General features: G+C 37.5%; 2 protein-coding genes across 2 annotated transcripts in view; both read left to right on the forward strand.

The window, feature by feature from the left end:
- Positions 1 to 16,996: 16,996 nt before the first annotated feature.
- On the forward strand, positions 16,997 to 50,047 carry LOC149138092 (disease resistance protein RUN1-like). Its single transcript, XM_089450244.1, has 5 exons — positions 16,997 to 17,112; positions 17,234 to 17,371; positions 48,753 to 48,926; positions 49,018 to 49,237; positions 49,328 to 50,047. Exons 1-5 carry the CDS (start codon positions 16,997 to 16,999, stop codon positions 50,045 to 50,047), a joined length of 1,368 nt encoding a protein of 455 aa, XP_089306370.1.
- Positions 50,048 to 71,778: 21,731 nt separating this feature from the next.
- The window catches only part of LOC149138093 (disease resistance protein RML1A-like), a 797-nt gene continuing 486 nt past the window's right edge, over positions 71,779 to 72,089 (forward strand). Inside the window, exons 1-2 of the mRNA XM_089450245.1 lie at positions 71,779 to 72,008; positions 72,050 to 72,089. The exon at positions 72,050 to 72,089 is cut by the window's right edge and continues 486 nt beyond it. Of these exons, the coding sequence (XP_089306371.1) occupies positions 71,779 to 72,008; positions 72,050 to 72,089 (270 nt within the window). The remainder of the gene's footprint in view (positions 72,009 to 72,049) is intronic.

Here is a 72,089-nt window from a genome sequence, read left to right on the forward strand (position 1 = left end):
TCTGAATCCACATATGACATTATAACCCTTTGAGAAATGGGTGATAGAATTTGTGGGACCCATTCAGCCCTAAGGGAAGAAGACAGGAGCGAGATACATTATCACCACGACAGAGTATTTAACTCGATGAGTGGAGGCACAACCTGTGAAGGATTGCATAGGTGCGATTGCTAAAAAGTTCCTCTTTGAGTATGTACTGATGCGATTCGGGTGTCCAAAGATTTTGATGAGTGATCACGGTACACACTTCCTAAAAGAGATGATCAACGTGCTGACAGAGGAATTTCAGGTATATCACTAGAAGAGCACGCCTTATCATCGAAAGGATAACGGGACGATGGAAGCATTCAATAAAGTGCTGGAGAACACATTGACCAAGGTTTTCAATGCTCATCGAAGTGATTGGGACCTGTGCATACTCACAGTACTATGGGCCTATCGGACGACATGCAATAAGTTGACTACACAAACACCCTTTAGGCTTGTATATGGTGTTGAAGCAGTGATGCCCATGGAATACATTGTGCCTAGTCTGCGCATAACGGCACTCATAGGTATGATAGATCAAGGAGCCCTGGAAGAGAGGCTCGCGCAGCTGGCTGAGCTTGAGGAACAAATATTTCTAGCTGGATTTCACCAATAGGTCCAAAAGCAGTGGGAAAAAGCATGGCATTATTGACACATTATGCTGCGCAACTTTAAGGTAAATGACTTGGTTTTGTTATATGACAGCAAGTTTGATAAATTTCCAGGGAATTTCAGAATGCATTGGTTAGGGCCATATGTTATTAAGGAGATTATCGATGGAGGAGCGGTGCAGCTGGTCAAATTGAATGGAGATCCCTTCCCAAGAAAGGTGAATGGAAGTCACTTGAAGCCATACACCGGTGGTCTACCCATGTGACTATATGAAGGTAGCATAGTCTTAATGCTCCAGGCAACTGAAAGGATGCACGGGACTATAAACTACACTTCCTAGGTTGGGGAGCTGTGCGATGGGAGGATTATGCGAAGCAAGGAAGTGTCACAGGGTTCGCAACAGCACAAAGGGAGCTGCGCTACCCAAGGAGAAATCACATAAGTCGGCCAGAAAGTGATAGTTAAAGTCACTATTCATGATTTGACGGTAGAAATGCGGCCAAATGGAGTAGGCGGCCATCATTTAAGATGGAATTTATGGATTAGATCCTTGAAAATTCGCTGCTAATCCGGCAATAATGAGCCGAATTTGGGGGAACAGTCGGATTTGAATTCAAAATGCCCTATAAATTACAGGTGGTTGTCTAGTGAAAAACACTTGGCATTTCAAGAATTGAGTTCTCAGGCACACATGAACTGCGAGCACTTCAAACTTCTGATAACCAGTTCAGTATTTGAGACATTGTCAAAGGAGACATAGGAGTTTTTGCAGAACATCATGTCAGTGGCCACAGAAGCTATAGATACCGAAGTAGAGGATTCAGTGCCGAAAATTGATATGGAGGCTGAAGAAGCTGCTCCTGAGGTGGCTGAAGTATTAGTGGAAGTCCCCAAATCACCAAGGACGCCGACACCAAAGCCCACCCCAACCAAGGAGAGAACAAAGGACAAGAAGGGCAAGCAGCCTGCAATACCAAAGCATGCATTGCCGAGAAGAAACCCACCAAAGCCTACTGCACAAGAGAAGGGCAAAGCCATCAATCTAGAGCCGGAAGAGGAAGAAATCAAAGACATCTCGATGGATGATGAGGATGCGAGAGTAGACGTGGAGGAAGTTGAAGCCCAGGGTGTTGACCCTATCACTCAGTTGCCTGAGTATGTTCCTCCATGCAAGGGCAAGGCCAAGGTACCAAAGGATAATGATGAGAGCAAGGTCCCCTTGTACACCCCTCTGCTGTCGGATGAAATTGTTTTTGAAGGACCACACTTAGCACGCGTTCCTCTGCTAAAACTTGGAGACCAGGGTTTGGTTGACCATGAGAAGTTCCCACACCTGGCGACCGAGTAGCTGATGCATCGCATTGTCGATACAACCACCGAAATGACTACATTGGAGCTACAGAAGTGGCTCAGAGGAGTAGACAAGGCAGGTTTTCTCAACCTGCTATGGGTGCTGCACTACAACCGCACCCCAATTACAGTATTGGTCATCAAGCAGTTGTTATGCTTGGTGCATGATGGGTGTCTGTGGCTAAAGGAGCCAATACCCGTCACTAAGAGGTTGATCCATAGGATCATGTGGTTGCCTTACATAGGAGAGAATCCAGCCATGATATTTGGCGGAAAAGGTGGTGAGAAGGCCCTCGCAGAGGCCATGAAAGAGAAGTTTAAGTTGGTAAAGAAGCCATGCAGATATGCCATATCCAGCGTCTGTTACCCTGTTGTAAAGGTGGCTATGTAGATCTTCACAAGGAAGGTTATGAGAAAGTGTCGCGCTGATGAGGTGCCAAAGCCTGTTGTCGAACTAGCAGCCCAGTGTGCCGAAGGAGTTCAGTTCAATTGGGCAGAATATCTTCGCAGTGAGTTCCTTGCGAACTGTTGCGAAGCACAGGAGCTCAGCAAGACATTCCACTACACATGGCTCTTGCTGTTGATTGTGTTGGTAACATGGGAGCTGCCAAAGGACAGCCAATTCCCTTCAGTCGCGCTAGACATACAAGAAGCAGCAAAGTACGCTTCATTGTGGACGACCAAGGATGCACAGCGAATCAAGGACAACAAGATCTTCTAGATCTTGATGGAGATGAACATCTGCATGGCCATCAATCACAAACCGCAGTTGTCGCCTACGGTGTTTGCCAACCTGCAGGGCTACGCAGAGTTCAAAGTAGATTTTCACCATGTGGCCATCAGGGCACGGAAGGACCTTGCACATAAATGGTATGACTTGCCTTACCTAGCAACAAATGATGCCATTGATGCAATACTTGATCAATGGCTGGCAAAGTGGCACATCACAACAGACTTGGCAGTGGGAGGGAGAAAGTCCGCTACACAGAGAAAGAAGGAGGAGGACAAGCTAAAGATGATGCAACTGGATGAAAAGAGAAAGAAATATGCTACTGATAAGGCCCAGGCAGAGCGCGATGCCGCTCAACAGGCATAAAAGCAAACAGGAGGAACAGAGAGGGGGCTCTGACAAAGGCGTGAGGTCACCTTCACCTGAGACAGAGGAGGAGGCAGACGAGCAGACAGAACAACACGACACAGACCCACAAGCTTGTCTGCCTACATCAAGCATCCAAGGGAGCAGGAGAAAGGAGGGTCCATGGAAAATTTTAGGGGCGAATGTTTGCCCTTAGGCGAAATTAAGGGGTTTTAAATTTTTAGTGGGCGAATATTTTGTATCATAGTACATTTTTAGAAATCGCCTCAAATAGCCCACCTTATTTTAAGGGAGAGGGTAAAAAAGTTAAATTTAGCCCTTGAAATTAGGAGTTGCAACCTTCCATTCACCCTAATTTTCAAGAATAGGTTTTATTTAAGTGAATCGTATGGGCCAAATACCATATTTATAAAAGAGGTATGGTAAATTAATAAAAATATAAATAAATGAGAGGTTTGGTAAATAAATAAAACATTTTTTATATTTACTCCATAAGTCACCTTATATACATGCAAGGGTGTAAACAAATAAAAATATAAATAAAGTGGAGGTATGGTAAATAAATAAAACCTTTTTTTATACTTACTCAAAATGTATGGTAAATAAATAAAAATATAAATAAACTAGACGTATGGTAAATGAATAAAACCTCTTTTTATATTTAGTCCATAACCCTCTTTCTATTTATGAAGGCTCAAAAAAGAGGTTTTATTTAAGTGAATCCTATGGGCCAAATACCATATTTGTAAAAGAGGTATGGTAAATTAATAAAAATATAAATAAACTAGAGGTATGGTAAACAAATAAAACATTTTTTTATATTTACTCCATAAGTCACCTTATATTTACGAACACTCAAAAAATGCTAGGGGAAACCTATGGGCAAAATACTATGGGCCAAATGCCATGGGCTAGATTATTATTAATACCATGCAAAAAACATTATTAACTCTAATATTAGTATTAATAAAAATAAAAATGGCACATGGTATTGACCCGTGGTATTCACATGGAATGTAGCCTATTTAAATGGGGGAATTAAACCAGCATAGATCCATCTTTACTCTGGATCTACTAAGCCCCGAGAGGGATCAAATATCGTGATATGCAAACTAGCATAGAGTGAAAAAATATTTGATCCCTCTCGGGGCTTGGTGGATCAAGAGTAAAAATGAATGTTGTAATTTAATGTATGTTAAACATTTTAACTTGGTTAAAATAAAAATCAATTATTAATTTTATTAATTTTTATAAATTACTAATAGTAATTTTTAAGCTCCAGGTTTATGATAACCCATGGTATTGACCCATGGTAATACCATGGTATTCATGTGAGCATAGACTATTTAAAGGGGAAATTCTATCATCTTAGATCCATCTTAATTCTGGGTCTACCAAGTGCTCAGAGGGATAAATAGATTTCATCCCCCTAAAAGTGGTAGATGTGGAGTTAAGATGGATATAGGTTGGTTTTTATGATAATGAAGATATTAAATAGAATTAGGAAATTATATTGTAAAGACATCTTAAGGTGAATGGTTAAAGCTACATTTAGTCACTTCACAAAATCTAGTAAAAAATACCAATATCTCCATTAATATTGGTTTTCAACTTTTTCTGATTTAACAAAAAAAATTCAAAACAATGAAACCTTATCACTCTTTCTGCATCACCCTCGCAAAAGATTTCTCACCATTTTTCAAACATTCTCAATATGATATCTTCATGAAAAAGTTTAGGTACTGATGTTGGATTATTTGTTTGAAAAATAAGATGGTTTGTACAACCTTTCATCTTCTATGCTATTCTTAGTTTGTCCTAATGATCTGTAGGGGTTAGAGCCACTGCACCATATTTTCGTAAAAGGTGGAGATTGTTCACCAGAAAGGAAATTAATCTACATATTACAATGCTGTTAAAAAATGTGAGACCTATGAGGGTAGTGAATTATGCTAATAAGCAATTTAGATTGGGAGAGAGCTAATTAAATTTTATTATTTAATTGAAGATTTCCAAATAAAATAATAATAAATCTACATTTATATACTCATATATTGATTGGAAGGATTCTCACAATGGGATACCTAATACTTTCTTATATAATATAGTTGGGGCTTGCTACTTGTTGGTGTGTTGGGGTAAACAAACTTGATGCGTTTTTTTTTTTTTTTTTATCTCGCAGTTGGAGTCTATGGAATAAGAAAGAAATTTGATAACTTGAAAAAAGTGGTAGCTTGACAAAAGTTGTAGAGAAAAGATTAATCTCTCCTACCTTGACAGAACTCGTTGTCAATATCAACACCTACAAGAACTTTGTTGTGGAATATTATCAAAACTAATAGAAGGATATGAAAGAGTGTATTGTAAGAACCTTGACAAACATGGCCACTAAAACTTGGAACATTGTTTGTAGGAAGAGAAAATTATGTTTCTTTTTTCCAAACATGTATGTTAGTATATTATAGTTTAATGAATATGTTTTCTTATTATCATATATGGTTTCATACTTTAACAAAACATTCGCCAAGACTTCACAATGTTTTATTATTCATTAAAAGATTTGTCAAGATCTTACAAGATTTTATAATTTAGTGAAAGATTCTCCATCACTGACAAGATAGTATAATCTGGTGAGAGATTTGCCAAAAAAATTATACATACATATTATATTATTGAAAAAATCGCCTCCCATTTTTCCTATGTATCATGGGGATTAGCCCATTTATTATACATATAAATTTAGGGTGGTTCTTAAAATTTTCCCTGGGAGGGTCCAGGAAGAAATAGAAGGCTACTAAAACATCGCTGGACCTAATCACCCTCACCGAGGGTGATTTGCATGACATCGGTGACACGGTGCGGGATGTCACCGTGGAGGCCCTACAACAGTTTGAGTAGTAGAAACAACTAGTATTGGGGGCTATCCAGGCACGTCTGCAGGAGCTACAGATTCATGCGTCACAAGTTGGCACAATGTCTACCAGCCTTGTTATCGGCACTTCAAAAGCTGCCGAGATGTTGCGCGTGAAGGCCTCCAGCGCGATAGTGCTACCTGATGGAGCACTAACCACGGAGAATGAAGTTGACAGGCCCACTGTCAGCACCCTAAAGGGAGTAGGGTTGAATCTGGCAGTGCTCCCTAGTGAAGTGCTCCACCTATTATAGGATGGGATGATTGTAGAATTGAGGGCCCGTGAGCACTGCACCCTACAGGTGATCAATGAGCAGATGGCACTACATCGAGACTCTACCATTGCCGCTGTGACCGAGGTGACCAACCAGAACAAGTGTATAATGCAGGTCGTTAAGGAGGCATGCCGAATGGTCCCTGAGATGGCCATTCCTGAGGAAGAACCAGTCAAGGTGCGTGTCGCAAGCTGGCCATGGGGGTGCGCGACACTCGTACAAAAATGGCAAGGGTTCAGTTGGAGTTGAACCTGCAGATCACAGAGTTACAGTTGAAGGCCCAACCTTCAACTCCACCAGAAGTAAAGGAACAGTGGGTGACCACTGTCACAGAAGTAGTAGCGGTGGTTAACAGTGTAGTAACAAACAACATGCAACTTTTTGAGTAGCCATTCAAGGCCCTAACAAGCTTGTAGGAGGACCCTATTGTACAACAGCTGGAGATAGAAGCGTGCGCGCTACAACAATGCTATGATGAGGTCAAAGGCACAGCGTGAACCATCGTGCTCACACAAAGATTGGCGAAGTTACAGGAGGCTAAGCAGCTGAAGGAACAAGTGGATGCAGCGCTCCACAAGGAAGAAGTGTTGAAGTCATGACTGAAGACCTAGTTAGATGAGGCTTACACGATGATAACCTCTATTGAAGGAAAGCTTGCGACTCTGCAAGAAACTCAACAAAAGATTCAAGTGACAGTTCAGGAGCACTGACCAAGAAAATGATTGAAGACGCGAAGGAGGCGGCCACATAGTGCACTGTCGAGGTTGCAGTCATAAGGGTCGAGCTAGGAGGTCTTCGCGCTAAGATTCCCGCACCTGCTGAGTGACTCGAGGGTGAGTCACGATGTTTGTTTTGGGGGCCTGTTGGGAACGGGATCCCCTAAGGACAGTTTTGGGGCTAAAAGCCCATGTTTTGGTTGAACCTTGTAATAAAGTTGTAAAGTCTTTGTATTTTGTGGCCGCGGAGCACGAAGGTGTCCTGAGTCATAAAGGGTTGTCCGCCTTTAATTTTGTAAAGTAAAGTCGGCTATAAATATCTACCCATGGTCCGTGGACCATGGGATTATATAAAAAGAGCTAAGTAAGTAAGCTCTAAGTAGTTGAGAAGAGTCATAGGTGGCAGAAGGAGTCTTGAGCGATAAGGAGAAAATTCTAAGTTTTAGGTCTTAGTGTAGGTATAGGCTCTGCAGCCGAGTGTGTAGAGGCCTAGGGTAGAAGTACGAAGCTGAGTGCGTGGACCCCTGCAGCTGTGTGCGTAGGGCAGATAATAAGATAAGTACGATGCTTAAGATAATTTGGGAATCTGCATGCTACGTTGCCCAAGCATCATGAAAGTACCTGAACCATAGGTTAGGGCTGTGCAAAGGCCAATCATACCCCTTCACGAAGGTACTGAAGGGCAGAATAAAGGGCTAGACTGACAAAGCCCTAGAACTTAATGACCTGTGCGAGAGTAGGAATAGAAGGAATAAACCGACATCACAACCATATCAAGGTGCAGAAACTTGGTTCCAACATCCCCCCATACTGCTTCGGGTGAGACTTTGGTCCACACTCTGCAGGTTGATGCCGAAAGGGCCAGTAGTGTAGGGATTTGTTTGGCTAACTAACGTTGAACCTGGGTTAGGCCCCACCAAGCCAACAGTGTCCGACCGAATCCATTTGTCATGGATTAGCCACATCATTTCGAGGCCTTCATCATAACTCTCCTTATACCTTTGGGATGATGTCTAGGGACACATCATCCTATTCTTCCATGCTGATAGTTCCTACACTTTCTTCTTTGATAACCGTTGGGGTCGTGTCACCGAGATTACGTGTGAGTGGGGTCGTATGGCGTTCTCTCCCATTAGTCCAACTTTCCACTCTTACTGCCACGAGATATTATGCCAAGTCATCCTACTTCCTTCATCCTGATGCCTCCTTTATTGTACATGTTTGTTTCTTTGGGGTCATAGCGACAGACTGACCTATCTAGTGGGACTCCCTTTCCACCAGTTGAGTACGTCCTCTACTAATGCGGTATGACTCACATCATCCCACAGCTCTCCTCCCGACACTTACAATTGACTCCTTACTTTAATATTCCGGGGTGAAACCTCCAGGCCTACATCGTCCAGTGGGTCTTACCTCCACGACTTACAATTTTTGAATTCGTTAAGTGGCTCCACTCCCTGCCAATGGAAACACTCATTCGCTTCCAAGTTATATGCCTAGATGGCTTGGTGCTTATTCAGCCCTATGGTTCTGTTATGCCACTACTTGCAGATGTTCCAGGGTTAACCCATTGGGCTGACTCGACATGTGGACCAACTCCCAAAAAATAGCACCACAACAATAGTGCAGGCCCTCCATGCACCCACCTTACGTCATCCTACAAGGCCTTTCCTGACGCATTAGATTCTTCCATTCCAACATTACTCTAGGATGAGACTTCTAGGGTGACGTCAAATGACATCATCCTGCCTTAGCGTTCCCGACGCTTCCTAATGCACCTCCCTTTCATCCTTCTAGGCTAAACTTATGGGCTTGTGTGGATAGTGTGTTGCCCTTCCAACCAATGGCATAACTTTCAGGCACACTTCCTCTTGCCGCCTCTTATTGACACCTTGACCTTCCACTACTTCACATGATTTTTCTGGGTGAACCCTCAGAGTTCCACCTCTGGCCATGTCGACATTTCTTTGTCTAATCACAATGGAGAGGAATTAGGCCACGCCAATGGGAAGCATCCACATCTAGGGTTCTTCCTAGCTAAGGGTATGGTTTCTTGGTTCTATCATATAAGTTCAGGGCTCGGTCCATCCTGTGCCACATAAAGCTTTCCTTTAATCTCTTTCATGGCCCAACTAGAGGAACCTTTCTAAGCCTTATGCGATGAGCTTGATTTGGATTTCGATAAGCTTGAGGAGAGCTTGTTCCATCTCCCCATCAAGCACCTTCCACTGGTTATTTCTACTATGACTCTACCAGATAGGCTCTATAAGTGTCACGATCAACACCAACATTCAAAACTAGAAGTGGCTACTTACTAAAGCACATGATGATGCTACCCCTCCTGATCTTGGGTGAAAGCCACTCCAATGAGTTATTGGCCAACTGACATTCCCTGCATCGAACTAGGGAATTTTCTTACGTGCCAGCATAGGTTCTCCTACAACCACACTCTACTATGAACTTGTAATGAAATCTTGAAGAGATTCACCTCTACTTCCACACACCAAGGGTTCCAGATCCCTCAACAAGTCTACAAGTAGCTCTATGGCACTATGCAGGGCCCTCCAGTGCTTGATCAACGACTTCGGGCTACTAGTGGAAGACATCCAAATGAATAATAATGGAAAGCTGACTCAACTTCCATGTAATGGTTTCTAGCTACCCTTATGCTTAAAAGAAAGAGAGACTCTTTCAGTATTGATGCAACACTGCTTGTATAGATTCATAGGCTTGAAACTGAGCATCTCAATAAGTGTATTAAGCATGTACAAACCCTCCTAAGCAAGCAGTCCCTTGGTAAACATTTCTGATTAATAAAATAGTTCTTTTATATCTAATGTTTCTAGGTCTTAATCCAGATCCTTACGGATCCTTCCATTGACTGTAACATTCCAGTATGTATTTGCATTATTTACTTATGTGTGGTTTCAACATAGTTAAGTGTATTATTCAACATACTAATTCTACCCAAGTTGCAATACATGTTCCTACATTTATATACGCTATTTCAAACCAGAAATGCAAGCTTGAGATTCATATGGTCATCATACCACATAAGGAGAAATGTTCGTACAAGATATTATTATAACATAATCAATCTTTCTACCCATTATTCCAACACATAACATCTATCAAGATTCTCAACCTAGACTTCCTTACTATTACAATGCCAAGAAGCCTATAGGAAAGATAACAATTATTGATGATAAATATGACCTCCTCATGCACATGATAGGGATGCTTTGTTAGATTAAATACATGTGTTATTACCCTATAAATCTTGGTGTCGATTTATGGGTGATTGAGTATCATTCTAGAGGTTTCAGTTTTTTCCATAGCGCTAGGGAGTTGCTTGTTGGTACCAGCCTTGTCAATGTCGAAGATGTGAATTTTGAGGTAAAAATATTTTTTACCAGATTTGGGAAATAAAAACTTTGGTTCTTATAAGTTTATTGTGTTTTCGGGATTACTAGAATACGTTCGCAGAGTTATACAAGAGTTTTTCAAGTATTTTTGGCAAAATTAATGGACATGGGTACAATTTCCAAATATTCATTTTATACCTTATCTCCAAGCAGCATTTTATTTCAAGTCTACAAGCCAACACATAGCCCAAATGTCGAGTCAAAGCCTAATGCCAACACAACAGTTTTCAACGCCAAGTGCCATGAAGGTTACAGATGTGGAGAAAAGGGTTATAAAAATCCACAAATCACAAGTTGTCAAAAGGCCCAAAATCACTAAAACCATGTGCCCAAATGCCCATTCAATGCTCAGATCACCAAGAAAAATGCTAACTCAGTGGGATCGAATGTTGATACAGAGGCCATGAATTCGTGGCCCAAATTCAAGATATCCATTTCCAAGATCCATTTTGTTCTTGCCATTGACGCCATGACTGCCCAGGAAATGCTAAACAAAATGGATCAAAACTGAAATGCACCAAATAGAATTGTTTAGTTGGACTTGGTGTCTCAGTTTTGTTTCCAGTAGTAATGGGGTCTCATTTCTAGAATTCTGGAAAGCTTTTCACTGCTGGTGTTGCATCGATTGTCTCTCCGATCTTGACTGGTGGTTATATTCATGGCATATTCAACAGATCATGGCCATGATCATAGTTATATGTCAAAGTAAAGGCACACACAGTAAAAAAAATTCACATTTGTTTAAGACACTATTGGTTATCAATGATCATAGACTGAAAGGATCGCCAAGGAAAGGGCCACGGGTTTACTATATCATCCAAGTGACAAAATTAGAGCATTTGATCACCATTTGGATAAAAATCCCTATTAATAGATGAGATTTCCACAGGTTTGGACAACGATCCAACGTACCAAATTGTTCGATGCCCAAATCGTAGTAGGATCCAATAAGGCAGCACCAAGTTCTTTCTGTGATTGAATGAGTTTATGTCACATACAGAAGGGAAACTATGGTCCAGAAGCAATTATGCCTATTCTTATCCTCCTACAACAAAGGACAAAACCGTGTATCCAAATTTCCACCAGCAAATGATAAAGACAGAGTGCATAATGATTATTTTCAGGGCATCATTTAAAGTTGTAGATCATTGTTTTGCTCACAGATTTCTATACGAAGATTTGAGTGCATAATCCATTCTAACGTTCCATTTGTAAATATTCAACCGTCATGCCATGAGCATGTTATCACTTAGGTTGTTCCCTGCCTCTAGGAGGGAATACGCCCGAGGTAACCACTAACCAGTCTTTTAGCTGCATGTTCTAGCCTACCTACAACCAGAGAGGGCTCTCTCTTTGTAATTTAGCTTTGTTTTGGAGTATTTTAGGCTAGTTATGATGCACAGAGTTTGGTTTTTAGTTTGTTGGATGGTGACCTCAAATAGAGCTGGGATGCAGGTCCAAAACAGTTTATACTATTGGGCAATGGAGTCAATGATGGGGTACTGTTGAAAGTGTTTCTTGGGTAAATGGTAATGCTACAGAGCAATATAGGCAGTTCTTAGAACAATTTTCAAATCTAGAAATTGGTGGAATGTAGGCCAGTGGATGAAGGGCAATCAAGAATCCTTGATCATGCTGGCAGAGGGAAGGTGCTTGAATATTATCTAGGAGCAATTAAGAATTCCTAAATAGTATTCAAAATGAAAGAATTAGTGTAAACATGAGCAGCTAAGAATTCATATTTATGACTAACTCTGAAGAAAACATAATTAATAGCAGAGATTGAACACAGGGTGCATTTAAACAAATCCTAGGTTATTCCTTTTCTCTGTTACTAAGACTATGAAACATATATGATATTTGCAAACACAGAAGACATAAACACAGGTTAGAGCAACTTATTGATCCATAGAAAGACACAGGAATTCTGTAGCAGTTCCCAGAACATTAAATCCACATTCAGACGGTGCAGCAACAGTGAACTTGAATGGCCATTTGTATTAGACAGTCTCGAAATTTACAGCGCAGTCCAGAGAGAAAATCACGAACCCCAAATACATATTATAGGGAGGTATTTATACAAACAGGGAGATACAAAATATCGTGAAGATAAGTTTTGAAGTCATAACTTCCTTTACCAACTTTTAAGAAGAAGTAAATGAGGGAAATAAATGCTGTAGTAAATGTGAATGTGCTGATAGTCCAATTTATCAGAGATATTTGACCTTTTGGACTGAGTGAGTCGGCTGGTTGCTGCGTATTTACTCCGCGTTTGCTGCCTTGATGTTGCTATGTTGTTGTGTCGTTGTCTTGGCCTTGTCATCAGTGCTTGATTTTTTACATTAACAAGCTGTAGTCACAATTTGACTTCTTATTTCTGCTGTTTTTACTTTTGGACAGGTGGCCCGTGCTTTAGAGTTTGCTGACCTGTAGCTGACCAGAAAGAAAAATAAAAACAAAATTACCTGAGTAATATTTCCAGCATTCCTTGCCACCAGTGCTCTGTATGCAACTGTTGTCTTTGTATTTTATTCAGTGTTTCATTAGCTTCAGTGTATCTATAAAAGTTGGGCTAGACTTCAAAAAGATGGTTTATCTCATGTTTAATGTAAAACAGATTTTCTAATTTGTCATACAGACTCTGTCCAGAGGGAGGCTCTGTTTCTTCTGAGGTGCTTGAGGATGCTGTAATTTGATTGGAGGCGTAATTATTTACCCTGTTGGCATACTGCTCATGTGATAGCAGTCTTCCAGTGCTGGTTAATAAACTAGGTAGCCCTTTGCTCTGTAATGTTGCAAACTTTATTTTGAAGTCATTTATTTCTGCCTGCATTTCTTGGCATTTTCTTTCCAGAGTCTGCACAAAATTCCTTAGGGTCAGCACCGTTCTCACTAGTAAGATGGTATCTGTCCTATTCCTGATACCTATTGCTACCAATTTCTCTTTGGTATGAGTGTTCGGGAATTGAATCATTCTATTGGCTTGCTCAGGCATATTTCCCAATGATGCTCTAGCCTTTTGAGTTTCAAATTGAGCTAAGCCTAACAATTCCATTTGCTCATGTATGGTTTCAATTGATTGCCATTGGTCAGTAATGGATTGGCCAATTTTGGCCCACAAAATTTTCTTGATTTCAGCTAGAGTTTTACCTAGAGTAAGCTCCTTTTCCAGCTCCTTTATTCTTTTCTCCAAGGTTTTTACTTCCCTTATCTTCTCAGCTACATCCATCTTTGATTTGTCATATCTTACCTCAATTTTGGCCAGCTTTTCTTTGGCCTCTTTTAATTTTGCCATCTATACTTCCAGAGCCTTTATTTCTTTCATCATCTCCTCCATACTCAAGCTGGCCTCTTGTTCTGGTGATGTTGTAGTTGTTGTTGTAACCATTGCTGAAGTTGAGGTTGGAGATGAGGTACCTGCTATCGATGTTGGATCAGTAGGAGGGACTGTTATGGTGACTGTAGGAGGAGCAGTCTCAAGAGTTAGAGTTGTTTGAGCTGGCTGAGAGGCCAACTCTCCCTGTCTTCCTTGTAGTGATGCGTCCAAGGCATTCTCTGTTTCTATCAGTCTTTTATGCATCCTCATAAGCAAACTAACTACATCCTCCTCTTCTTTTTGTTGTTCTACTTCTGTGGTTTGGGGATGAATTGTAGGTGGCAGCCTGAGTTGTTTTTTGAGGGCCGCTATGTCTTCTTCTTTCTTCTTAATCAAAGCCTGCATGCCCTTGGGATCGTTGGGATCATGTCCCAACTCCATAATGATCTCCTCCAAGGATTTGATTCTATTGTCCTTGGCCTATGATGAAGCTTTCTCCAATTCTAATTGGGCAGAAGTGTTGTGAAGTGAATTCTGCAGTATGTGGGCCAATATTGCCTTATCTGCCAGGGTGGAGTACACCATTTCTCCAGTTTGTTTGTGTAACTCAATCTGGTCCATTGGATGGATGTCTTTAGCAAGCACTTCCAGATTGGTCCTAATATAATCAGCAGCGGATTGGGGCTGCTGTACTGTAGGTCTGAAATGACTGAGGGTCATTTTCCCTTCTTGGATGTCATAGGCTGCCATTAGCCTCTGTTGATTAGTGGGAGCCATTCTTAGCAACTGGTTGTAGAGCTGGAATCTTACCGGCTCATTTCTGGCCTTGATTTCTGTGAATGCCTTCTTTATGTCAGAGCCTTGCTTGCTCTGCTACTTGGTGGAGGTTGAGGTAACCTCCACACCTTGTTGTCTCTCTTGCTCCTGCTGAAAGGAGCTAGCTGATGTTTCCATGCTTGGAGGAATCCGCTGTTCGGTTGTTTCCTCACCTCTTTGATTGCCTGTTGTCTCCTCTATAAATTCTTCCTTAGAATAGGGGTTTAGCCTTTGCCTTTTCTCTCCTTGCTGTTCTGTGGAGGCCCCTGTGGGCATCTCTTCCTGCCTATCCCTTTTCTTTGCTCTTTCATCATTAAGAGGAGTTTGTAAGACAGGGAATTCAGGTGCATTTGCTTGTGTTGAAGGAGCTTGCCCTTGACTTTCTTCTTCCGCTGTGTCTGGCCGGTCTGTCATTGTCTCCTGCTGCTCTGAATGCTGCACCTCTTTGCCTTTAGATTTCCATGCAGGTGGATCAATTTCTTGGGCAAGTTGCTGGGAAGTTGTGGCAGATGATGTGCCCGCTCCAAGGTGTCGAGGCAATGTGAAAAACACTTGTCCAGCAGAGTCAAGGTCAAGTGTCTTTTCAAACTCTTTCATTTATTTTTCTAATATTTCTTATTCATTAAGTTCCTCAACTAGTGTGCCTTCTATCCATTCCTGCTGATTAGCATATTGTTCAATTTGAGGGATACTATAGTGCACATATCCTGTAAGCTTGTGTTTGACTCTCCTAAAGCTTATGAAATGTTCAGGGTCATATGGCACCCAAAGAAAACTTTGTTTCAGCTTGAGTTTGTCTCTCAGAATAGTGTCAGCCTCTTTCCATGCTTCTTCCCTTTTATTAAAGATAAAAGGGCCCAATTGGTGCCTTATCTTGAGCTGTGCCTTTTTCCTGGCATTATAGAAATGGGTCAAATCTGAACTACTAAACTGCCGGTAGTACTCCAGGGCAAAGAGTCTCATAGGAACATATTTTGGTAGCTTGTAGGGAGCTAATTGACAACCATAGATCCTGATCACTGTATGGTTTTGGTAAAAATACCAATCACCAATGCTGTATTCCTTTGAGAGGTGTAAGATTTTCTGCATTTCAGCAGAGAGCCTGGCAGGAGGAGTTATTGACAATAAGCAGGTGGCTGGATATATGAAGAGGTCAATAAACTCACAATATGTATATGGGGAGCTACTAACATATGGAACACTAAGGACCAGAATATTACAGACCTTTGCTCCCCGGGAAACTATCTGGCTGATAGTACATCATCAAATGGTATATGTATGCAGTGTATTTGAACACTCTCTCCCTCTCTAAGTTCATGAACTGCTCATGAATCGTGTTGGCTATGAAGGTGGCATAGTCATACTTGATAGCAGGGGGCTGTCCTAGGGCAAATATGGACATCAAAGCAAATACAGTTTCATCCACAATCTCACTTGTTCTGAATCCCAGGATGTAGGAAATCATGTCTATGAGCATTTTTCCAGCCTCAGTAAACCAGGCATGGTGATAGGGAATTTTGTATCTGGAGTGACAATTTGGTGGCATAAACAGCTTGGAAATTCGGTCAACTTCTGCAGAGGACAACTTGGAGGCTTGGTCCAGCAAATTTTTCATAGTGAGAGGGACCAAAGGCTGAGCTGGCTGGAAGTGCAGCATCTCATTTATGGACTGAGGGGTAATATAAAAGAGGACATTTCCAGCAGGGTCCATCACTGCCCTTTGAGAAGGCTCATAATTAGCACAACATTGATGGATGAGGTCAGGAAAGACATTGACTGCAGGGAGGTAGTATATAGGCATATTAGACTCCCAGATTCCAAGTAGGTCAGTTTTGTTCCTGTGGCTATTCCTTATTTCACAGAAAGCTTGCAGGTGAGGCTTTTCACCCTCCATGTCATCAATCTGAAAATCCCTATCAGCTAGAGGTAACCACTCCAACTGCCTATGAGGTGCATTCAAGGGTGCAATGTTTAAGGCCACTGGAGCCTCCATGATTTACTGTGCTTATAATTGGATTTGAGTCTATGTCTCAACAAGAAGCAGAGTTATGACATAGTGCTTTTTAGCATGAATTTTGCAGTTTGAGTTCTGTACGAAGGTGGCCTTACTGAGTGGAAATCAAAGTTAATATAGAGTCTGTAGGATTTTTAACGAGAAAGCTTAAAAATAGTGGGAAGAGCGCAGCTTTTACAGGTGCTTTTGGTGGTTTTGCAAGCAAATAGGAGCTCGATTTCAAGCTTTAATGGACAATTTATCAGAGGGCCACAGAATTAGTAGGTTTTGCTTGAAAATATGGTTACATAGTGAGGCAGAGTGCAGGAGCTTGCGGGCGATAGTGTTTTTGAGTTGAATTTAGCTGTCTTGGTAATCTTTTACAGAGAAATCATGAAAAAACAGGGTTTATTGGTGATTCACGGGTAAATACCTATTTATACGAGACTTTGCTGTGGAATGCAGTTGCAGAGTGAGCTGGGGGAGTCAGTTTTGCAATATGAATGCGCCTGGGTGGCAGACTGGGACGTTAATGGTGAATTCGACGTATTTCTCATGCACGTTCTCCGCTATTGGTCGCATAAAAATAAACCAAAAAACATCACTTTCGTGAGTTTTAACGAAAATTTGGGTTTTTTTCAGACTTTTTGGCGCTTTTTGTGCTGACGTCAGCATGACGTAGATTTTGTCATGTAGCGGGTACATATGGCAGCTGATGTGGATGGGTGACGGGGCGGACACGGCGGACTGTACAGTAGCACGGGTGCTGACATGGTGTATGACGTGCACGGCGGGGAGAACAGGCGGTAAATGGTTTGCATCGGACCGCTTTTGGTACAGGGGCGGTTTCTGTCAGAGCGGGCCCAATGCAATAGAAATAGGCCATGCGTCCCCATGTACGACGGAAAAACCGCTTTCCATTGGGAGCTAACTCTCGTACAGTGGGGCGGCTCCGATATCAGCGTGGGCCGTTGGATCTGGTGGCTGCGATCCAACGGTTGACGGGAGGCGCAGGTGGTGGTACGATATGGCGCGGGGACCCGCCCATATATTTAATATTTTAATGTTTGCGCGAGGGGTTTAAACCTTGGGTTATTGGTTTATGTGGTATATACGGGTGGCGAAGGTTATTGGTTCAACCAGCAGTCAAACCAATTCCAACATATATGTTCGCGCGGGGTTTTTTTAATGTATGGTTAAGTGGGGGGGGGGGTTAATGAGGTTATTTATTCAACCTGGTGTTAAATAAACCCTTGTGGAACATGTGGAGGGTTCTTATTGGACCCGGGTGGACCAATAATCCCGACAGAATTTTTAAATATGCCATATTAGGCCGGGGTGGGGTATTTATAATGTTTTTGGGTTTTTAATATAGTTTTTGTAAAATAGGGGAGGGGAAATAATTAAAGGAGCTATACAATAAGTCAAGATGTGAATATGAATATATGGAATGAAATTGCATGGATAAATGCTAAGTTTATAGAGGGAAAACTTAGGCATAGGGAAATGAAAGGAGTATGGAATGATCATTTTTACACAAGAAATGTGGCTTCTTTTCACTAAGTAAACTCAGACTTTAACTTAGCATCTCTCATAAAATGAAGTGAAGTAGGACTATTGGGCGGATCCCAAGGTCCTTGAGGGAATGTTAGTAAATGATTTCTGGGGGAATGATAGGGGAAATTAGTCATGCTTCCACTATTCTGCAGCCAAACAACTGCCATGGTACTTGTGTCATTGATGAGATGAGTCCTTCTTGACAAGGCAAAAAGATCACAACCTTGTTTCTGCAACCTCAAACTACCTACCCAGCCTAATACACCTAGAATTTTTCTTCCTTTTGATTGGGTGCACTTGTACTTGCAAACCCTGATTTTCCTCTTTTCTTTCGACTGCCTTCCTATCCAAATCTACCCTTATCTCTTCCAAGGGCCCAAATTAAGCAGTTGGGCTCCTTTGCTTCTCTACTTAGCTAATGATCTGCCAAGCTTGAACTGTTTGGACAGACCTTCATTCTCTATTCTGCAGCAGGAAATTTAAACATGGAATGGCCCAGATTGAACTGTTGGGCCATCCATTAAGTGTGATGAGGCAGTGTTTGCACCTTGTGAACTTGCTTTGCACAAATAAGATAGTAGTGGCATTTTGACTGGCCACTTTCCTGGTCTTTCTTTGGGGTTCATTTTCTTTTTCTTTTGTCGACCAATTCATTCTTCTTGCCCTTTGATTTTTCTTTTAAGGCATACCCTCTTTACATTTTTTAATTTTCCTTATCTGTATACAAAATATGGAACCTTTGCAACATGGAAAGGATGATCATATTTGGCACTTCCATAGTCAATCATGAAAAATGAAACCTATTGGTATAGGAACCTAATAGTGGCTCCACTTGGGGATGGCTTTTCCTGGTGAAAATCCAAGAACAGCAGGTCAGATGGCCTTATTCTTAGTTGACTACTGTAATCTGAAACTTCCTTCTCCTGGAGACCAATGATTTGAATCTTTGTAGCATGTGTGCACTCCTCATGAGCTGATCTGTACAAAATTACAACTCTGTCTTTTGCTGGTTTCTCTGAGTGCTTGTCATCATCTTTATAGTTCCCAAGTCTTCTTCTTGATCTCTTGTGGTAAATTCAAAATATACACCAAAGGTGGTGTAATTCGTTAACTCTTTTTTTTTTTTTTTGAACTTGAAATCTGCTTCATCTTGTTCCTTATCTAATTGCTGTAAATGAAAACTGCTGGAAAGACAACTATTTATGTACAATATACAGTTATGTTATGTTGATCATTGAGAATCAAAATAATGCTTGAGCATTCGCCCATTGACTGGGCCTTCCTCAGCATCTGTACCATCCAAACTCTTCAAAAAGTAGGTGTTGTTACCTTGTACAACCTGAATAACAAATGGTCCTTTCCAAAGAAAATCAAATTTTCCATGTTTCCCTTTATCTTCCCTCCTAGAGTCCCACCTCAACACTTTGTTTCCTATGAAGAAATCTTCAGCTTTTGTTTTTTTGTCAAAGATATTCTTGAGTTTATCTTGTAGGACCTGAGTTCTCTGGTATGTTTCCTCTCTTGTCTGCTGCAAGTGAATAGTTTGATTGATCCTTCTCTGAATATCATTAGGCTCTGCTTGTATTTCTTGCAGCAATTTGATCACAGGGATTCCTAAGGAGGAGGGGAACATAGCCTCCAGGCCATATACCAACTCATATGGGCTGGTACCAATAGATCTTTTGGTGGTCAATCTGTCTGCCCATAGTGCATTTACAAGCTTCTTATGCCAATTCTTTTTATTCTCCTCCAAGACCTTTTTGATGATGTTGATGAGGCTTTTGTTGGATGACTCAGCCAGGCCATTACCTTGAGGGTAATAGGTTGTGGAGTGGCCCAAGGTAATGTGGTACTTGTGGCAAAAGTTGATCATTTTTTTGGATTTGAAAGCAGCAGCATTGTCTGTAATAATATTTTCTGGACAACCAAATCTAGACAAGATGTTGGTTTCTAAAAATTGCATGATGATTGAGTCATTTGCTTGCCTACAAGGGATGGCTTCTATCCATTTGGTAAAATAGTCTGTGGCAGTCAAAATCCACTTGTGTTGGCCAGAAGAGGAAGGATGAATTTCTCCAATGAAGTCTAAACCCCATTGTTGAAATGGTCTTTCAGTTGAAATGGGCCTGAGGGGTAAAGGCAACAACTTTCTCTTGCCTTCAAAGATCTGGCATTTGTGGCATGAAACTACAAATTTTTTCACATCAGCAAACAGGGATGGCCAATAAAAACCAGCTCTTAGAATTTTATCAGCTGTTGACTTCCAATACAAGTGTCCTCCACAGTCCCCTGCATGAAATTCCTTGAGTATTTTGTCAGTTTCATCATGAAGTAGGCAATTTAGCAAAATACCTTCATGGTTTTTCCAAAACAACACATTATCTATAATACAAAACTTTGATGCCTTCATTTTCAAGAATCTCTTTTTAGTCCTGGATAACCCTAGAGGAGCTTGCAGGTTTAACAATACAAAACATATGTCAGCATACCAAGGTGATTGTAAAAAGACTTGATTGATCTGTGGAGTTGTCATCTCCTGCTCGTTGTCCAATTCATTGATGTCAAGGGCTTGGAAATTGGTTTGAGTCATTAATTTAGCTAACCCTTGTCCTTTTATGAGTTTTGTAGGCTTGATTTCAATGTCATACTCTAAGATGTTAGCTATCCATTTGCCCCTTTTACCTTCAATTCCTTCTTGAGTTAAAATATCTTTAACCACAGCATTTGGAACATATGCTATCACATGTGAGTAGAGGATATAAACTCTGAAATCCTTGATGGCTTTTACAAGGGCATAAGCTTGCTTTTCCATGATCTGATATTTTAGTGGAGCATCTCTAAGTGCTTTGCTGAAAAAAGCAATGGGCTTCTCACACCCTTGATCATCTTTTTGCAATAGGACAACAACAATAGTATGGTCAGATGCAAAGGAAAAAATGATGAAATCTCTATCAAACTTGGGGCTTGTGAGGACTGGTGTTTTTGTTAGGGCTATTTTGATGTCCTCAAAGGCTTGTTTAGCTTCCATTGTCCATTTGACTTTGGAATCTTTCTTCAGCATATTATTCAATAGTCTTATCAGCCCAACCAAATTGGGAATGAACCTTCTGAGGAAATTGATCTTTCCTAAAAAAGCTTGCAATTCTTTGATGTTTCTTGGATGAGGCACTTGGAGAATAGCTTGAATTCTATCCGGGTCAATTCTAATGCCATCTTTTGAAATTACATGACCTAGGAGTTTTCCTTCTTCTAGGACAAACAGTGATTTCTTTGGGTTCAATGATATGCCATATTTTCTGCAAATTAGGAATACTAGTCTCAAATGCTCTAAATGTTCTTGGTCTGATTTTGAGAAAGCAGTGAGATCATCAAGGTATATGACTAAGAAATCATGGATCTCTTTGGCAAAGGCTATGTCCATTGCTCTTTGAAAAGTGGCCCCTGCATTTTTGAGTCCAAAAGGCATTTTGACATATTTGAAGGTTCCCTAAGGTGTTGTAAAGGCAGTTTTATCCTGATCATCCAGGTGGACTAATATCTGATTAAATCCTGAGAATCCATCTAGCAATGAGATCCTAGAGGATCCCACTACCCTTTGTAGGATATGATCCATTTTTGGTAAGGGGTAGTCATCTTTGAGAGAGACTTTGTTCAAATTTCTCAAGTCAACACATAGTCTTATCTCTCTGGTTTTCTTCCTAGTAGGCACTAGATTTGAAATCCACTCTGAGAACCTGATAGGTGCAATTATTCCAGCTTCATACATTCGTTTAACTTCCTTTTCAATCAGGGGAAGGAGGACAGGATTCACCCTTCTAAGCTTTTGTTTAAAAGGTTTTTGATTCTCTTTCAAGGGTATAGTATGTTGGATGACCGAAGTATCATAGGACTTGAGGTCCTCATAACTCCAGGCAAAGACATCTTGGAACTCCTTAAACAACTCAATGTATTTCAGCTTTTGATCAGAAGGTAATGCTTTTGACAGTTTTACCATTTTGGGATTTTCTGTGGTTCCAATGTTGCAGTCCTCAATTTCTGCATTCAGAGGTTGCATCTTTGGCTTCCTAGGAATGTCATTTGAATCAAATATGTCCTCCAAGGGAGTTAAGCCTATGGGCAGAAAATTATCCTTTAGTTCAATTACTTCAGATTCTCCCTCGACCATTTCATCAATGTCTGTTTGCTTCAGCTCTTGTAAATTTTTACAGTCAAAGGTTGTTGGATGCAAAATTAAATCTGCCGTTTCAGCTGAGATAGTTTGCTCACTTCTGTCTACTTGCTGTTGTTCATCAATGGTGCTAGTATCAATGTTTATACTTGAGAATTCCTCTTTCAAAGTCAGGAAATTATTTATCTATGTATCATCTTCAAATACCTGCCAATTTTTGACATTATCTGGGACAGCAGGTCTATGTTTGATTTCAGCAGTGAAGTGGTGGTTGGGCTCAAAAGGAAGCTTGCAAGTGCTGGCAAAGGTTGCCAAGCTATGTGCATGTAAATTGTGCTTTCTTGTAATTTTCGTGAGCTGAGATTCTGAGAAAGTGTTAAGTATTTCAATGATTTCCCCTCTATAAGCTCTCAACCTAAGATCATTTGTAACAAAGTTTCCCTTCATTTGCTGGATAATCAAATCTGAATCCCCTAGAATCAAAACCTTAGTTGCCCCTAGACCTCTGATCAGTTTGAGTCCTAACAAAAGGGCTTCATATTATGCCATATTGTTTGTACATCTGAAATTTAACCTATATGCATGACCTTCAGCATGGTCATTTTGCATGTTGTGTGTCCAGACCCCTGCCCCTGCTCCTAATTTGTTCACTGACCCATCGAACTCTAAGTACCATAAGATTTCTTGGTTATGACTAGCCTTAAGAGTTTTGGAAGCTTGTTCAGTGGGCAGATTTGGCTCTTGTAACTCATATGATATGTCATTTTCATTTGTTGTATCAATCATATCAAGGATTTTTTGATCTTGGGCATTAGATTGTTCATTCATGCTTTCTGTTTGTGCTATTCTCAGGAGTTTGACATCAGTTTTGGGACACATCACAGCATTATATAAAATGAATGAATCCATATTGGAATGCATAGAATTGATGGGGAAGTTTTGGGGTTTTTCTTGACCGCTAACCACATATTTCATTAGTGTTTCCCGGTACAATCTCTTTGGCTGTCCAAAGACTGAAATGGTGGCATAGGACATGTCCAGCTGCAAAGATCCTTGGAGTTTTGCACCCCAAGATCTGGACAACAGCATACCATACTTAGGTGGAATATTAGCTACCACCACATCCATCAAGATTGTTTTTGCTGGGTATTGGACCAAAGATATACAAAGGTCTTTGATTAGGCCTAGACACCTGACCTGGCTAGAATCAAATGAGAACAAATCTTTGTATGGCCTTGTAATATCTAGGTCTAGTCTTTCCATCACAGATTTTGGCATTAGGTTATGGGAAGCTCCTGAGTCAAACATTGCGTTATGCAACACCTTGTCATGAATGTTTAAACTCACATAGAATGGAGGAACCCCTCCATCTACTGCTTTACCATTGACTTCCGGACCAAAAATCAGTTCTGGTTGGTCATCTAAAACATTGACTGCATCCCTATTCTCTGGTATTTGTAGTGACCTATTGATTTGTTGTTTGTAAACTTCATGTTTAGCCAATTCAGACAGAGGAATAACTATTTTCAGCTTGCCAATTTCTGTTTCTAAGTTAAAAGGTTTTTCCACTTGTATTCTTGTGTTGTAACCAGCAAGGTTTTCCTTCTTTGTTGTATTTTCAGTGCCCTTCTCTTCATTGTGAATGTTGTTTTGAGGTAAATCTGTTTTGAAATTATTTTCAGGAGGACAGTTTAGATTTTCTTTAGAGGGGGGGGATGTAGATGACTGGTTTTTTGAAGGCTGTAAGTTTGATATGTCTTCCACAGTGACTTCCTTTGGATCTGGGTCTGTTTTAGTAGCGGGTTCTATCAGGACAACTTTATCTTTTGTTTTCTTTGGCTGCTTGGTATCCTTCGGCTTGGTAGGTTCAGGCACATCTATGGTTCTGCTTCTTAATTTGTATTGTTTATGAACCTCATAGACCGCTGCATCATAGCCTTCTCTGAAATCAAATGACTCTCAGGACTTGGTTTGAAATTGGTTAAAATTATGAGCTTCTTGGTCATCTTGGGTTAGGAAGATTTGTTGCTCACTGTTCAATCCCATTAGATTGGTTTGGGTGTCCTCGGTTGGTTCACTAGATGTTGAGGCCTTGGCATAATTCTCTTGAAATGGGGGTCTGATGTTCTGGTCAGGGGCAGCCCTTCCAGCATTTGGATTTTGATTTTTTCTAAAGTTTGGATTTCTCACAGTGTTACTTGGTTGACCTTCCCAAGATGATTTTCTTTCAATGGTTTCCACCCTATCTCCAAGTCTGTCCATACCTTTGATGATTGCATCAATTTTTTGTTCAAATGCTGAAGGTTCTTCTTTGAAAGTTGTTCTTCTTTCAGCTCTTGCCCGATTTCGTTTAGCAATTAGGTTTGCCTCCACACTAACTGCTATATTCTGCATGTCTGCTAAGCTTGGAGGGGCTCTTTCCCTCAGTTGATATGCCATGTCAGAATCAAATCCATCAGGGAATTTGATCAAAGCTAAATCAGGTGGAGGTCTAAGGTTTTGAGGAATAGCATTATAAACATTGTTGAACCTAGCACAATAGTCTTGGACAGTTTCTTGTGGGCCTCTTTTCAAATTGTCATATTCTGTTAAAATGTGTAAAGGGTCTTTCTTCTTTTCCCATTTGTTTAAAAAGGATTGATAAAGAGCTTCTGAATCAGCTATAGAATTTGCAGCAAGTGCTCTAAACCAAATCCTTACATCACCAGTTAGACTTTGGACAAAGATCTTCATTCTCACATCATCATCATCAATTTCATAATTCTCAAAATAATCTTGCATTTTTTTAATGTGTTGCTGGGCTGTATAGGAGCCAATACCATCAAAATATGTGATTTTACTCTGATAATCCTGAGGCATAGCCCCTGGATTTCCAGGTAATTGTAGAGGAGCATAACGGTTTGCCATATTCACAGGGATAAACGGGACTGCAGGAAGAAATAAGACAGCTGGAACAATAGGGACAGTAGTGGAAATATGTGCAGTGGATGGGGGAGTGGAGAAAGTGCTTTGAGAGGTGGATGAAGAACTAGGAGAAGCAACAGTAATGTGAGGACGGACTGACGCTTTAGCAGGAGTTGGGATATAGTTCTGCTGAACTGATTCAAGGTTTAAATCAGCAGAGTTTTCTGGTTTTTCTTGTTTTCTAAGGGTCTTAGAAATTAAGTTGGGATTTTCAAAAATAGCTGGAGGGTCCGGATCAGGATTTGACCTGGTGTACCGAGTTTTCTTCTTCGGAGCCAGCTTCTAAATGTGTTTTTGGTATTTTCTGGGAATGTTTTTAAAGGTCACAGTCTTTGACAATATTCTACAGGAACTTCTTTGAAATATAGGAGGCTTTAGGCTTTCCTTTGAATATGTTGAAACAGAGGAAACTGATCAAATGTTTGGGATAGCTGTCTAAGGCCTAAGACTAGACTGGAGATTGACTGAAGTAGCTTTTACTTACTCCTGTAAATGCACAACAAGAATAGTTTCAGAGGCTACCTGGCTAACTTCAGGCTCCATCTGTAGCTTTAGAAAATAGACAGCACTTACAAACACTCATTCAGTTCCCCAGTGGAGTCACCAATGATGTTATCACTCAGGTTGTTCCCTGCCTCCAGGAGGGAATACGGCCGAGGTAACCACTAACCAGTCTTTTAGCTGCAGGTTCTAGCCTACCTGCAACCAGAGAGGGCTCTCTCTTTGTAATTTAGCTTTGTTTTGGAGTATTTTAGGCTAGTTATGATGCACAGAGTTTGGTTTTTAGTTTGTTGGATGGTGATCTCAAATAGAGCTGGGATGCAAGTCCAAAACAGTTTATACTATTGGGCAATGGAGTCAATGATGGGGTACTGCTGAAAGTGTTTCTTGGGTAAATGGTAATGCTACAGAGCAAGATAGGCAGTTCTTAGAACAATTTTCAAATCTGGAAATTGGTGGAATGTAGGCCAGTGGATGAAGGGCAATCAAGAATCCTTGATCATGCTGGCAGAGGGAAGGTGCTTGAATATTATCTAGGAGCAATTAAGAATTCCTAAATAGTATTCAAAATGAAAGAATTAGTGTAAACATGAGCAGCTAAGAATTCATATTTATGACTAATTCTGAAGAAAACATAATTAATAGCAGAGATTGAACACAGGGTGCATTTAAACAAATCCTAGGTTATTCCTTTTCTCTGTTACTAAGACTATGAAACATATATGATATTTGCAAACACAGAAGACATAAACACAGGTTAGAGCAACTTATTGATCCATAGAAAGACACAGGAATTCTGTAGCGGTTCCCAGAACATTAAATCCACATTCAGACGGTGCAGCAACAGTGAACTTGAATGGCCATTTGTATTAGACAGTCTCAAAATTTACAGTGCAGTCCAGAGAGAAAATCACCAACCCCAAATACATATTATAGGGAGGTATTTATACAAACAGGGAGATACAAAATATCGTGAAGATAAGTTCTGAAGTCATAACTTCCTTTACCAACTTTTAAGAAGAAGTAAATGAGGGAAATAAATGCTGCAGTAAATGTGAATGTGCTGGCTGTCCAATTTGTCAGAGATATTTGACCTTTTGGACTGAGTGAGTTGGCTGGTTGCTGCGTATTTACTCTGCGTTTGCTGCCTTGATGTTGCTATGTTGCTGTGTCGCTGTCTTGGCCTTGTCATCAGTGCTTGATTTTTTACATTAACGAGCTGTAGTCACAATTTGACTTCTTATTTCTGCTGTTTTTACTTTTGGACAGGTGGCCCGTGCTTTAGAGTTTGCTGACCTGCAACCGACCAGAAAGAAAAATAAAAACAAAATTACCTGAGTAATATTTCCAGCATTCCTTGCCACCAGTCCTCTATAGGCAACTGATGTCTTTGTATTTTAATCAGTGTTTCATCAGCTTCAGTGTATCTATAAAAGTTGGGTTGGACTTCAAAAAGATGGTTTATCTCATGTTTAATGTAGAACAGATTTTCTAGTTTGTCATACAGACTCTATCCAGAGGGAGGCTCTATTTCTTCTAAGGTGCTTGAGGATGCTGTAATTTGATTGGAGGCGTAATTATTTACCCTGTTGGCATACTGCTCATGTGATAGCAGTCTTCCAGCGCTGGTTAATAAACTGGGTAGCCCTTTGCTCTGTAATGCTGCAAACTTTATTTTGAAGTCATTTATTTCTGCCTGCATTTCTTGGCATTTTCTTTCCAGAGTCTGCACAAAATTCCTTAGGGTCAGCACCCTTTTCACTAGTAAGATGGTATCTGTCCTGTTCCTGATACCTATTGCTGCCAATTGCTCTTTGGTATGAGTGTTCAAGAATTGAATCATTCTATTGGCTTGCTCAGGCATATTTCCCAATGATGCTCTAGCCTTTTGAGTTTCGAATTGAGCTAAGCCTATCAATTCCATTTGCTCATGTATGGTTTCAATTGATTGCCATTGGTCAGTAATGGATTGGCCAATTTTGGCCCACAAAATTTTCTTGATTTCAGCTAGAGTTTTACCTAGAGTAAGCTCCTTTTCCAGCTCCTTTATTCTTTTCTCCAAAGTTTTTACTTCCCTTATCTTCTCAGCTACATCCATCTTTGATTTGTCATATCTTACCTCAATTTTGGCCAGCTTTTCATTGGCCTCTTTTAATTCTGCCATCTATACTTCTAGAGCCTTTATTTCTTTCATCATCTCCTCCATACTCAGGCTGGCCTCTTGTTCTGCTGCTGCTGTAGTTGTTGCTGTAATCGTTGCTGAAGTTGAGGCTGGAGATGAGGTACCTACTATTGATGTTGGATCAGTAGGAGGGACTGTTTTGGTGACTGTAGGAGGAGCAGTCTCAAGAGTTAGAGCTGTTTAAGCTGGCTGAGAGGCCAACTCTCCTTGTCTTCTTTGTAGTGATGCCTCCAAGGCATTCTCTGTTTCTATCAGTCTTTTATGCATCCTCATAAGAAAACTAACTACATCCTCCTCTTCTTTTTGTTGTGCTACTTCTGTGGTTTGGGGATGAATTGTAGGTGGCAGCTTGAGTTGTTTTCTGAGGGCCGCTATGTCTTCTTCTTTCTTCTTAATCAAAGCTTGCACATCCTTGGGATCGTTGGGATGATGTCCCAGCTCCATAATGATCTCCTCCAAGGATTTGATTCTATTGTCCTTGGCCTGTGATGAAGCCTTCTCCAATTCTAATTGGGCAGAAGTGTTGTGAAGTGAATTCTGCAGTCTGTGGGCCAATATTGCCTTATCTGCCAAGGTGGAGTACACCATTTCTCCAGTTTGTTTGTGTAACTCAATCTGGTCCATTGGATGGATGTCTTTAGCAAGCACTTCCAGATTGGTCCTAATATAATCAGCAGTGGATTGGGGCTGCTGTACTATAGGTCTGAAATGACTGAGGGTCATTTTCCCTTCTTGGATTTCATAGGCTGCCATTAGCCTCTGCTGATTAGTGGGAGCCATTCTTAGCAACTGGTTGTAGAGATGGAATCTTACTGGCTCATTTCTGGCCTTGATTTCTATGAATGCCTTCTTTATGTCAAAGCCTTGCTTGCTCTGCTGCTTGGTGGAGGTTGAGGTAACCTCCACACCTTGTTGTCTCTCTTGCTCCTGCTGAAAGGAGCTAGCTGATGTTTCCATGCTTGGAGGAATCCGTTGTTCGATTGTTTCCTCACCTCTTTGATTGCCTGCTGTCTCCTCTGTAAATTCTTCCTCAGAATAGGGGTTTAACCTTTGCCTTTTCTCTCCTTGCTGTTCTGTGGAGGCCCCTGTGGGTGTCTCTTCTTGCCTGTCCCTTTTCTTTGCTCTTTCCTCATTAAGAGGAGTTTGTAAGACAGGGACTTCAGCTGCATTTGCTTGTGTTGAAGAGGCTTGCCCTTGAATTTCTTCTTCCACTGTGTCTGGCCGGTCTGTCATTGTCTCCTGCTGCTCTGAATGCTGCACCTCTTTGCCTTTAGATGTCCCTGCAGGTGGATCAGTTTCTTGGGTAGGTTGCTGGGAAGTTGTGGCAGATGATGTGCCCGCTCCAAGGTGTCAAGGCAATGTGAAAAACACCTTTCCAGCAGAGTCTAGGTCAAGTGTCTTTTCAAACTCTTTCATTTCTTTTTCTAATCTTTCTTCTTCATTAAGTTCCTCAACTAGTGTGCCTTCTATCCATTCCTGCTGATTAGCATATTGTTCAATTTGAGGGATACTATAGTGCACATATCCTGTAAGCTTGTGTTTGACTCTCCTAAAGCTTATGAAATGTTCAAGGTCATATGGCACCCAAAGAAAACTTTGTTTCAGCTTGAGTTTGTCTCTCAGAATAGTGTCAACCTCTTTCCATGCTTCTTCCCTTTTATTAAAGATAAAAGCGCCCAATTGGTGCCTTATCTTGAGCTGTGCCATTTTCCTCACATTATAGAAATGGGTCAAATCTGAACTACTAAACTGCCGGTAGTACTCCAGGGCAAAGAGTCTCATAGGAACATATTTTGGTAGCTTGTAGGGAGCTAATTGACAACCATAGATCCTGATCACTATATGGTTTTGGTAAAAATACCAATCACCAATGCTGTATTCCTTTGAGAGCTGTAAGATTTTTTGCATTTCAGCAGAGAGCCTAGCAGGAGGAGTTATTGACAATAAGCAGGTGGCTGGATATATGAAGAGGTCAATAAACTCACAATATGTATATGGGGAGCTACTAACATGATGGAACACTGAGGACGAGAATATTACAGACCTTTGCTCTCCGAGAAACTATCTGGCTGATAGTACAACATCAAATGGTATATGTATGCAGTGTATTTGAACACTCTCTCCCTCTCTAAGTTCATGAACTGCTCATGAATCTTGTTGGCTATGAAGGTGGCATAGTCATACTTGACAGCAGGGGGCTGTCTTGGGGAAAATATGGACATCAAAGCAAATACAGTTTCATCCACAATCTCACTTGTTCTTAATCCCAGGATGTAGGAAATCATGTCTATGAGCATTTTGCCAGTCTCACTAAACCAGGCATGGTGATAGGGAATTTTGTATCTGGAGTGACAATTTGGTGGCATAAACAGCTTGGAAATTCAGTCAACTTCTGCAGAGGACAACTTGGAGGCTTGGTCCAGCAAATTTTTCATAGTGAGAAGGACCAAAGGCTGAGTTGGCTGGAAGTGCAACATCTCATTTATGGACTGAGGGGTAATATAAAATAGGAAATTTCCAGCAGGGTCCATCACTGCCCTTTGAGAAGGCTCATAATTAGCACAACATTGATGGATGAGGTCAGGAAAGACATTGACTGCAAGGAGGTAGTATATAGGCATATTAGACTCCCAGATTCCAAGTAGGTCAGTTTTGTTCCTGTGGCTATTCCTTATTTCACAGAAAGCTTGCAAGTGAGGCTTTTCACCCTCCTTGTCATCAATCTGAAAATCCCTGTCAGCTAGAGGTAACCACTCCAACTGCCTATGAGGTGCATTCAAGGGTGCAATGTTTAGGGCCACTGGAGCCTCCATGATTTACTGTGCTTATAATTGGATTTGAGTCTATGTCTCAACAGGAAGCAGAGTTATGACAGAGGGCTTTTTAGCAGGAATTTTGCAGTTTGAGTTCTGTGCGAAGGTGGCCTTACTGAGTGGAACTCAAAGGAAATACAGAGTCTGCGGGATTTTTAACGAGGAAGCTTAAAAACAGTGGGAAGAGCGCGGCTTTTACAGGTGCTTTTGGTGGTTTTGCAGGCAAACAGGAGCTTGATTTCAAGCTTTAATGGACAATTTATCAGAGGGCCATAGAATTAGTAGGTTTTGCTTGAAAATATGGTTACATAGTGAGGCAGAGCGTAGGAGCTTGCGGGCGATAGTGTTTTTGAGTTGAATTTAGCTGTCTTGGTAATATTTTATAGAGAAATCATGAAAAAACAGGGTTTATTGGTGATTCACGGGTAAATACCTATTTATACGAGACTTTGCTATGGAATGCAGTTGTAGAGTGAGCTGGGGGAGTCAGTTTTGCAGTATGAATGCGCCTGGGTGGAAGACTGGGATGCTAATGGTGAATTCGACGTATTTCTCATGCACGTTCTTCGCTATTGGTCGCATAAAAATAAACCAAAAAACATCACTTTCGTGAGTTTTAACAAAAAATTGGGTTTTTTTTCGGACTTTTTGGCGCTTTTTGTGCTGACATCAGCATGACGTAGATTTTCTCGCGTAGCGAGTACGGAGGGTGATGTGGCAACTGATGTGGATGGGTGGCGGGGTGGACACGGCGGACTGTACAGTAGCGCGGGTGTTGACATGGTGTATGACGTGCGTGGCGGGGAGAACAGGTGGTAAATGGTTTGCATCATACCGCTTTTGGTACGGGGGCGGTTTTTGTCAGAGCGGGCCCGACGCAATAGAAATAGGCCACGCGTCCCCATGTACGACGACAAAACCGCTGTCCATTCTGAGCTAACCCTCGTACAGTGGGGCGGCTCCAATATCAGTGTGGGCCGTTGGATCTGGTGGCTGCGATCCAACAGTTGACGGGAGGCGCAGGTGGTGGTATGATATGGCGCGGGGACCCGCCCATATATTTAATATTTTAATGTTTGCGCGAGGGGTTTAAACCTTAGGTTATGGGTTTATGTGGTATATATGGGTGGCTAAGGTTATTGGTTCAACCAGAAGTCAAACCAATTCCAACATATATGTTCGCACGGGGTTTTTTTAATGTATGGTTAAGTGTGGGGGTTTTTTTAATGAGATTATTTATTCAACCTGGTGTTAAATAAACCCTTGTGGAACATGTGGAGGGTTCTTATTGGACCCGGGTGGACCAATAATCCTGATAGAATTTTTAAATATGCCATATTAGGCCGGGGCGGGGTATTTATAATGTTTTTGGGTTTTTTATATAGTTTTTGTAAAATAGGGGAGGGGAAATAATTAAAGGAGCTATACAATAAGTCAGGATGTGAATATGAATATATGGAATGAAACTGCATGAATAAATGCTAAGTTTATAGAGGGAAAACTTAGGCATAGGGAAATGAAAGGAGTATGGAATGATCATTTTTACACAAGAAATGTGGCTTCTTTTCACTAAGTAAACTCAGACTTTAACTTAGCATCTCTCATAAAATGAAGTGAAGTAGGACTATTGGGCGGATCCCAAGGTCCTTGAGGGAATGTTAGTAAATGATTTCTGGGGGAATGATAGGGGAAATTAGTCATGCTTCCACTGTTGTGCAGCCAAACAACTGCCATGGTACTTGTGTCATTGATGAGATGAGTCCTTCTTGACAAGGCAAAAAGATCACAACCTTGTTTCTGCAACCTCAAACTACCTACCCAGCCTAATACACCTAGCATTTTTCTTCCTTTTGATTGGGTGCACTTGTACTTGCAAACCCTGATTTTCCTCTTTTCTTTCGACTGCCTTCCTATCTAAATCTACCCTTATCTCTTTCAAGGTCCCAGATTAAGCAGTTGGGCTCCTTTGCTTCTCTACTTAGCTAATGATCTGCCAAGCTTGAACTGTTTGGACAGACCTTCATTCTCTATTTTGCAGCAGGAAATTTAAACATGGAATGGCCCAGATTGAACTGTTGGGCCATCCATTAAGTGTGATGAGGCAGTGTTTGCACCTTGTGAACTTGCTTTGTACAAATAAGATAGTAGTGGAATTTTGACTGGCCACTTTCCTGGTCTTTCTTTGGGGTTCATTTTCTTTTTCTTTTGTCGACCAATTCATTCTTCTTGCCCTTTGATTTTTCTTTTAGGGCATACCCTCTTTACATTTTTTAATTTTCTTTATCTGTATACAAAATATGGAACCTTTGTAACATGGAAAGGATGATCATATTTGGCACTTCCATAGTCAATCATGAAAAATGAAACCTATTGGTATAGGAACCTAACAGAGCACGCTGTGTCAAATTATGATGCTCATTGAGTGACAAAAAACACCAAAAAATCAATAAATTGCATGCCCATCTATCAAAAGGAAAATATCACCATTGATCTTGATGATTTAAAAGCAGTGTCCCACTATACACAGGTCATGAAGTTTATGAGAGAAAAGGCTGGCTTGTATTCAGAATCACAACAAATCAGTAATAGAATTCGCAATTCAGAAGGAATTCCAGATGCTTGATTATACTTACTAAAATTGCCATAAATATGAGTAAAGAGTAGCATCAAGGATGAGATAGGTGTTGAGAAGATGATGATGGATGCATTAGACAAGACAATTTGGGGCTACTACAATATAATGTCTATTTATTTGTGTTGTAATATGGCAAAGGAATCAGAGAACACAGACAAAAAATCAGAATTGAACACAAACACTCAGAAAACTTACTCATTCAATTGCTAAAGAGGGTTTTTATACACAGTGGAGATGTTTCTAGAGTCAGTGATGGTGGCTTCTTCAGGAAGGTATTTGACTCTCGAAACTTCTTCCTGAATTCTCCACAAAGAACTAGACTGTGCATTTAATGTAGGTGGTTGGAATTAATGGTTTCTAACACTCCCCCTTAATTCCAACCATATGACAAATATAGTATAGCACAATACATAACACACTGTAAGCATACTCTTAATTGTCATGCCTGTTGGTCTATGTCTCAACGAGGCTTACAACATAATCTCAATTTTCTACAACACATAACTTACTTTTACAAAACTCAAATTTTTCCTTCCCAAGAGGCTTAGTGAATATGTCAGCTACATTCTCATTTGTATTACAATATATTAGGGAAATTTCTTGTGATTGAACCTTTTCTCTTACAAAATGATATTGAGTGTCTATATGCTTTGACCTTGCATGAAATACAGGATTGTTCCCCAATTTGATGGTGCTTTAATTATCACATCTGATCACTGTAGGTTCTTGTTGACCTTCACCAACATCTTCAAGTATTCTTCTAAGCCATATAGCTTCATAGGTGGCACTACATAATGCTTTATACTCTGCTTCAGTTGATGACAAGGAAACTGTTTCCTGTTTCTTACTACTCAATGATACAACTACTAATCCTATACTGAAGACATATCCAGTGGTGGATTTCCTATCATCTGGATTTCTGGCCCAATTAGAATCAGAATGACTTGTCAATTCAACATTACAAGCATTAGCATATTCAAGACCAAAATTAATAGTTCCCTTTAAATATCAAAGGACCCTTTTTGCAACTATCCAATGGCTTTCATGAGGCTTAGCCATGAATTGACTAAGTATGCTTACTGCATAAGCAATGTTTGGTCTAGTGGTAGTAAGATAATTCAGACTTCCCACTAATTGTCGATACAATGTTCCATTCACCTCTTTTGTTTCATCTTCACTTCTCAATTTGATATTTTGTTCCAATGGAGTACTCACTGCTTTACATCCATTCATATGAAATCTCTTTAGTACTTCATTTGTATATTTGCTTTGTGTGATTAAGGTTCTTCCATCATCTCTCCATACTTCAAGACCTAGACAATTGTGCATCTCACCAAGATCCTTCATCTCAAATTCCCGTGATAACTTCATTTTTATATCTTTAATCAATTTATCAGCACTCCCTGCTATTATTAGATCATCAACATATATAGAGAGTAATAATATATCCCCATTTTTATCTATCTTGACATACAAATTAGGATCATTTTTTCTTTTGTTAAATCCTTGCTGAAAGAAGAATTTATCGATTTTCTCATACCAAGATCTAGGTGCCTATTTTAGTCCATATAAAGCCTTTTTTAACTTGCATAGAAGATGTTCTTGTCCCTTCTTTACAAATGTTTCTGGCTGGACAAGATAAATATCCTCTTTTAAGTCACCATTTAGAAAAGTTGACTTCATATCTAATCGATGTAGCTTCCAATCATATTTAGTTGCTAATGCTATCATTATTCTGATTGTATTCATTCTTACAACCAGAGCAAAGGTATCTTCATAATGTATACCTTCTTTTTGTGAATAACCTTTTGCAACCAATCTTTCCTTATACTTGTCTATGCTACCATCTGCATTAAATTTTGTCTTGTATAACCATTTTGATCCTATAGGGACTTTATTTTCAGGTAATTATGTTAATTCCCAAGTTTCATTTTTCATTATAGATTCATATTCTTCTTTCATAGCTTCCATCCATTCTTTATGATTTTTAGCTTGCTCATAATTTAAGGGCTCAAAAGCAGTCATTACTTGAGACATTAAAGCATAATCTTTATACCTGATAGGGGTTTGAATATGTCGTGTTGACCTTCTTAGAAGTTCATTACACTGTGGAGTGCCCTCTCTTCTTCTTCTTCTTTGTGGAGTGCCTTCATCACTTCTTTGTGGGCTTTGAATTTTTGGTATGCCTTCTAGAATGTCCATGTGTTCTTAAGCTTGAGTTGATTCCACAACTTCTCCTTCTTCCTTAAAGCTATCATAAGGAGGCTACCATACATTACGTTCATTTTCTTTTATTTGTTTATCTACATGCTTATGAAATATAACATCTCTACTTGCAAAGACCTTGTGAGTACTTGGATCATACATTTTATATGCTTTTTGATTAGTACAATATCCAATAAAAATTCATTTGATGGCTTTGGCATCTAACTTTCTCCTATCCTCTTTAGGAATATGAGCGAAGGCCTTGCATCCAAATATCCTTAAATGACTAACTTTAGGTTTAAAACCATAAAATGCTTCAAATGGTTTTTTGTGCTCAAGATATTTAGTAGGGCTTATATTTTTAAGATATACAGTTGTATTAATGGCTTCAGCCCAAAAAATATTAGAAAGTCCTTTACTTTTTAACATGCTACGAGCACATTCAACTAATTTTCTATTCTTTCTCTCAGCTACTCCATTTTTCTGAGCGGTATGTGGTACAGTAAATTGTTGCATAATTCCATTTTGTTTGCAATATTTGATAAAAGCTCTTGAAGTGTACTCACCACCTTTATCTGATCAAAGAATTTTAATGCTCTTTCTTGTTTGCTTTTCAACCATACTCTTGAATTCTTTAAATTATTCAAACAAAGCACTTTTGTTTCTTATAAAGTACACCCAGTGTATCTAGTTCTATCATCAATAAATATAAGAAAGTAATATGCTCCACCAAGAGACTTATTTTGCATTGGACCACATACATCAGTATGCACTGGTTCAAGTATTTCATGTTTTCTTCTATTTTCATGCATATCAAATTCTTCCCTATGTTGTTTTCCTAGTGCACAACCTTCACATTCAAAGTGTTCACCCTTAATATTTCTATTTTTAACTACGTGGTATTACTTTCACTACTTATTTTATCTTAGTTTTTTTTTTTTATTCTCCATTTTTTTCTTGTTTTGAATCATATTTATGTTGGAATTATGATGTATGTGTTGTTCTTGATGGCAACCCACTTGTAGCAGAACAAATCACTAACTAGATGAATCTACAAAAGAGATATCAGATGTGACAAAATGCATGACAGTAGTGTTTACAGATGTGATGAAATGCAGGGCAACTTCAAGGAATCAGTTCAGAAGGCAACTCACTCAGATGAAAGATCATAGTATAGCAGGTAAACAACAAAGAATTACAGATCAGTCTTCACAGAATGAAGAAAGAGAGGTATACGCAGGTTCACCATTGACCAAGCTACGTATGCACACAGGTTTGACACATGGAAGTAGCATATACCTTATAAAATATGTTTTAGTTGCTTCTGTTTGCTATTGCAATGTTCTGGGTTCTGGCTTGGGTTCTGGTTACTGTATTCTAGTGACAACATTTTGAATGATCAGATTGATGGGTTGTCAAAGTGATTGATTGATTCAGTTGTGGTTGGTTCTGTAGAATTTTCTACAAATTAGCTAGCTCTAATACCATGTAGAAATTTCACCTGTAGAACAAACCGATATATGCAATCTCCTAAAGCATAATACTTGTTCTACTTCTACAAAACATCAAGCGGAAGCATAATCGAATTCATGAGCAACATCAAGTAGAAACATGAATAATGATCAAGAGAAATAATCACACATAACACAAGATATATCTAAGGGAAAGCACCAGCATAAAACCCCAACCATGTATTATCAATCAAGTGGAAATCCTCTTCACAATACAAAAAGAATTAGCTCTCAAGCTATCCAGTTCTCAATGAACTATGAAGATATGAAGATATGTCTCATGAACCAACCAAGCCCTGTATATAAAGGCTTTACCTATGGTCCAATCCCTATTTCCTTATGCAATTTTCTTAGGAAATAATAGCAAAAGCATATGCAATTAATTCCAAACATACCAAGTCAACCTATGGTCCAACTACGCAATCCTTGAGGACACTAGTTCCTCAATCATGCAAAAACTACTTACTAGAAATAGTCAAGCATCTGATAGTACACTGTCCCACATCTGATCTCAACTGGGTCTCTGACAGAACTGACATGCAACAATTATCCATGAGTGAATTCTCAGTTATCTAAAATAATAGTTGTCACATGCATGCAAGCATTAATAAACTATATTTTATTATTTTAACAACTTGTTAAAATAATCTAACTGGACTTGACTAGTTAGAACTAAGTCAACTGATTCTCTCATTATAGAACTCATACTTATTCCCTCAATCAGTGGAGGAAATTAAGGATAAATTCCTCAATCAATGGGACAACTCATGTGCATGTTCACAAAGACTTCAAATTCAAATTTCCTTAACTAATTACTTCAACTGAATTAATTAATTAATATTTCCAACTACGGTTAAGACCAAAATTAATTTTACTTCCTATAGATAGACTAGGGACTGTTATAAATAGGAAGAGACCCAGAAATGCTATTTTTAGAACTTTCTATTTTTAGCAGTTTCACCTCTCACCCAATGTGGCCAATGACCTCACTGGCCAAATTGCTATTTTTAGACATGCTATTTTTAGACATGTTATTTTTAGCAGGTCTATTTTTAGCACATTCTAAATTTAATATTTCTTGTTGCACATTTTTCAACAGGTTCAAAAGGAGATTGGTTGATGCAAATATATTTGATGATTGAATGATGTTGTTGATCGATCTAGTTTGAAAATTTATGAACCATGGTCCCTGGAAGAAAAGAGAAGGTTGTAGCCTTCTGTAGGCTAGCACCTACGTACTAGTAAACATATCAGCTAGTACAAGAGCTAGGGGGTTGTAACTCCCTTCCAGTAGAAGCTGGAGAATGAGAGAAGGTTGTAGCCTTCTGCAGGTAGAAGCCTGTGTACTGGTATAAGACTGCACCAGTACAAAAGCTATAAACAGAACTTTCTTATTATTAAAAGAAGACAGAGACGATTGCAACATGTGGTTTTCACCCACATTAGGTTTCCACCTTATATCTTGGTGTTCATGTGTGTTGCTTATGTGTGATGCTTTATTCTGTTTTTACTGCACTTTCTAATGAACTCCTAATATACTGGTTAAAGTTCAATGCATGATAATTTGGGTAAATCAAAATATTTGTGCATATACGATGGTTACATTAAATACAGTTGCGTATACATGCTAGTTCACTAAGCTCAAGTAGCATGTACAAATTAGTTTTGAAAATTAAATTATTGATATGATAATACTGATTCACCCCCCCTCTTTGTATTATTTCCAACAATTGGTATCAGAGCAGGTCCTTCAAAAGAACCTTGATCGCTTGAAGGAAGATCCATCATCATGAGTAATCAAGAAAGCAGGGAATCCATCAGACCACCAATCTTTGATGGAAGCAACTTTGTTTATTGGAAGGTAAGAACCACAACCTATCTTCAATCTCTTGAAACAGATGTCTGGGAAATCGTGGAAGGAGGATATACATTTCCATCAGCAATTCCTACAGATACAACAGGTAACAAGCAATATGAAACCAATGCCAAGGCTGTCAATACATTATTGGGAAGTCTGTCACAATCAGAGTTTGTCAAAGTTTTGCAGCTCAAATCAGCCAAAGAGATATGGGACAAAATCGTTCTATGCTACGAAGGAGACTCTCAGGTAAAGCGTGCTAAACTGCAAACTCTCATAATTCATTATGAAACTCTCAAGATGCACAATGATGAAAGTATAGCTAGTTACTTCTTACGTATAGATGAGATTGTTAATTGCATGAAGAATCTGGGTGAAGAGATAAAGGAAGTTACCTTAGTTGAAAATGTTTTAAGATCCTTATCTAATAAATTTGAATCAAAAGTATCTGCCATAGAAGAAAAGCAAGATCTACAGACTATTACTATGACACAACTTCATGGAATATTAACTGCCTTTGAGATGAGAAAACGAGGTCCATCAGATATGAGAGAAGCCGCATTTAAAGCTTCAGCGAAAGGAAAAGAAGAACTCAATGAATTAGGACATATTTCAGAAGAAGAAGAGGAAGCAAACTTTGTCAAGAAGCTTCAATTGGGCTCCAGAAGATTCAAAGGTAAACTACCTTTCAAATGTTTTTCCTGTGGTAGAGTCGGTCATTATGCTGCCAAATGTCCTCATAAAGATAAATATGATAAAGAGAAGGGATCTACAAAATGGAATATAAAACAAAATGTAAGTAAAAAGAGCTACTATACTCATGAAGATAGCGATGGTTTATCAAATAGTGATGAAGATGAAAATAGTAATGACTATAGACTTCTAATGGCTTATGAAGATGATGACTTCTTGGATGCTTTAGATGAAGATGACCTTTATGAAGAAATCTCTAAACTCAAAATCTATTTAGATGAAAAGAATATGATTATAGATACCTTGACATACCAACTTGTTGAAAGAGAAAAGCACAATGAAGAGCTAGAATGTGAAATTGTGGGTCTAAGAAAGGATCTTGAGAAAAAAGAAACTATCAATCTTAGATTTGCTAAAGGATCAGAAACCTTAAATGAAATTATCAAAGTGCAGTGCTTTCCTATAATAAAGAAAGGTCTTGGATATACTGAAGAAACATCTCAATCACAGAAGCCATCAACCTCCACTAAAAGCTATCTTGATGCAGCAAAGAGTAGTGAACAGTTTGACAATCATCAGCAAAGGCATAAAGTAGATCACCAGGTGAATCAAGCTCAATTTACTTCAAGGATGAACAGAAGCCACAATCAACCTCAGGTAAATCGTACTCAATTTGCTTCAAAGATAAATATCAATAGAAACTACAATCAACAGGTCAGTAGATTCGATAATCGCAGGAACTTCTTTAATGGTCAATGTTTCTCATGTCATAATTTTGGACACAAAGCTGCTCAATGTGTTGCTTACAAAACTATCATGACTAGAGAAGCATGAAATCAAAGGAATGTGACAGGGATCAAGAAAAGTTCCTATAATAACTTTTCTCTTCTTGAAAATGAAATAGAATGCTCAATTTGTAACAACTTTGGCCATGAAGAATTTGAATGCAGGAGTAAATTTCGGCAAATAGCTCAAAAGGAGCAAACTCCATTAAATCCCAAAATATGGAGAAATAAAGAACCGCAAACAGAAAGATGTGGTATAGCCTTGTATGTAGAAGGACAAGAAAACCATTAGTACATCGACAATGGATGCTCAAAACACATGACGAGTGACAAAGAAAAACTACACTCATATAATGCCTTAGAAAAGGAAAAGAGTGTCTCGTTTGGAAACGAAACTCCTGCTGTCATAAAAGGTAAAGGCTCTATTTTCTTGAAAGAAAAAGTTAAAGTTGGGAATGTTATGTATGTTGATGGCTTAAAGCATAACCTGTTGAGTGTGAGTCAAATGTGTGATCAAGGAAATGAAGTAGTGTTTCGATCAAATGGATGTGTTGTTCGTGAGCTTGATACAAGAAAAGTTGTGATCAAAGGGACAAGAACTCCAAACAACCTATACATACTCAAGGGAGGACAACAACAGTGCTATCTAAGAAAAAATGATGAAAACTAGCTATGGCACAGAATATTGGGACATCTAAGCTTTTCTCAAATAAGAAAAGCATGCAAATTCCAGGCTGTTCGTGATCTTCCAGATATCAACATTCCTGAAAATACCATATGCAAATCATGTCAATTTGGTAAGAAAACTAGATCTCACTTTATCGAAAAGGAGCGGTCAGCTAGCAAACCTCTTGAACTTGTTCATACTGATTTATGTGGACCATTAAGAAAAAAAGCACCTCGTGGAGAAGAATTCTTTATATTGTTCATTGATGATTTTTCCAGAATGTGTTGGATAGGTCTTCTAAAGCATAAAGATGAAGCATTTGAAAAGTTCAAAGCCTTCAAAGCTTTGGTTGAAAATGAATCAGATCACAAAATCAAATGCCTCAAATCTAATCGAGGAGGGGAATTTACCTCAGATGAATTCTTTGACTTTTGTGAACAACATGGAATAAAAAGGCAGTTCTCCACCGCAAGGACTCCTCAACAAAATGGAGTGGTATAAAGGATGAACATAATTGTTCAACAAATGGCTCGTGTTATGCTAGATGAATCTAAAACTCCTGCAACCTTCTTGGGTGAAGTTGCATTCGTCGTCATCACTATTCTCAACCAAGCAAATGTTCGGGTAAACAACACTCAAACTCCACATGAACTTTGGTATGGTAAGACTCCTACTGTAAAACACTTCAAAGTTTTTGGAAGAAAATGTTACATCAAAAGGACTAATGAAAAACTTGGTAAGTTTGAACCTAGAGCAGATGAAGGTATTCTTCTTGGCTACTCTTCCCGAAGTAAAGGATATAAATGTTATAATAAAAGACTTGGGAAAATTATTGAATGTAATGATGTTGTGGTTGATGAAGCATGCAAAAATCCAAGACAAATAAAAACTGAAGATTATGACAATGAAGAAGATGAGGATCATTTTCCCACATCAAATCACACTGATTCTGAAGAAGAAACCAATGAAGCACCAAAAGAAGAGATAACAATATAAGAAAAGGCTCTGTCCATGTATGTTCAAAAAAAACATCCAGAAACTCAAATTTTAGGGGAAAAAGGGGCAGGTGTGCAGACAAGAAGAACCATTGCCGAAGCCTCAAGGTATCTAGCATTACTATCTTCCACTAAACCTCAAAATGTAAATGAAGCATGCAGAGATTAATGTTGGGTCAAGGCCATGAATGAAGAACTTGAGCAAATTGAAAAGAATAATACTTGGGAATTAGTTCCTAGACCTCATGATAAGAATATCATAGGAACTAAATGGATATTCAAAAACAAGCTAAACGAAAATGGAAAAATGATTAGAAACAAGGCCAAATTTGTTTGTAAAGGATATGTTCAACAAGAAGGTGTAGATTTTGAAGAAACTTTTGCACCTGTTGCTAGACTTGAAGCCATAAGAATGTTTCTTGCTCTTTCTAGTTTTCAGAAATTCAAAGTATACCAAATGGATGTAAAATCTGCCTTTCTTAATGGAGACTTAGAAGAAGAAGTCTATATTGAACAACCAGAAGGATTCATTCTTGGAAATGATGCAAAACTTGTATGCAAACTCAGAAAAGCTCTCTATGGTCTAAAACAGGCTCCAAGGGCATGGTATTACCGTCTTGACAAATATCTCCACCAACAAGGTTTTTCAAAGGGGTCAGCAGATAGCAATCTATATACAAAGATGGACACTGATAAATTGCTAATAATTGTTGTGTATGTTTATGATATCATTTTTGGTAGTAATGAAGAATCCATGAGTCAGAATTTTGCTTCAGTAATGCAGCAAGAATTTGAAATGTCCTTGCTTGGTGAGCTTACCTATTTTCTTGGTCTACAAGTTCAACAAAATAAAGATGGTATTTTTCTCTCACAAACCAAATATCTCAAACAGATCCTGAAAAAGTATGGCATGGAAGATTCTAAACCAGTATGTACCCCAATGGTAACAGGATGCAATCTTAGCTCAAATGATGAATCAACAACAGTACATCAACCAACTTACAGATCCATGATTGGTAGTCTGCTTTATCTAACAGGTACTCGACCAGACATCATGCATGCAGTGGGAATAGTTGGAAGATTCCAAGCAAATCCAAAGGAATAAAACCTTCATGCAGTCAAAAGGATTTTCAAATATCTTGAAGGAACATAGAACTTTGGTTTATGGTATCCTAGAGATACAAATCTTACACTACATGCATATGCAGATGCAGATTGGGCAGGAAGTGTTGATGACAGAAAAAGCACTAGTGGTGGTGTATTCTATATGGGTTCTAGGTTAGTGTCTTGGTTCAACAAGAAACAAAGTTCAATTGCATTATCTACAGTTAAAGCAGAATACATGGCTGCTGCATCTTGCTGCACACAATTACTTTGGATGATGCAAACCTTGCAAGATATTCAGATCACATGTACTCCACCTATCCCCATTCTATGTGATAATACAAGTGCCATCAATATTTCAAAGAATCCAGTCATGCACTCCAAGACCAAGCACATACCCATCAAATATCATTTCCTACGTGAACAAGTGCTTGAACAAAAGGTCAAATTGGAGTATGTTCCCTTCAAAGAACAAGTTGCTGATATATTCACTAAATCACTGCCCAGAGAGACATTTGAATATCTCAGACAAAAGCTAGGAGTAGTTTTTGCATCGTCGTGCTGTTAAATCCTATCTTTTAGAGAAAGGTGGTTATATGCGAGTTTCATGAAGTGTAGCCACGTACATACGCAAGTTTCTATGGGCATAGTTGTGTATATGTTGGTTTGAAGAAAAGCAACGGGCCAGACTAAAAAAAAAGGGTCTGCTATGGTTTTGTCAATTATCTACTCCGTTTGATGATGGTTTCAATCTGCTGATATATTGGTCCTCATAAAGTTATTGATAACTTGATGTATATCTGATTGATGATGATGCTTTGATATCTCTTACTGACATATGCAATGATCAGATCTAACAGTGAATAGGTGGAACAAGTTCAGGGGGAGAACATGATTGATGATATTTTGGGAACTAATAATGGACATATACATGTTGTTGGTCTGGATGCTGTTGACAGATGTTGTTGATGGTGCAGATCATATGATAGTTGCTGATGACTATCATGTTCTTGTTTAAGATATTTGGTCTCTGTTATATATGTCATGTATATCTTTTAATGTAACGGTCATGGAAAAAACTAATTTGTAACCCCACTATGCATGGGATGGATGATGTAATGTTTCTTGTTTTTGACATGTATAAACAATTGGTATATCTCCACTTGGTTGGGTGGATGGGTCAAATTTGGTATCTCCCCACTTGGTTGGGATATGGATGTATGTATGAGTCATTGGTGATAGAAAGGTCATTTGTGATGTATGTATAGAGTCATGTTCTTCTTTTAGAACATCTTTTTGCAGAATTTGCTTATGCTCTGGGGGAGCATTGACTCGATCATGGGAGCTCAATCAACAAACTTCAACATATTAGAGAATTCAACATGCACTCAAGGGGAGCATGACCCTTTGCCCTTGATGTCAAAGGGGGAGAGTGACTTGGTGTGGTTGTTTCCATTAAGTCCAAAGGGGGAGATTGTTGGAATTATGATGTATGTGTTGTACTTGATGGCAATCTACTTGTAGCAGAACAACTCACTTGTATATGGTAACTAGATGAATCTACAGAAGAAATATCAGATGTGATAGAATGCATAACAGTAGTGTTTACAGATGTGATGAAATGCAGGGCAGCTTCAAGGAATCAGTTCAGAAGGCAACTCACTCAGATGAAAGATCACAGTATAACAGGTAAACAGCAAAGAATTATAGATCAGTCTTCACAGAATGAAGAAAGAGAGGTATACGTAGGTTCACCATTGACCAAGCTGCGTATGCACACAAGTTCGACACATGGAAGTAGTGTATACCTTATAAAATATGTTTTAGTTGCTTCTGTTTGCTATTGAAGTGTTCTGGGTTCTGGCTTGGGTTCTGGTTACTGTATTCTGGTGACAGCATTCTGAATGATCAGATTGATGGGTTTTCAAAGTGATTGATTGATTTGGTTGTGGTTGGTTCGAAAGGAGATTGGTTGATGCAGATATATTTGATGATTGAATGATGTTGTTGATGGATCCAATCTGAAAATTTATGAAACGTGGTCCCTAGAAGAAAAGAGAAGGTTGTAGCTTTCTGTAGGCCGGCACCTACATACTAGTAAAAATATCAGCTAGTATAAGAGCTAGGGGGTTGTAGCTCCCTTCCAGTAGAAGCTGGGGAATGAGAGAAGGTTGTAGCCTTTTGCAGGTAGAAGCCTGCGTACTGCTATAAGACTACACAATTACAAAAATTGTAAACAAAACTTTCTTATTATTAAAAGAAGACAGAGACGATTGCAGTAGGTGGTTTTCACCCACATTGGGTTTCCACCTTATATCTTGGTGTTCATGTGTGTTTCTTAATGTGTGATGCTTTATTATATTTTTACTGCACAGTCTAATGAACTCCTCATATACTGGTTAAAGTTCAATGCATGATAATTTGGGTAAATCAAAAGATCTTTGCATATGCGCTAGTTGCATTAAGTACAATTGCGTATACATGCTAGTTCACTAAGTTGAAGTAGCGTATACAAATGAGTTTTGAAAATTAAATTATTGATCTAATAATATCGATTCACCCCCCCTCTCAGTATTATTTCCAACAATTTCCTATTACCTACAATATGGAGTAGGTAATATGAGAACTGATACAACGAGTTACATGTATTTGCATGAATTTTTTGAATTGGATAATCTTCTTGTTCTCTCAATCTTTATCGTCTTTTCTTCATCCTATCTCTAGTGTTTTCTCGCCCTTCCTCTATGTTTGGCACTTGCTCTCCTTTTCCAGATCGAATTCTCCAATTTCCCATGTTTTTTTGTCAATTTTTGTCTAATTTCCATGTTGTGTTATTTTCCCATGAATGAACGTTCTCTATTATTTTTCTATGAATGAAAATTCAACTCTTAATCCCTTGACCGTGCTATTTAAAATTTTACTTGAAGCACTGGATTGAGCTTCTTAAGTGCTCGTTCAAGGTGTTGAGGGCCTAAAGAATAAAGTTGTAGCTCCTCTTTTGTAGATTTCTCTACAACACCGTTTTGTAACCTATAAGACTTAAGACATTATTTTCTATTAGGTGGCAGCATTGATCACGTTGGATTCATGAATGAATCCTTTATCTAATGGCATATGAGTTTGATATTTTCCAATTCATATGATATTTTTCACCTAATTTCTTTTAAACGTTATGCTTGAAATTTTTTTGGACACTTTCAAAGGGGCTAAATGAAAAATCAATAACATAAAATATACAAAACCAAAAATTTCAAAAAATACCACCATCTTCATTTACAAGTCCTCTTCAAAAAAATGCTCTTGGTTTTTTAATTTATTTATATAGTAGAAAAAATCGCCCATGAATGCATTTGTCTCAAAAATGTAATATATATATATATATATATATATATATATATATATATATATATATATATATATATATATATATATATATATATATATATATATAGATTAAAAATTATACATTTTAGACTAAATTATTGCACGTGAACACACACATATGTGTTAAGATGTGTGAAAATTTGCAAGGACAAGCATTTCATTTATATGAATTTTGAGCGCTTTAATTTTAGAAAAGAGTAAAATTTTAAAATTTTATTGCCACATTTGGCCCAAGAACATTATCCATCTTCATGCATTCACCAATAAATAAATAAAAACTTAATAAATTTGATTAATAAATGTAAATAAAAATATAAAAATATTTTTTAAAATATAAAAATGTGAAATATATACAAAATATAAGTATTAGTATAAATTAAGATCCATTTAACCATATAAATTAAAACAAGTGCTACATGGAAACTTAGTTCATCTAAACTAATAATAATTGTTAATAGGCAAATCGATTGCTATTGTAAAGCCTAATACACGAATCCATTGCTATAGTAAAGCCTTTACAGATAAATTGATATATGAAGTGGAGAAATTAATTTCCGACTTGCATACATTTGGGTGGTTAGTAAACCACTAATAAGTCTACATTTACATTTTTGCTAATGAAGAACACATAAATAACAGCAGGCAATAAGTCATGGTGAGTTTATTTATTTATATTTTATTCCTATACATTTTTTAGGCAAAGACTTGCATAAATTATGATGGACAATAACTAATGGTAAATATGTTATTTACCTAAATATAAGTTATTTTCAAAGATTTATATTTTGGGTAGTTTTGCAAGTGCAAAAAATATAATGGCATGAATATTGAAAATATATCTAAAAATTATGTCAAAACATGAGTGAGACAATGATCACATGGCATTGTATGCAAAGGGTACAATGATATTTTTAAGATAAATTGGCTAGTTAAATGTTCAAAAATAATTTTTTAATAACATTGAAAAATAAATATCTATTTTTCAAAGTTAAACATTATAATTTACATTAGTGAATGCTAAACTAATAGTAGTCAAAAGACAAATTGATTGCTACCATCCTCTCTTGCAAAGACTAATAATGACACATTCATGAGAAATATATTTCAAAACTTCGTATTTAAATGACACTATTATATATATTTCATAAAGCTTAGATTATATGGCCAAAACCATTACATCGAGAAGAAAAAAATATAATTGTGAGATTCTCACAACTTCAATATTCAAGTAGAGCCATAAAAAAGTCTTGTTGTCTCTACATTAAAATGTGAAAATTATATAAATATAAATAATATTATTAAAAATGAATATATAACTATTTCACAAAATAGTAATTTACAAAGTAAACCCCTTAAATTGTTAATTATAAATATTTTGAAAAATTAAAGTATCGTAGATCTATTTTCATTCTTTTCCACATTTGAAAATTTTGATTACTTCTTAAAAAAAAATTTCAATTCTATTTTACATTTTGAAAATTTTGATTCCTTGTGTAAATGTAAAGATAAAACAAATCTATATTATAATTCGCTAAACGAATTTGCGGCACTTCCAGCACTCCACTAATTTGATTCCTTCCGTAAATGTAATGATAAAATAAATCTATATTATAATTAGCTAAACGAAATTGTCGACACTTCCAGTCATTGTTGTTGATAATGCTTCAAATATTAAAACTACAGTATAGCTCCATTAAGCTCATTTGCCGGTAGCTACTTTGCATTTGTTTTGAGACCAACCAAACTAATATCTGTGTAGTATGGCATCGTCTTCCACCTCTGCGTCCACCTTGTATGCAAAAAACAACTACAATGTTTATGACATTTTTATTAACCATCGCGGGCCTATTGCAAGAAAACATTGGCCACCTATCTGTACAATCGCCTTTGCAAACATGGATTGCGGGTATTCCTTGACAAGTGGGAATTGAAAGAGGGAGATCTCTTCCCTTCCCAAATCGAAGGCGCTATTCGGACAACGTCTGTTCATATAGCTATTTTCTCTCCCAGATATGCGGAATCCATTTGGTGTTTGAAGGAGTTGGTGTTGATGTTGGAGTCCAGGAAAACTATCATTCCCATCTTCTACAGTGTCCAGCCATCCGAACTTCGGTGGACACAGTGAGAAACTAGAGTCTATGATAGAGTCTTGAGCATGTTCCCGTGGCTTCATTGCATGCTCTATTGTACGAGGGATGAAAATGGGGTGTATGCTCGATCCCTGAGTAAGCTCGAAGACAAGAAGACAATCGATTCTCAAACTGGTCAAAAGAAGCCTCGATACGACTCCAACATTATTGGAAAGTGGAGGGAGGCTCTTTCTCAAGTTGAAAACATAAGCGGTTTCGACATGGAAACTTATAATGGGTAAGGACTCCAACTCTTGTTGTTAGTCTTAGCTTTTGTTTGTTAAATTGATATATTTATGACTGGTAATTGTAATCTGAATATTATTTAGTGACGAGCAACGGCTCCTCGAACACATTGTAGAAGTACTGAAAAATGTTCTGAGAAAACTCCATGTATCCAAATATCCAATCGCTTTGGATCAGAAAGTAGAAGATTTTGAAAGGAAAATTTATTTGAAACAACAAAGCAGGCAGATTAGAGTGATAGGAATTGTGGGACTAGGCGGGGTTGGAAAAATGACCCTTGCAAAAGAAATCTTTAACCGTTGGGTATCCAACTACAATCGATCTTGTTTTTTGTCTGTCAGAGACCAACCTTTAAATTCTTTGCAGAACATGCTTCTTAAGGACTTGGCTTAGTGGAATGGACAAATAAATAGCTCCGATGAAGGTATAGAGATGCTCAGAAAGTATCTCCCATCTTGCAAAGCTCTCATCGTTTTAGATGATGTGGATCATATCCAACAAATGGATGCCTTACTTTTTCCAGTGAAGGACATCCTCCAACCAGATAGCTTAATTTTAGTTACATCTCGCAATAAGGACATTCTTAAAAGCATGGGAATTGTAGAGTCGTCCATCTACAAACTAACAGGACTGGATAGACAACACTCAGAAAAGCTCTTATGCTCGCACTCCTTCCAACAATATCATGCCGTTGAAGGATTTGAAGAAGTAGTTGAAGAGTTTTTGAATGCCTGTGATGGATTGCCGTTATCTCTTATGGTGCTTAGCACCCATCTGCATCGAAAAAATGATTTGAAGTATTGGGAAGCCCAATTGCACAAAATCTCCAAAGTACTTCCCACGGATATCCAAAAAAGGCTTCAGATTAGCTATGATGGCCTTGATGAAGAGGAGAAGCAGATATTCCTAGACGTGGCTTGTTTCTTTATAGGAGAAGATAGGAATACAGCCATAAGGATCTGGGATGGATTCGAGTGGGAAGGAGAGCTTGGTTTTCTGAACTTACAAAACAATTTCCTTATGGAGGTAAACAAGTATAATCGAATAACAATGCATGATCATCTACGAGACCTGGGCAGAGATCTCGTGGAGAAAGAACCTCCACACAGTTAGCTTCGTCTTTGCGCCCAACTTACAACATTCTTAATCTGTTCGAGTGATCACATGTAAGTATTTTGAAGTTTTACATTGGCTCTCGAAATGGTGTTGTGCTGTGAAGTTTTGAATTCTGAAACTAATTTGAAAAAATGTGATTGTGTTATGACGATTAGGTTTTGAATTGTTAAAAAAATTTGCATAAATACTAGTCATGTTTTAGGTATGAGGAATTAACATGGTTGCTGAATGGCCTCCACGATTGTTTGAAAAGCTTGCGGAACATATGAGCAGTGTGCAGCTGGTTAGGGCTAAAGGTGATTCTGTGCAAAGCATATTCAACGCTGCACAAACACCCCAACTAATATGGCTATGCTGGGATAAATGTCTGTGCCCCTCCCTACCTTCATGGATTCCACTGGAGAATTTACTAGTTTTACAAATAGAAGGGGACGAATTCTATAATGAATAAAATATATAAATAATATAAATATAATGTAAATGATAATAATCATAAACAATAATTAGTTAAGTAGTTATTAGGTTGAAGAGGCATTTCTAAATGAGGCATGACTATTCATGAAGAGACACTTGTGTGATATATAAGCAAGCCTCTTGTTCTCATTGTAAATCATTCTCATTCTTATTCACACATTTAACATATAATATTTGTATTCTCATGGCTATCTTTATATTTCAAGTTTTTTGGAGTAATTAATTTTGTAGAAGGAACTTTGTTCACTTCATTTGGTATCAGAGCAGTTCGGTCCTCTAGGTTGCTTAACCGGTGCGCAGAGCTCGTTGTCCTATCCAAGTCTTTGACTATCGAAATTCGTCAACCTTGTTGTCGTATAATTGAAGCATTTTGCTCAATATTTGGGAGTTTCTCCTTTTCTCCATTTTTCTAGGCCTGTGGCCATATAAAAAAAATTAACCAAATATATATATATATATATATATATATATATATATATATATATATATATATATATATATATATATATATATATAATATATATATATATATATATAAGTAAATAAAATTAAAAAAAAAAAAAGAAGACAAAAAAGTAAAAGAAAAAACAAAACGGATACAAAATCTCATACCAAGTATATTTAAGACTTTTTATGTGGAGAAGCCCGTGGTTTTAAAAACAACCCATGGTAATTTCCCATGGTATTTTAAAAAGTTAAAGGAAAAAAAAAAAACAAAAAACAAAAAGAATACGTTTTACTTTTTACGTGGAGAACATTTTAACGGAGGTTTTAAAAACAACCCATGGTAATAGCCCATGGTATTTTAAAAGTTAAAGAAAAAACAAGGATACAAAAGCTCTTACGTGAAAGGTAAATATTACTTTTTACAAGAGGCTTTAAAAACAACCCATGGTAACAGCCCATGGTATTTTAAAAGTAAAAGATAATTTTATAACATTGGAGAAAAAAGGTGTGATCTAAATAATTTTTATCATTCAAATCTAAAGATTGTGACCATACCAAGAGTCACGTCTTATCCAAATTTTATGAGAAAAAAATATTATTATAATTATAAAAAAGATACTATATAAGCCTCATATAGTTACATATAAAAGGAAAAGTGGGTCTCAAAAAAGTATATATAAATTTTATATAATTATAATTTTATAATATATATAAATTAAAATTATATAATATATATAATTTATAATTAAATATAAAAAAAATATTATGTAGAAATTTTTATTAAAAGAGTGAACAAAAAGAAGAAGAAGAGGAGAATATTTTAAAAATATATATAGAAGAAATAAGTGATATTTTATAATAAAAATAGCTCCAGTTGACATATTGTTTACGTAAAAACATCAAGGAAAAAATGGAGACTAGTAATGAAAGGTTTCCTGAAACCCGTAGTACATGTGTTTGCACACTATTTAACATCAAAGGATCACTCATAGGAAGAGACATCATAATCTCTATCAGTCCTACTGAAAGAAGTAATTATGTTAGTCCTAAATGTGCTAATCAATTGGTGATTCCTGAATCAAATATAGTTGAAACAAATATTTTTGGCAAACAATATGATATAAGCAATCTACACATAAATATTGGAGATTATACTTTTACCTCACAATTCACCGTGCAAACCTTATCTTTTAATGATAGTGACATTGTTTTGGGATCACCATGGATGAAAACTCTAGGTTCCTTTATTCTAAATACTAAGAAAAAGTTTTTAACATTTTCTTACAAGAAGAAGAAAATAACGCTCCAAGATGTTACACTGAAACCTAATTCAGTAACGCCAGAAGATATATCAGATATTTCAAAAGTAATTTCTGAAGAAGGTAAAAACGTATTACAAAATATGCAAAATGAAATTGAAAAAATCACTATTGACAAAAATGAAGAAGTTTCTCGACTTAAAAACCATAGTGAAAAATTGCTGACGCAAATTAAGATACTTAAGAAGGATAAGAAGTCATTAGAAAACCAGGTACAACAACTTATCAAGAAGGAAGCATCAAATGTAGGAATTCAAGTTGATGACAAAACAACAAATGCCGATTCAGTGAATGTCACAACTCAGGAAGAAAACAAGCAAGTTGAAGAAAAGACGCACGTGGATGTTGCAGTTCAAACAATGAACATCCCCAGTGAATGTTTCATAACCAACTCAATAACATCTTTGCCAGAAGAAAATATAAAAATTGCCACATGCCCAATAAAGAGAAATCAAACAAAAAAAGTTCCATATCGGCATCCGAATCATGAGAACAAACAAATCAACCATGCTACATATTTGAACCAGTCAGAACCGAAACAACAAACTGATGTTCCGGATAATAGTGATGTAATCTCAATCCAGTCTTATGCTAACAAGTCGTTACAAAATTCCAGTGATCAGAGTACTATACAAAAGATTAATCTGCGATGGTATGATCCCTTCTCGGTGCGACAATTTTGTTTGTCACTAAGAAGATCATATAAACTTGTATCGACGAGGATGACTATTCTGAAATAGAAAGACTTTCGAAGCCGAAAAAAAGATCAAGCCTTTTTTCATCGACAAGCTTTGAGGACAAAGCTTTTTGAGGAAGGAGGCAATGTAACGAATAAAATATATAAATAATATAAATATAATGTAAATGATAATAATGACAAATAATAATTAGTTAAGTAGTCATTAGGTTGAAGAGGCATGTCTAAATGAGACACGACTCTTCATGAAGAGACACTTGCGTGATATATAAGCAAGCCTCTTGTTCTCTTTGTAAATCATTCTCATTCTTATTCAGACATTTAATATATAATATTTGTATCCTCATGGATATCTTTATATTCCAAGTTTTTTAGAGTAATTAATTTTGTAGAAGGAACTTTGTTCACTTCAAATTCAAAAGGATCTGGACACACAAATCCTAGGTAATCATGTAATTTTGTATGTTTTTCCTTTTATCATTATTGTAAAAAATTTCTTGCTCTAGAATAGGATACAGAAGCGGACATCCAGCGTCAAACATACTTTGAAAATGTGAATAATACAGGTACCTGTGTAGATTAGGGAGTTGCATATTGATTCTCCGGTTTCCAATATTCCAAAGTCCATCCGGATGCTGTAGCATCTTGAAAAATTAGTTCTGCACAATGGAAAAGAAGATACTACCGGTCTGAAAACTTTGCCTGAGGAATTTGGTGATATGTAGTCCTTAAAACACTTGGAGTTAACTGGTTTCTCAATGATTGAGTGGCTACCAAATTCCTTCAGCAACTTAGTGAACCTCCAAACCATTGACCTATCCCGCTACTCCCATCTGCAGATGCTCCCAGATTCCTTCGGCAACTTAGTGAACCTTCAAACCATTAGACTACGTCAATGCTCCCATCTGCAGAGGCTCCTAGAGTCCTTCAGCAACTTAGAGAACCTCCAAACCATTGACCTATCTAGGTGCTGCCATTTGCAGAGGCTCCCAGATTCCTTCGGAAACTTAGCGAAACTCCAAACCATTAACTTATTCGGATGCTCCCAAATACAGATGCTCCCACATTCCTTCTACAACTTAACAAACCTCCAAACCATTAACTTGTTTGGGTGCTCCCAATTGCAGATGCTCCCAGATATCTTCTGCAACTTAGCGAACCTCCAAACCATTAACTTGTGGGGGTGCTCCCAACTGCACATGCTCCCAGATTCTTTCTGCAACTTAGCCAACCTCCAAACCATTCACCTGTCCCACTGCTTCCATTTGCAGATACTCCCAAATTATTTCGGCAACTTAACCAACCTCCAAACCATACACCTGTCTGCCTGCTCCCAATTGCAGATGCTCCTAGATTCTTTCCGCAACTTAGCGAACCTCCAAACCATTGACATGTTAGGCTGCTCCCAACTGCAGAGGCTCCTAGACTCCTTCGGCAACTTAGCAAACCTCCAAACCATTAAACTGTCCATCTGCTCCTATCTGCAGATGCTCCCAGACTTGTTCGGAAACTTAACGAACCTCCAAACCATTACCCTGTCCCTCTACTCCCGTCTGCAAATGCTCCCAGACTCCTTCTGTGGCTTAGCGAACCTTCGAAGAGTTAACCTCTTTGGCTGCTACCATCTGCAGATGCTCCTAGACTCCTTCAACAACTTAGCGAACCTTCAAACCGTTGTCCTGTCCGGCTGCTCCAATTTGCAGATGCTCCCAGATTCTTTAGGCAACCTAGCAAACCTCCAAACCATTAACTTGTCCGGCTGCTCCCATCTACAAATGCTCCTAGTTTCCTTTAGCAACTTATTAACGAACCTCCGAAGCCTGAAATTGTTAGATACTGACTTAAAATAATTGCCTAGTGCTCTTGAATACTTCAGTAATTTAAAAATTCTGCATTTAGGGAGCAAATCGTTAGAAATACCCTCATTCAGTTTTTCAAGGAGCTTGGAGGAATTGGAGCTCAACTTTTGCTACAGATTCAAATGTTTGCCAGAGTCCATTAGAAGGTTGAATCAGTTGAGAGAGTTAACAATCAAAGAGATCGACAGTCTTGAAGTGTTTAAAATAGAGGATTGTCAACCAAGTGACTCGCCATTCATAAACTATGGAGGGGAAATTGAAACATTTAACAATTCAAGAGACCCTTCGTATGCATCCTATTCAGAAGATGTTTGCCCTTACCTTCAACATCTCAAAATTGTGGATTGTAATGCTTGGTGGAGGTTGGAGCGTTGCCACCAACATTGATAACTCTGGACTTGATAGATTGTGGTGCACTGAGGAAAGTAGGAAGGCTTTGTGGTCTCTCGAAACTAAAATCGTTGGATATTAGTGGGTGCATGGAATTGGAGGAACTGCCAAGCATGGGAACTTTGGTGTCTTTGAAGAACTTGAATGCAAACGGTTGTGTGAAGCTGAAGAAAATACGAGGATTATTGCAGTGTCCACAACTTTGGAGGCTAAGTGTTCGTCGGTGCGCTGGGTTAGAAGAGGTGGAAGGTTTTGAGCATTTTACGTGGTTGCAGCAGATTGATGTCTCTAGATATCACAAATTACAGTGTCCGGTACGGGAACAGTGGGAGATGTCACAGACGATCTGAAGATTTACTTTTCTCAAAGACAGTCAAAGTTTTCTTAAATTTAATGGCTACCACTTTCACCATCAAAGTGACCTATGTAGCCTGTGATGAAGGTTGACATAAGGATATTGAAATTCCCTAGCCCTCCGCATTATTAATTCAAATTATATATTTTTTGGCATGTGGCTTTAGTTTGGATTATTCATTTTAAATAACAGAATACAGAATTGTAAATTGATATGGTGGTCAGACCTTTGAGAAGTATTTATTTATTCGTGTAATATACGGTTACATGAGAACCGCGGCTCCTTATTAGATTGCGAGTGTTTACGTATTTCTTTCTCGCCCATCAAAAGGTCGAGTAAAATTAAAGGATTGTTGTTAAATGTTTGCATTATAATTTAAGGATGTTTTACATTTTAGTCTTTACTGTAATTTGATTTTATTATATATATATATATATATATATATATATATTTAAAATTTAAAATTAATATTATTATTTAATTTTTTACCATAGTATTTTATTTTATTTTTATATTCTAGTAACCAATGCTCCTGTTTTTAAGCAATTTAATGTTCATCTATTTTTTATTCTTTCTCTTTTAATGATTTTATCCTCGCTTAATTCGCATTCATTTCATTCTTTTTATGGGTTATTTTACTAACATAAAAATGGTCATATTTTTTTTGGATTGAAAATGTGTTATATTCAAAATATATATTTTTTTAATATTATTTTTGTTTTTATAACAACATTTAATATATATAATTATAAATACATTCATTGATATAATAATATAAATATATTTAAAGAAATTTTATATATATTATTTTTTTTAAAATAAATAATTTTGATTAAATATTTATTTCTTATTATAATAATAATTTAATTTTAAATTATGATTAAAAAACTTATTTAATTCGCGTATGACTATTTTATAATAATTTAATTTTAAAATTATGATTAAAATACTTATTTAATTAGTGTATGGCTATTTTATTTTATTAGTGTATGAGTATTTTTTTTATAAAGAATTTTTCATATAATAATTTAATTGGCTATATTTTAGTTACTTGTATTTAAACTTGTAATTTTTAATATATTTATTTCAAATTCATTTTTCATCTATTAAATTTTCTTGTAACTTTGGTTTATTGGATCTAAAGAAACCAATTATTTAGTTTGATTTAAGATTTTATTCCTATGCTCAAAAAGCTTGGAGAGAAGCCTCTCGAGCTCACTATAATTTTGACAACGTAAAAGGCTAGGCAGGTTAGTATTGCAATAAAGATTTTGAAACTGAGATCTAATGTGGTTGTATCTGGGGCACTCTAAGAGGAAGTGATTTTCATCCTCGACGCTAGTATTCTCACAGAGATGGCAGAACCTTTCCATCCATGGTGTTTTAGGAACTGCCCAACCACTCGTTTCACTATGGAGCTCATGAGAGTTCGTTCTAATCTTGGCTATATTAATTTTCTTCTTTGAACTAGTTAAAACAGAGAGATACTTTTGATCTTCTAGGGTGGGGTTGATGACCTCCTTATAATATCTTAATTTTCTTTTAGCTGTTAAATCTTTCTCACGCCACATTTTTTCTTTGAACTTTGAAGTAACAATATTTTTAATGTTATTAATGTTTTGCAATGCAACATTCTCGTCAATCTCCCAATGGTTTAACCAGGCCCTGGTATCTTTATACCAACCTCGTTTGAGCCTTAGGTGGTTTTGGCTGGAATTTAAAGCTAGCTTAGGAAGTCTATGGTCTCTTATGTTATTGAGTTTGTGCTTGTACAACAGAAGCCTAGTCATAGCTAGGCTCTTGATAGGGGAAAGACCCACTTCTATAAGGAGAATAGGGTAGGGTCTGTTGCTTTTAATTTTGAGGTTATACGTTATAAAATGCTTCTGGATTTGCTCAATCTTTCTCCAAGATTCTCTAGATATGTTACAACCCCAAACCTCACATCCATATAAAATAACCAAAGTTACTAAAGTTTCAAAGAGGAACTTCTTTCTATCCCACATTACGAGGTTTGTCGTTTTACAATTATTTTCAAGACCAAAATAAGCTTTCCATCCCCCATTAATCATTTTCTCAATGCTATAGTTCCAGTTGAGCTTGTGATGAATATCAATTCCTAGGTACTTGTAGGAAGGCACTTCCTCCAAGTTACTATTGTCATACATAAAATTAGCGTAAGTGTCCTTCTTGGATTTGATAATCATAACTTTTGTTTTGTCAGTGTTAACAATCATACCCATGGTAGAGCAGAAATCCTTAAGAAGTATAAGTTTCTTATCAAGATCAGATGGGTACCTTGCGAGAAGAACAATATCGTCAGTGTAGAGAAGAAGGATGATGACTATGATGACTATCCCAGCTAAGATCGTGCCAGCACATCCTGCTTCCTCTAAACAACCTTCTAGCTTGTCGATGTAAATACCAAATAGGGTAGGGGAGAGGGGGAAACCTTGTTTAACTCCGATATTACACTTAATATCTTTCGACCACCCCTCAATGCTCTTTAACTTGGCAATTACATTCTCGTATAACCTTATAGCGACAATTCTTAACTCAAAAGAAACCTTTATCTCTTCTAATCTGTTCCAAAGGTTGTTTCTAGGAACCGTATCAAAAGCCTTTCTAAATTCCACAAAGCAACAAAAGAGATTGGATTTATCATTGCAGCATTCCTCCACAATGATCCTAAGCGTAACGAGGTGGTATGTTGTTGAGCACCGATTTCTAAAACCTGCTTACCTTCACTTTCAAGCCATATGCTTAACTTCCTTTCCAAAATAATACCATATAACTTGGCTAGGAGAGGGCTGATCATAATTGTTTGATAATTAGAGGGGTTATTTGTATCCCGACTTTTAAAAATAGGGATAATGAGGCTTTGAGTCCATGGTTTAGGGAACCCTTGCTTGACCGCTTGATTGAGAAGCTTGTGAATGTGGGGGATGAGGATAGGACCTCCAATTTTTAATCTTTCCACCTGGTAACCTTCAATGTCCTTAGCTTTTGCATTAGCCAAGCGATTAACCCCAAAATCAATGTCTTCTAATGAGAAAAATTCTTTCGTTGTGAGCAGGGTTTCAAAGTTGTCCATGACATTTGGAGATTCATAAAGCTTTTTAAGACAAGAATTCCAGTCGTGTAAAGCAATTCTATTATTATCTTTAGTTTTCCTAGTTAGAATCCACCTCCAGAATTTCTTAGGAGCTACCTTAGAGAGGTGTAAGAGATTCTCTTGTCTTTTATGAATACACTGCCTTTTTTCCATTTAGTTAGGGCTTTGTATATTTTTATCTTGTCAATTTTAAGAGATTCATCAACAACTTCCTTAATTTCTCTCCTCTCACTTTTACAATTTTTGTCATACCATGGGTTGGTTTTGCTATTTCTTTTATTACTTGAAACTTCAATTGAGAACTTGTTAATAGAATATGAGAGGGTTGTAGTAAAATTATGATAGAGATCTTCTATGTTGTCTATACTAGATAATAGAAGCAAATTAGTTTTTAATTCATTTAGAAAGAGATATTTTTTATTTCTATCAAAGATATACTTTATTATTATTATTATTATTATTATTATCATGCTGTAAATTTCTAGATTTTCCAATTTTAACACCCATATAAAAAATTCTATTATGGAATTTCTACCTAAAAATTTTGCTTAATTCATTATGGATCACAAAAAATTGAATACAAAGATTATTATACTTTATTATTATTATTATTTCAATTTTCCAATTTTAAAACTCTCATTTAAATGAATATAGCAAAATCATGTTTACGGATTAAAATACATCTTCCTAAATTATTATACTTTATTATTACATATAAATAAATATAACAAAATCATGTTTACGGATTAAAATACATCTTCATAAATTATTATAGTTTATTATTATTATCATTTCCCCATTTTCCAATTTTAAAACTCTTATATAAATGAATATGGTAAAATCTTGTTTACTAATTTGTAAAAGATGTTATATATATATATATATATATATATATATGTGAGGACAAATTTAATTTTCTAAAGATTTTAACATTTATAGAAAATTAGTTAAATTAAATTGATAATGGAAACAAAATTAGTTTAATTAAATTTCAATTTATAATCAATTTTATTTAATTTTAATTATTTCTCAATGAAATATTAAAGAATAATTTTAGATTTTTTTTTAATATATATATTTTTAATATCTATTTGTTAGGTTGAACATAATATTGGAATTGATGTTAAACCAGCATAGATCTATCTTAAATAAAAATCTAACATGAGTCGAGAGGGATCCAATTTCTTCACATGTAATTTTTTTATGAGTCAACATTATTTAAATGTTTGCATACTTTTTTTTTTTCCTATAGATTTTTTAGATTTTTTTATTTTGGCCAATATGACCAAAATTTCAACTTTGATGACAGACGGACAACGTTACACATCATACTGGGCTGTAGAATGATCAAGGATAACAAATGCATGATGTGTCAAGATCAAAGAGAATCATATAGTTGCTACAATTTGTGGTAGAGAATGATCATGGTAAATAGATAAGTGAAGAAGCTATAAGATCCTCTAGCTATGATGATTAGGAATTCCAAGTTTTGAAGGCACTTTTGCCTCAGGAGATCATCTCAAATGCTCTTGAAAGTGGCATAGTTTGATGGTACTTAGAAAGAGCTTTCCGAAAATATGTGGAAATTCAGAAGTGGGCTCTTGGATTGTAAGTTGTGGCCAGTTATGGAAAGTCGAATATTGCAGAGTTAAAGTTGGAGAAGTGTCAAGTTGTGATAGTTTGGTTACCAAATGTGGCAGAACTATTAGCAGAGCCACTAAATCAAGCAAAAGTGGGAGAAAGAATTGACATGCCTTTCTAGCTAGCCCAATCAAATTTTGACTTTTTTTGATCTGACCAAGAGAAGCAAAATAGAGAAACTCACTAGAAGCAAACAATATGGAAATCGAATCAGGGTTGAAGAGTCTAGCTCAAAAGAAACAAAGTGTGCGCAATTTAGAGCGCCCGGGATAACGTATGTCCCAGATAATGTCATCCGTAAGAAATCATAGTGATTAGCGAAATTTTGCAGGAGGTGGTCCCCACAACCACATCATCCTAGTGGAGTTTGCCCAAAGGGTTCAAAGGCATGCATAAGAGGGATGTGCAAGATGATGCCAACACAAGATGACATCATCATCATATGGAGGTGTGGAATAGAGGACATGTGGCAAGAAAATTCGACTTTCATAGGTACCTTAGTGGGCCAAATCCAAGTGACATGTGTCACAACTTAGGAGGTGCCATGTGGGGTTAATGATGTAAGCATGATGCCATCTTAGAAGGGCATGCCCGAAAGGTTTTAAAGGAGGGAGCAATGGGCTGACTAGGCATCAAGACACAAAGGCAGTTACAACAGAGATGAGGACCAATGAAAAAGAGGTTGGGACACATCATCCTGTAGGCATCACCCTGAAAGGAAGTAAAATGCGCAAAGGAGGAATGACCAGGATAGTGGGCCTGGGATATAGAGACTTTGCCAAAAATCAACCTTTCCATCAACTAAGAAAAAGGAGCACCCAAGAGCTTGTTTTGCAGTGTTTGTCCGTGTTGAGTAACTGTGGGTCTCCAAGGTTGTTTTCAATAAATAAAGCATTAAAGGCATGTTACATAGGGATTTGGAGTCTAAAGGACATCAGGCTATGTGCACAATGTTGTACGACATGAAGACCAAGGGCGTAGATAAGAATTTTAAAAAGGGAATAAGCCCTTGGGGCTTAAAGTGCAATGGGCTCGTGAAAGTTGTTATGTGATGATGCTTATAAAATATGAAGCGCATGGGCCAAGAATGGTTGAATTTATGTTAAAAGGCCCTAGGCCTATGGAAAAATGTGTTTGCACATGTTTTTGGCTTATTTTATAGGTTTAAGGATGAATGAGTTAGTGGCTTGCTTTGAACAAGTTTACAACCTTTGATGACTTCACCAAGCAGGGCACCAAAGGCATTAATGGAACATTGTCCACATTTAAGAGCGTCATCCTTGGTCACTACTGGTGATACTCGGTAGTGAATTTATTTATTTTTTGGGTTCCGCTTAAGAAAATGTAGTATGCCCTAAAACTGCTTCTGCTTGGCTAAGAGCTCGTCTTCCTCGGATGTAAGGAAACAGGTTAACGACCCAGGACCTAGAGGCATCTAGTAGGAGTGAAAGCCTGGCCCCTTATGGACCACCAATGAGTTATTCTAGGTGGCATGGTTTTCCTTGAACAACGATGATGAGTCAGCCTGCATTCGTGGATAACAGCTAGAGACGAAAAACTTTTTCAAAACCAGGCAAAGCTAAAACTGGTTTTTTTGCGATTTTCTTCTTCAACAACTTAAAATTTTGATCTGTTGCTTCTATCCACTTGAATGGATGATTAGTTTCTTTGATTGTTTCACTAATTGGTGCACAAATTTGACTAAAACTTTTGATAAATTTTCTATAAAAACTTGCAAGACCATGAAAGCTTCTTACCTCAAATATGTTTCTTGGTGTTGAGCAGTTCCAAATTTCTTTGACTTTCTCAGGATCCATTTTCAGACCTTCTTTAGAAACTACAAACCCCAAATAGATTAACTCTTCTTTCATAAAACTGCATTTCTTTAGATTTATTAGCAGTTTCTCTTTCTGCAAAGTTCTCAGAACCAACTTAAGATGCTCCAGATGTTCCTCTTTTCTTCGACTGAAAACTAGAATATCATCAAGGTAAACAATGACAAACTTTCCTGCATATTCCTTCAAGACTTCATTCATCAATCTCATGAATGTGTTGGGTGCATTAGTGAGTCCAAAAGGCATCACTAACCACTCATACAACCCACTGTTTGTTTTAAATGCAGTCTTCCATTCATCTCCTTCTCTAATCCTTATTTGATGGTATCCACTCTTCAGATCTATTTTAGTAAAATACTTTGACCCACTTAAACAATCCATCAAATCATCCATGTGTGGTAAAGGAAATCTATACCTGATAGTAATCGTTTTTATGGCTCTGGAATCAGTACACATGCACCATTCACCACCTTTCTTTGGTGATCTAAAAATGGAGCACTAAAGGCTTCTTGTCAAGCTTACAAGAACCTCTCCCACTTCCAAAGCTTAAATATTCCCAAGATTTATTGATTAACCAATGTGGAATTAATAATGTGCTTGAACATAGGTGTATGCTTATATTTGTTTTAAAACTGTTATGTGTTGTAAGTTCACTTGCTTATGCTGGTATAAAATACATATGACAATAGGTAAAGCAGCCAATAAGAAACACACGCATAGCAGCAAGATGCAGCAATAAAATAACACACATAACAACAATATTAATTTGGAGTTCACCCAAAACCCTTGGGCTACATATCCTTGAGCTCTAGTTAACTCGACTAGGCTCTCTGGGATTATGGTAGCAGTGCTTTTACAATCTCCATTCTCAACTCCACTGGTTTACACAGAACACGATGGGCTTAGAACACCATCTCATCCCTAGCTCTGAAGCTCTCAGCTTTTTGGCTTTAGCTCCCACTCTGGCTCTGGCTCTGGCTCTCAGCTCTAGCTCTGACTCTTGGCTCTTGGCTCTGGCTCTGGCTCTTTGGCTCTGGCTTCTCTGAGCTCTCTTTCGACCTCTGTGTGCATCAATGGTTCGCTCGACCTCCCAGTGACCTTTAGCAACCCTCCAGCGACCTTTAGCAGCTTTTTTGCCTGGCAATCATGCTCTCTGGTTTTTCGCTCTCGTAGCTAACAAATCTCCTTCAGCAACCTCTAGCTCCCATCAACCTTGCCTATCAATTAGGCTTTCTACCTCCTTTGAGGCATTTTTCCGGCTCTGCACCTTCCCCAACCATTTCTCTGCATGTCATTACTCCCCTGCGGCTCTGTGGCTTCTCTGCGCATTGTCTATTCGATTGGCCATCTGGCTCTACAGCTCTGTGGCTTCAAACGCATCATTGTCTGCCAAAAATGCCCACTTGCAGCGTGGCATAGTGATCAGGGGCCATTACAGAGGGATCGGGGCCTTCTTCCAAGCAAAAACCTGAAAATGGAGAAAAATCCAATACACAGAGATTTTTTCGAAATTACACTATCGGGCGTGAATTCCAGACTTGAAATTTCATTAAATCGCCCCTATAACCCTATTGGGTCCACCATTAGTCGCAATATTGCTATCACATCATCGCCTAGCCAAAATCCCAAATACACGGAATAACACAGAAAATACGAATTCCCGAACTTCAAAAATTATGTAATCAGGCTTATAATCCCCATCAGGTCCGGCCCTTGTCGCTTATCGCAATCGCAATCATATTAGCCCTGCTATCGGGGATCACCGATCATCGATCGCCTATTTAATCTAGACCATTGATTTGATGCCTGATTGGACAGTCTACATCGCATCGCATATCGCTATCACATCAGCCCTTTGTGTCGGGGATCGCCGATCTCCCGACCGCCGATTTTATCCTGGCCATTGATCTCATTTCCAATCCAATGGCTAAGATCGCACATCGCGGATCGGAAATCGCATGTTGCAAAATCGCATTTGTTACAACCTGGAGGTTCTCCCTTTGGTTGTGCAGATCACCGATTCGCCGACCACCCCGATCGCCAATATCACAATCGCTAATCACATGGCACAAGGGTGTGGGTTTCCAATATCGCATGCAAGCCTATCTCCGACCCGATATATCAGAGATCGCTGATCGAGGATCCCTTCTACCCAGCCTTAAGTCCTTCCCTTTGGCCTTTTGCGATGCGATTTCCCTTATAAGGCCTTTATGCCATTTTTCATAAGATTTTGCCTCTTTTTCAAAGGAACAAGGCAAGCTTCTTTTTGCAATAACTTCATCATCCGAAGTCCGTTTTAGCCCATTCAAGTTGCAGTAGATTCAAAATTAAAAGATCTACACAATGGGACTATTTCTAGGAGCATCCTTAGACTTTCATTTTCCTCTGTGAGGAACACTTAGACTTAGAAGTCTATCCAAAATCCATTTCAAATCATTTGGACTGAGTACTGTTGGTACAACACATGGACTAAGGCTCTCTCTGATTAATCCCTTATCCATCAGTTCCTGCACTTGTCTCCCAACTTCTACATTTTCTTAAGGAGTGAACTGCTTTATTTGGCAAACTTGCTCCAGGTATTAGATCAATGTGATGACTAATGCTCTTGATTGGTGGTAATGAATTTGGCAACTCATCCACAATAATATCAGCAAAATCATTCAACAGAGTTTTGATTTCTTCAGATAAATCATCTAAGTTTGTGGAAGTCAAAATTACCTTAGGTATCCCTATTACAACAAAATGTATCTTTTCATCCTTCTTGACTTGTTGCAGCAGTTCTTTCCCACTTATCAGCATAACACAGTTTCTAGGTGCTTGTTTTCCTACTTCACCCTTCAATGGTAATAGCGTGTGTTTATTTCCATCCTTCTCTATAGTGTAAGTGTTTCTTCACCCATCATGCATAGATTTCCGATCAAACTACCAAGGTCTTCCCAACAATATATGACATACACCCATCAAAATTACATCACATAATATCACATCCTTATAAGTGCCAATCTGGATCTCTACCTTGCATTGTTCTGTCACAATAAGCCGATGTCCATTTTGCAGCCATGATACTTTGTAAGGAGTAGGGTGTACTGTTTTTACTAATCCTAACTTGTCCACCATTTCTGTAGAAACAAGGCTATCAGTGCTTCCACTATCAATTATCACTTTACAACATTTTCCTTTGGACTTGCATGTAGCCCTAAATAGATTCTTTCTCTGAGCTGGCTCTCCTGTCTCTTTTTCTACTTTAAGAAATACCCTTTTTAATAACAAGGATTCTCCTACTTCGGGTGGTTCTTCTTTACTTGAAATTTGAGGATTTTCTTCCTTTGCCTCAGCCACATTCACATTCTGCTGATTTGTTTCTTTATTATGAGGACAGTCCCATGATCCATGTCCCACTGAATTTCTCTTCCTAGACCTCTTCCTCTGGGTGCAAATCTCCCTCTACCAAAGTATCCTCTCTGTGGCGATCTACTACTTGAACCTCCTGCTTCACCCTGAGAGTGTTGGAATCTTGATCTAGTAGTTCCTCTACCTCTTGTTGGACTTTTTCCTCTATTCCTCAGATTTTGCTTCCTTAACATCTTCTCCTTTGCCTTCAAAGCTACTTGATAGGCATCTTCAATTGTCTTCAGCCTCAACAAACCAATTTCATCCTGTATGTCATATCTCAAGCCATTGATGTATCTATCTACCTTTTCTACGTCATCCTCTGCATGTCCTGCTCTAATGCTCAACTTATAAAACTCTTCCGTGTATTCTTTAACAGTCATTCCTTATTGCCTCAAATTTTGTAACTGTCTGAAAATATTTAATTGATAATCTTTTGGCATGAATTTACCTGTCGATTTACTCACCATTTTATCCCACTACTTGATCTTGGGCTTCCCCTTTCTCTCTCTAGATGTTTGTAGTTCATCCCACCAGATAGTTGCATGGCTCTTCAATCTGGTAACTGCAAATTTCACCTTTTTTTTATCATCAACCTCCTCATAGTCGAAATACTTGTCTAATGAATTGATCCAGTCCATCAACTCTTCTACGTTGAGGTTCCCATCATACAAAGGTATTTCCATATTTGGTTTTCCACTTGCTTTGGCCAACATTTTGAGAACTTTGACAGCTTCACTTTCATCCTCTTCTTCTTCCTTAGAAGATTCCTCTGCAGCGCTGACATCTCCTTCATTAGGTGCTCTCCTTTGAGCAGTTTCCATTGTTTCCATCCTTGTAAGAAGGTGTCGAAGCTCTTCTAGAAAAACTGCATTGGCTACAAGTCTTCCCCGACCTATGCCAACTCTTCTTCTAGGTGCTATGTTTGCTATAGCAGAACTTAACCCTTCTTCTCTGATACCAAATGATGTGGACAACTGAATCCAAAATAGTTTTGACTGTAAAACTAATGAATCGCACATTAATCATATTATATGCGTATTTCTCACTGAAGGTCCCACTTACCTAACCAATCTCCGTCGGTCCCACTTTGAATTTTCTACTCCCCGAGCGCTTCAATCTTCACCATTGATCTCATTTACCCAAATCCAATGGATTTCGCACAATATCGCGCGATAACCAGCACGATCGATAGCAAGTCGAAAGCACGCGAGATACGTGGTTTCTCCATGCTACGTGTCACCACCTTAGGTTAATCGCGTGTTTTAGAAAACTACCATTTACCATTTTCATACCCTGCGATATACCATTTACTGTTTTGGAATACTGCCCACGGTTCCTCATGGAACTTTGATGGAAACACTTTTGAAATGAAAAGGGGTTTAGTGCTTATTCTACAGACTTGAAATAAAACCCTTAATGTTATTTAACTGATATTTTTAATAAAATGCATAAATGGAAGAATAATACCTGGTTAGGATCTAGAACACGGATACATAGATTACAAAGGAATGTATGTACCAGGAACAACACGTACACACCACACTTAGATCACTTATTCAAGTAAATAGGAATTATAGAGTCTTGGCCCTCTCGGCTCGATTACATCAATTTGTCTAACCTCTATTTTTTTCACTCTCAAACCCTATTTCTTTTTTTTTCACTCCTTCTTGCTCCCTCTCTCCTTTTTTTTATCATTACATTTTTCCTCTTTAATGGATCAATTCCTATTCTAACTGCGTTTACAACTCAATATCTATTTTTATTAGTTCAACAATTAAATCCATACTCTCAAGCTTTGATACACACCTATACTAACTACTTATCGCCTATTCTAAAAATAATACAATGTTCTAATTATTACAATAATTGAAGTAAAAATAAATTCGAGAGATCTAACCCTATCTACTAAAAATTGATTTGACCACTTAGGTCAATGAAATTCATTTCATGTTAGCCACAACATGTGAACATACAATCACATTGCTGCCTAAGTCCGGATGCTCCTGCATCAGGTAGGGATCATCATTTAGGATTCAAGGAACCATTATGTTATGATAATGGATGTCACGAATATTTAACACTGTTATATGTTTAACAAAGAATATCTTCTCAACATGCACATTGGAAGGAGGGATACTCTTGCTCCTTCTAGACCTTGACACCTTAATTTCTCTATTTTAACTGATACACAGATATTGAGCTTCAATCAAACTAATGTTTATAGGTTTTGGAACACCTATGTGACAATCCTTTTTGCTAATCTCTCTCGTAAATATTTCCATGGATTGTCATTTATATAAATAATATATGGAAATGTAACGATTTTCTTTGGTTGAATCACATCCTTAGTTTTTGTGGGTTACCCTATGCTATTAAAATTCAAAGGTGGTTTACAATTTGCATAATTTCAAGTCGTTTCTGATTTGCAATGAATCAATAATCACACTAAGAGATTTTTCTTTAGTTTTTGTTGCATCTCAATTTTTAACTACGTGGTATTACTTTCACTACTTATTTTATCTTAGTTTTTTTATTTCATTCTCCATTTTTTTCTTGTCTTGAATAATATTTCCTATTGCATACAGTATGGAGTAGGTAATATGAGAAGTGATACAACAAATTACATGTATTTGCATGAATTTGTTGAATTGGATAATCTTCTTGTTCACTCAATTTTTATCGTCTTTTCTTCATCCTATCTCTAGATTTTTTTCACCCTTCCTCTGTGTTTGGCACTTTCTCTCCTTTTTGAGATTGAATTCTCCAATTTCCAATATTTTTTTGTCAATTTTTGTCTAATTTCCATGTTGTGTTATTTTCCCATGAATGAATGTTCTCTATTATTTTTCTATGAATGAAAATTCAACTCTTAATCCCTTGATCGAGCTATTTAAAATCTTACTTGAAGCACTCGATTGAGCTTCTTAAGTGCTCGTTCAAGCTGTTGAGGCCTAAAAAATAGAACTTTAGCTCCCCTTTTCTAGATTTCTCTACAACACCATTTTGTAACCTGGAAGACTTAAGGCTTTATTTGCTATTAGGTGATAGCATTGATCATGTTAGATTCATGAAGGAATCCTTTATCTAATGGCATATGAGTTTGATATTTTCCAATTCATATAATATTTTTCACCTAATTTCTTTTAAACTTTATGCTTGGAATTTATTTTGACACTTTCAAAGGGGCTAAATGAAAAATCAATAACATAAAATATACAAAACAAAAAATTTCAAAAAATATTACCGTCCTCATTTACGAGTCCTCTTCAAAAAGCTACTCTTGATTTTTTAATTTGTTTATGGTTTTTTAATTTATTTATATAGTATAAAAAATCGTCCGTGAATGCATTTGTCTATATCTATATCTATATCTATATCTATATCTATATATATATATATATATATTAAACATTATACATTTTTAGACTAAGTTATTGCACGTGAACACACACACACACACACACATATATAGATTAAAAATTATATATTTTTAGACTAAGTTATTTCACTTGAACACTCTCATACGTGTTAAGATGTGTGAAAATTTGCAAGGACAAGCATTTCATTTAATGGAAAATTGACAGATTATATGACACTAAATTTTTTTGCAAAAAATATCATTAGGACAACAACATAATTTTCCACAAATTGTCTTTTTATTCTGAATCAAAATTCACAACAATTATATGAATTTTGAGGGCTTTAATTTTATAAAAGAGTAAAATTTTATTGCCACATTTGGCCCAAGAATGTTATCCATCATCATGCATTCACCAATAAATATATAAAAGCTTAATAAATTTGATTAATAAATGTAAATAAGAATAAAAAATATTTTTAAATATAGAAATGTGAAATATATACAAAATATAAGTAGTAGTATAAATTAAGATCCATTTAACCATATAAATTAAAACAAGTGCTACATGGAAACTTCATCTAAACTAATAATAATTGTTAATAGGCAAATCCATTGCTATCGTAAAGCCTAATACACGAATCCATTGCTATCGTAACGCCTTTACAAATAAATTGATATATGAAGTGGAGAAATTAATTGCCGACTTTAATACATTTTGGTGGTTAGTAACCACTAATAAGTCTATACATTTACATTTTTGCTAATGAAGAACACATAAATAACAGTGGGCAATAAGTCATGGTGAGTTTATTTATTTATATTTTATTCCTATACATTTTTTAGGCAAAGACTTGCATAAATTATGATGGACAATAACTAATGGTAAATATGTCATTTACCTATATATGAGTTATTTTCAAGGATTTATATTTTGGGTAGTTTTGTTGTTGCAAAAAATGTCATGGCATGAATATTGCAAATATATCTAGAACTTATGTCAAAACATGTGAGACAGTTATCACATGGCATTTTATGCAAAGGGTACACTGAGAAATTTAAGATAAATTGGCTAGTTAAATGTTCAAAAATAATTTTTTAATAACATTTAAAAATAAATATTTTTCTTTTCAAAGTTAAACATTATAATTTACATTAGTGAATGCTAAACTAATAATGGTCAAAAGACAAATTGAATGCTACCATCCTCCCTTGCACGGACTAATAATGACATGTTCATGAGAAATATGTTTCAAAACTTCGTATTTAAATGAAACTATTATTTATATTTCATAAAGCTTGGATTATATGGCCAAAACCATTACATCAAGAAGAAAAAAATATAAATCTAGAGCTTCAATATTCAAGTAGAGCCATAAGAAGGTCTTGTTGTCTCTACATTAATATGTGAAAATTATATAAATATAAATAATATTATTAAAAATGAGTATATAACCATCTTACAAAATAGTAATTTACAAAGTAAACACTTTAAATTGTTAATTATAAATACATTGAAAAATTAAAGTATCATAGGTCTATCTTAATTATGGATTTATCAAACCTCTAGAAAAATCAAATCTATCCAATTATTTTTTCCCTTTTTTTTTCACATTTCAAAAATTTGATTCCTTCTCAACATTTTTTCAATTTTTATTATACATTTTGAAAAATTTGATTCCTTGCGTAAATGTAAAGATAAAATAAATCTAGTCCTTGGGCAATATCTTGCCTAGTCGGGACGGCACGATATTAGCCTCCCCACCCGGGATCGACCCACCAAACATGTTGCGCTATCGTCTATGACGCAGCTTTTGTATTCTTCGGCCGATGAATGTAATATATTGTGAATATTGTATATAACCGGTTAATATAATGCTTCTTCTAAAGATCTTACCCCCTCATTTTAAAAAAAAAAGATAAAATAAATCTATATTATAATTCGCTAAACGAAATTGCCGGCACCTCCAGCTCTCCAACAATTTGATTCCTTCGGTAAGTGTAATGATAAAATAAATCTATATTATAATTCACTAAACAAAATTGTCGACACTTCCAGCTCGCCACCAATGGCTTTCTATGCCAATTTCACATGTTATGTGTAGGTCGCGGGTGTTGATAATGCTTCAAATATTAAAATTACAGTTCAACTCCATTAAGCTCATTTGCTGGTAGATAGTTTGCATTTGTTCTGACACAATATGGCATCCTCTTCCACCTCTGCGTCCACCTCGTATGCCAAAATCAACTAAAATGTTTATGACATTTTTATTAACCACCGCAGGCCTGATTGCAAGAAAACATTGGCCACCTATCTGTACGATTGCCTTTGCAAACATGGATTGTGGGTATTCCTCGACCAGTGGGAATTGAAAGAGGGAGATCTCTTCCCTTCCCAAATCGAAGGCATTATTCGGACATCGTCTGTTCATATAGCTATTTTCTCTCCCAGATATGCGAAATCCATTTGGTGTTTGAAAGAGCTGGTGTTGATGTTGGAGTCCAGGAAAACTATCATTCCAGTCTTCTACGGTGTCCAGCCATCCGAACTTCGGTGGACACAGCCAGAAATTGGACTCTATTATAGAGTCATGAGCATGTTCCCGTGGCTTCGCTGCATGCTCTGTTGTGGGAAGGATGAAAATGGAGTGTATGCCCGACAAGCTCGAAGAGAAAAAAACAATTGATTCTCAAACTGGTCAAAAGAAGCTTCGATATGACTCCAATAATATTAAAAAGTGGAGGGAGGCTCTTTCTCAGGTTGCAAACATAAGCGGTTTCGACATGACTCCAACTCTTGTTGTTGTTGTTAGTCTTAGCTCTTATTTGTTAAATTGATACATTTATGAGGAGCTTATTATTCAGTGACGAGCAGCGGCTTGTAGAAGGAGTACTGAAAAACGTTCCGAGAAAAATCCATGTATCCAAATATCCAATCACTTTGGATCAGAAAGTAGAAGATTTTGAAAGGAAAATGTATTTTCAGCGGCAAAGCGAGCAGACTAGAGTTATAGGTATTGTGAGAGTTGGCGGCATTGGGAAAATGAGCTTGCTAAAGAAATCTTTAACCGTCAGGTATCCAACTACAATCGATCTTGTTTTTTGTTTGATGTCAGAGACAAACCTTTAAATTCTTTGCAGACCATGCTTCTTAAG

Source organism: Pinus tabuliformis, chromosome X (genome assembly GCF_031772625.1).
Source record: "Pinus tabuliformis cultivar Carrire ecotype Pingquan chromosome X, CPIR1, whole genome shotgun sequence".
Classification (NCBI taxonomy): Eukaryota; Viridiplantae; Streptophyta; class Pinopsida; order Pinales; family Pinaceae; genus Pinus; species Pinus tabuliformis.

What these genes read in the sequence shown, in the direction of transcription:
- LOC149138092 (XM_089450244.1), top strand. Translation starts at nt 16,997, where the DNA reads ATGCAGTTGCAGAGTGAGCTGGGGGAGTCAGTTTTGCAATATGAATGC. An exon ending in TTTGCATCGGACCGCTTTTG is followed by an intron (nt 17,372 to 48,752) that starts GTACAGGGGCGG and finishes CTATTGTACGAG; the next exon opens with GGATGAAAATGGGGTGTATG. An exon ending in AAGAAATCTTTAACCGTTGG is followed by an intron (nt 49,238 to 49,327) that starts GTATCCAACTAC and finishes GACTTGGCTTAG; the next exon opens with TGGAATGGACAAATAAATAG.